The sequence below is a fragment of the Martes martes genome (assembly GCF_963455335.1).
Source record: "Martes martes genome assembly, chromosome: 10".
Lineage (NCBI taxonomy): Eukaryota > Metazoa > Chordata > Mammalia > Carnivora > Mustelidae > Martes > Martes martes.
The window spans coordinates 8637601-8708615 of NC_137898.1; the positions used below are offsets into that span (position 1 = coordinate 8637601).

The 71015-nt window shown below is 50.2% G+C and overlaps 2 protein-coding genes across 3 annotated transcripts; both read left to right on the forward strand.

Moving 5' to 3' along the window:
- Positions 1-2235: 2235 nt before the first annotated feature.
- SLC22A8 (solute carrier family 22 member 8) lies at positions 2236-19463 on the forward strand (the record flags this gene model as incomplete). 2 transcript variants are annotated; one of them, XM_080816769.1, is made up of 11 exons in its annotated part: positions 2236-2384; positions 3136-3509; positions 12907-13010; positions 13567-13721; positions 14402-14570; positions 16548-16671; positions 16865-16980; positions 17913-18127; positions 18819-18927; positions 19072-19275; positions 19364-19463. In XM_080816769.1, 10 exons carry the CDS (start codon positions 3174-3176, stop codon positions 19461-19463), a joined length of 1632 nt encoding a protein of 543 aa, XP_080672895.1. The 2 variants fall into 2 exon arrangements, with proteins under 2 accessions (XP_080672895.1, XP_080672896.1); XM_080816770.1 differs by lacking the exon at positions 2236-2384 and having other exon boundaries at positions 3174-3509; positions 19072-19293.
- A 7246-nt stretch (positions 19464-26709) lies between these two features.
- SLC22A6 (solute carrier family 22 member 6) lies at positions 26710-33754 on the forward strand (the record flags this gene model as incomplete). Its single annotated transcript, XM_080816774.1, has 10 exons — positions 26710-27078; positions 27439-27542; positions 27803-27957; positions 29151-29319; positions 29783-29906; positions 30058-30173; positions 31229-31443; positions 31544-31652; positions 32986-33189; positions 33468-33754. The coding sequence occupies 10 exons, from the start codon at positions 26710-26712 to the stop codon at positions 33553-33555; spliced, it is 1653 nt and encodes a 550-aa protein (XP_080672900.1). The 3' UTR covers positions 33556-33754.
- Between the last annotated feature and the right edge of the window lie 37261 nt (positions 33755-71015).

Sequence of the window (71015 nt, forward strand, 5' to 3'; positions counted from 1 at the left end):
ATGATTCTTTGGGCCCCTCCAGCTGAAGACACATGCCTGTGCTGGGGCCCGGCAGGGACAGGGGCCCCTGACTGAGCCCAGTTCGGCTCAAAGGACAGCGGGGTGGGTTCAGACAAGAGATGAAGGGACGAAAGAGAAAAGGAAAGAAGGGAGGGGGGAGGAAGGGAGGGAAGGAGGGAGGAAGAAAACCGCATTTCCATATCCCAAGCTAAAAATGCATTTAGCATGTAAGATTTCCCAGATGCATCATTTCTTTAAAAAAAAAAAAGTTAATTTCAACATATTCGATTTAGTATCACAGCAAGACAAGAGTGAGTGATGGATCCTGTAATGTAACGGAGATGCTTCTGGCAGAGCTGGCCGGGGTCAGAAGATGCCAAAGGAAAGGGTGAGCCGGGGCGGGCGCGGGCGATGGAGGGGCCGCTTTCTCTCCACCTTCCCTCCTCTCACCTCCACCTTATGTATTGATCTTACAAACCCAATATACTATTTGAATAAAAGACTTCTGGAGAGTGTGTAATCCACTTAACTAATGAGGAGAAACAAGAGGCCCAGAGGGAGGTGACTTGCCCAAGGTCACCCAGCAAGTTCATGACACAGTCCCTGGGGGTCTAAGAGAATGCCTCAGTCCAGATACGTGAATCCAGGCACGTTCCCTGGGGGCTGGGGCCACCCCCGGCTGGGCTTGCACATCTGTACTCTGGCTCACCTCCAGCAGCCTCCACGGGAAGTCACCAGGCTCCTTTAGACAACATTCCACTAGGACAGGAACAGACGGATAACCCAGGCCCAATTAGGCACCAGCAAATCTCACGGGGGGCGAACGCCCAGAACAGGGGGGCTCGAGCGGCGGCTCAGCTCTCTGCAAGCTTCGCAGTCGAAAACCTTCCTAAAACAACCCCTTGGCTGCTTCGGAGCATAATTTAATCTTCCTTTGATGACTCCGGATCTCGCCCTGCCTCAGGCCACTCTGAAAACATCAATTACTGCTGGGTCCAGGTGGGGAGCAGAGCCCCAGCGGCTGACCCCACCCTGGAGGGGGTGGTGGTGAGGGGCTGGGAGAGACTTCAGGGGCGGAGGCCAGCCTGAGCCAGGGAGCTGGATGTTGCCTGGGTGGAGAAGGGGACCGACTCCTCCCCAGCCAAGAAGGGGAGCCCTAGGTGGGCCCCTCCCTAGCCCCCCGGAGCAGATAGGACGGGGCTGCTCCCCAGAGTCCCTGCAGGTAGAGCCAGAGAGGTAAAAGCACGCAGGAGGGACGCTGAAAGCCAGCCAAGGTGACCCTGCTAAGGGAGAGACCCCACGGACCCTGCAGATGTTGGGTCCACACAGTCCCTGTCCTCCCCGGCCGGGAGACCGTGAGCAAGTTACTTAACCTCTCTGTTTCTTAGTCTCCTAATTTACAATGCTTGGAGTAATAATGGGGCCATGAGGTTGCCTGAGCCTCCCGCTGGCTGCTGAAGAATGAGGGTCAGACCGCAGTCCCTGAGGAAGAAAGGTCTGGAAGAACATACATCAGAAAGCACACGGGGTTGGCTCTCAGGTGAAGCTGGGTATTATTTTGTTTTGTTTGGCCTATTTGTGTTCCCCATGTTTTATGCGAGAAAAACATTATTAGAGAATTTAAATAATTCAGAGAAAAGAACAAAACACCAGGGACCATGATTTGTCCCCAAAGGGACGCAGCTGATCGGAAGAGGAGCCTGTCCATGGAGAGTGGAGATGGGAGAGGGCTGTTCCCCTGAGCCTGGGACTCAGACAAGGGAGCCCTGGCTGCCGAGGAGCCCAGCGGATCACAGCTGGAGCCCTCAGGGACAGACAGCCGTGCCACTTTCTGCTGGACCCGCCCTACCATTTCCCGGGGGGACAAGTCTCCAGGCCCCTTCTCGGGAGGCACCAGGCAGGGGAAGTGATGCCCGGCAGATTGTCTTCTGCCCATACACACAACACGCCTCTCAGAGCTGTTCTGAGCTCCAGGCCCACAGACCCTCCGCAGAGAGATGACCCGGGGCCCTCCGGACTCAGACCCAGACTCCCTCCCAGACTATCCTCAGGCCAGCCTGCCCTAACCACCTACCCCTCAGTCTGGCCAGCACCCCTGCTGGGCTCGGCCACACCACCGGCCAGCCTTTGCTGAGGCAGCGCTTTGAAGCGGCAGGGCTCAGTGTGTCCACAGCGCCCTCCCATGCCAGCACCATTAATACTCAGAAGAAAGTCAAACATTAGCCTGGGGAACTTATGCCTTATATAAGTCCCCCTGGGGGCAGGCACAAAAACAACTCCTTGGAGCTGAGCTGCCCCAAGTGCAGCAGCTGCTGCCGGACCCTGGGCTTCAGCCACATTCCACCGGCCCCAGTGGAGGGAGCCAGGCCCCTACCAGCTACCAGGTAAGGAGGAATGGGGACCCCCGCCCAAGCCCCGGCCCCCATAGGCCCCTGAGAAGCCCCCAGGATCTGGCCTTGCTTCCTTACTGCAACTGGCCGAGCCCCTTATGCCCTCTGGGACCTGCCTGGGACCCCTTCCGCTGCCCCAGTCTTGTGGACCCAGCCCCAGAGGACAGCGGAGAGCCAGAAGGCTTGGGGATTGGGGAGAGCCAGAAGGCTTGGGGCTTGGGGAGACTTTCCCAGCAGGCGACCTGGGCTCTTCCAAGCCTGTGTCCACTCAGGGTGAGCAGGGACCTCCCCACCTCCCCCCACCACCACCATCTGGCCCCCATTGCCAATGTCCATGACCAGGGCCCTGGGGTCCCAGCTGTCCTGTGCCACACGTGCACGTGGCCTGTGTGAGCAGCCTCACGGAGCACAGGCAAACTTACACACACAGCCACATGCCCAAGCTCCCACAGCGGCACCTTACACCCCAGCCTCAAGACATACATCACAGCAGACACCCCATGGACACACACACCTGGACACACGCCGCACCCGCGGTCCTGTGCCTGGACACACTGCTGGGTTTGTCCTCACATATCCACGTGTGGACGCACACACCTGAGCCCCACATCTGTACGTGTTTATATGCATGCTCTTCCGTGCACCTGTGCTCACACGTGCATCTGGCCCACTGTCCCACGGTGCTCCCACACCTGTCCGCATATGCACACCAAACTCAAGTGCGTACTCACCTCTCCCTGGTCAGGTGCCCTCCTGCAGCTCTGTTTGATCCTGTCCCCCGCCATGGCCTTCTCCGCGCTCATGGACCGAGTGGGCAGCAAGGGCACCTTCCAGTTCCTGAACATGGTCTTGCTGGGCCTCCCAGTCCTGGGCCTGGCCAACCACTACCTGCTACAGATCTTCACAGCAGCGACACCGCCACACCACTGTCGCCTGCCCCCCAACGCCTCTGCCGGGCCCTGGGGGCTCCCCAAGGGCCTGGATGGGAAGCCTGAGACGTGCCTCCGTTTCATATATCCGCCCAACACCAGCCTGCCCAACAACACCGAGGGGGCCACCGAGCCATGCCTGGACGGCTGGGTCTATGACCTCCACACCGCGGACTCCCTTGTGACCGAGGTATGCACAGAGGGGGCCCTTCTTCCTCCATTCGCTCGGGGATGGGAGAACAGTCTGGGCTCTAGTCTCCCTGGGGCCGGGACCGGAGGCCAGGGTACTGGGCAGGCAGAGAGGAAGGACCTGGGTGCAGATGCCGACGAACCAGAAAGTTTGGTTTCTTCACGTTCTGAGTCACCAGCCCATTTCTGGGACAGACACAGTGCGAAGCTCTGAGGACACAGAAATGCACTGTCCCTGCTACCCAGGGTCCTCAGCCCTGCAGGACAACATCGCCCGAGGAAAGGACCCCATAAAGAAATGTAAATTTACAACTTCAAAGTACTTAGGGCTGTGACCTTAGACTAGGGCTGCCTAAGGCTGGACATGGGGGCCAGGGGGGGATGTGTGGCGTGAGGATGTGGGGGGGGCAGTCCCGGGGGGACAGTTGCCTGAAGAAGTGACCCTCAAGCTGAGCTAGTGTCCTTCTAGAGTTCACCAGGCAACAAGGAGAAGGAGGGAAATGTTGCATCTTGCCTGACGGTCCCAAGACAGGAGGGTGTGTGGAGGAGGGAGCAGGGCCCAGGGTGGCAGGGTTGCCCGAACAGACCTCCCAACCGCCCCCCTCCCGCTACGAATTCCACCTGGGTTCACCTCCCACACGTTCAACCCTTTACTTGTTTCCTGATTCTATGACCTGCCATCCCGGGAACGACCGAGATACAGAGATACAGAGGTACGTCCGGCCCTCCGCCCTCAGATGAACTGACGGGCCAGTCAGGAGACCATGGTGCGGGGAGGCGGGGAGAAGAACGAGGAACGGGCATTTGGGGAGGATTTGCAAACCGCCAGGCACATTTTGGTGCTTTGCAGACATTGTGATTCTCAGCGGGATATCTTGTCGACCGTGATTTTTGCTCCTTTTACAGATCCAAAAGACCAAAACTCAGAGAAGGGAAGTGAGGGTCCAGTATCACACAGCTGGTCAGTTTGGGGAGTGGGATTTAAGGCAAACACCCGCCCCTAAGAGGCACAGAGGGGGTTAGGGGTTCACGGTGGTTGGAAGGAGGAAGGAGAAAGGAGGGAGGAACTGCAGGATTCTAGCGGGATTCCCGGGAGACTTCCCGGAGGGGGCGTGGCATCTGAGCCAGGAACAGAGAGGCCACTGTTTTCATTCTCCTCCCCCGAGAGGCAGGATGTTGCATTTGCCTCCTTGGAGAGCTGCATTTCCAACGCTTTGCCCTGCGCCGGTTCTGTGCTAGGCGTGCTATAGGTGAGGGCTCCCGGAATCCCAGGCGACAGCACACGGAGCCTCGTTCACAACTTTCCCAGGAATACCTGTGCTTAGGACCTGGCAGAGGTGGGATTTGAACCCAAGACTCTCTAACTTCCTAGTCTGTATAACTGTTTTTCATGTGTTCCGTGAATATTTATTTATGCATAAAGCGCTTGCTACATGCCAGGCCCTATTCCAAGCACTTGAGAGATATTAACACTTCTAACCTTGCTGACAGTGCTGTAAGGTAGTTTGTATTATAAGCTCATTTCTCAGATGGGATGGCAAAGCCGAAGCCTGGAGGTTAAGGAGCTCCTTCAAGTTCGCGCCACGAGCAAAGGGGCAGATTCAGGATCCTAACACGGGCTTCTGGCCCCAGAGCCGTGCTCCGAGCTAACTCTCGCTGACTCTCGTAACCCTGAGTCATATTATAGTTGCTTTTTCTCCCCTGGGCCAAGCTCAGTGCCCGAAATGCAGCAAACAAACACTTACTAACAACTATATGCCTACTGTTGAGGACAAAGAGTCACAGTCCACCTGCTCCCTCCTGTCCTCCAAGAACTCACCTCTAACAAGAGACATAGCCATCCCTCGAGGACCCCTGGCCATGCGTGCAACACGCAAGCTTCCTGGGACAGAGATTTCTAGCTGCTTCCCTGTATCCCCAGCAGCTAGAACAGAGCCTGGCCCAGAGCGGGCAGGGGGGGCCCAGAAGGGCCAGTTGGAGTCAGCGATGCCACCCTGGGCGTGACCAGGAGAGAGAAAGCAGGCAGGTTGAAGTCGGCAAGTGTGCCCCAGGCCAAAGCAACAGTGTGAGGGGTCAAACACTTGGTCACAGAAGCAGGATGAGAACAAAGCCGTCCGGATGGCCAGAGACAGGGGAAGGCTAGAGGCGCGAGCTGTGGAGCATGGAGGCCACCAGACATGGGGCTGGAGAAGAGGCCGCCCAGCTTGGATGCTAAGGAGAGGGTGTAGCCTCTGTCCCAAGACAGCAGAGAGCCCTCAAAGGGTGTTGAACAGGAGAGGGGTGTGTTCAGATCACCCTCCCTCTGATGGCAGGACGGAGAGTGGCTGGTGGAGAGTTCTAGTCTAGGGGTAGGGAGACCTGTTAGCAGTTCACCACAAGGATCCAGGGAAATGCGGACAAGTGGAAGGGAGAGTGGGAATAGATACCAGAGAGTTTAGGGAGTCAGAATCCATGGGACTTGGGGACACAATGGACGTGGAGGTGAGGAGCGGGGAGGGAGTCAAAGATGCCTCGATACTATGAAATTTCCAAATGTATGGGTGACATGCTGTCACGGAAATCAGAGAGGAGGAGAGAAAGCCACCATCTCTGTCCTCTGAAAACACGGAAGCTAGATGGAGAGACAACAATCAGGCAGGAAGCAGTGACGTAACCATCATCGCCACACCTGACTATGGGCTTTCCCCATGCCCCAGGGCTGGCCTTTATTAACCCCTTCAATCTTCACAACAACCCTGAGGCTGGCACCTTAATTGTCCCATTAGTACAGATGAGGAAACAAAGGCACAGGTCCCCGCCCCCCCCCCAGCCTACGGCACCACCACGTTTCATCAATGGTGGAGCTGGGACATGAAGCAGGGCAGGCAATGGGGCTCCTTAAGGCTGCATAACCCCATCCACAGTCGGTCCCTCTGACCGAGCACCCTGTGGCCCCAGGAGGCTGCTGTTCACAGAGCCCCCTCCCTGACTGGTGGCTTCCTCCTGGACAGGGAAGGTAGGACCCAACCCATCCTTTTTTTTCCCCCCCTTAAGATTTATTTATTTTGAGAGAGAGCATGATTGGGAGGGGCAGGGGGAGAAGGAGAGAGAAACTCAAGCAGACTCTAGGCTGAGTGCAGAGCCCAACGCAGGGCTGGATCTCACAACCCTGAGATCACAACCTGAACGGAAACCAAGACTCAGACGCTTAACCTACGGCGCCACCTAGGTGCCCCTCCAACCCATCTTTCGCATCCCTGCGCCAGGAGCACAGGAAGTGCTCAGCGGATGCTGAACAAAGGCCGTGCCTGGCAGAGCCCTCAGGGGGTCTCGGATCCTGCTGACTGCTGGCAACTGGCTTCCCCTCCAGGGAGCCTGGCCAAGAACAGAGGTTGCAGGGCTTGTCCTTGGTCAAGCGTCCATTCACGTCTGTGTCAGCCAAGTGCCCAGACGCCATTCCAGCCCTTGGGGGGAAGTGGGGGGGAATCTGCATCCCGACAAACGCAGGGGTTCACCAGTCCTCAGGGTACTGTACCATTTTCTGGGTCGGCCTGGCTCTCTGGCTCAGCAAGGGGTCCCTGCCAGCTGGGAAAATGTCAGTGGCCAGACCCAGCGATTTGCTGGTTACCAGCACAGTGATTTTTCTGTTGGCAGCTCCATCTGGGGCAAATCTGTCCTCTACCTGCCTGTGGTGGGGCGAGCGGGGTTCAGTTCCCCATGGGGTGGGGGTAAAACCGTAGCCGGGTCTTACGTAGAGGTGGGTCTCTGGAGTGGAGGCAGGGTCTGGATGTGCCAGCCCCTGTGCGGAAGGTGGTAGTAAGGGTGTGTGGCACCTGGCACCTGGCTCAATGAACCTAGTTAGCAGAGGCCAGGGGCCACCCCCCTGACCAACAGCGTGTGCTCGTGATCCAGGGTCAAGCAACAGAGTTCACATCCTGACTCTGCCCTGTACTAGGAATCTCATGAGGCCAGAAGTCTTGGTTTGCTCATCCGTAAAACGGAAGAACAGAGCAAGGGTGAGCCCGACAGGAGACCACGCAAGGCCCTGTGGAGCCTTCAGTTAATGTCTGTGGCCTCTGTGGCTGTTGCCCTCATTATTATGGCTGATAGAGGTATCCTGAGATTAGAGGGGTTGTCCCCACCAGAAGAGCAGGGGGACCTCCAGGAAAAGGGGAATCAGCTGTCACAGCACTTCCCAGCTCCCCTGGGGGGCTTTGCCACACTCCACGGCTTTCACCAAGCCCTTCCCTCGTGGAAACAGCAAGCCTGGGTGTGGGTCCTGGCTCAACTCTCACAGCCAGTGACTTGGGGCATCAGCCCCCCTCTCCACCTCAGTCCCTGCATCTGTATAACAGGATAACAGGGATAACAGGATAACAGGAGGCACAGGTGGGGAGGACTATTGGCCGGGATGGGAGTGAGCACAGGGCAGGGTCCAGCCAGAGTGGAGGGAGACTCCCTCCCCCACTGATCCCCTAAGCCTTCCTGGCAGAGGCGACCACACATTCCTTTCTCTGAGTTCCGCAGAGATAAGGTTGGAATTTTTCAGAAAGAGCTTTACTAGGACATTAAGAGGAAACAAAGGCCTTTCTTTCAAGTCTGGCAAGTGTGGGGAGCATGGATTGTGGGCTCTGGGTTCCCTGGAGGGGAGCTGTGGCCCGCAGCTCCCACACTACTGAACCTCAGTCCTGTGGGTGCCCAGCTCGGTGTGGGGGTCCAAGTGGGCCCCTCCGATTCCTCTCTGGGCCTTGAGTTTTCCTGTCCTGTCTCCAGGGCCTGAAGGTCTGGCAACACAACGGGAACAAGGACATGATGACAAGCTCAAAGGCAGAGAGGAACACACACGGTGTAACCCGACTAAAACCACAGACCACATGTGGCCCGGTCTGTGCATGGAGTCAAAGTCAAAGGAATATAAACCACACACCCTCAACCCCTTTGAGACTAACCGAACCTTCAACCTTCTCAAGGGTCTTATACAGCTAACCACACAGAAGCATGCCCCAAATGTCTCTAGGTGTCTTCCCTCCCCCTAGAATTCCAGGATGCCTTTAAAAATCTCTCCAGTTCTCTCTATTTCTGGTTCCCTCATGGCCAGACTCTCCCATCCCCAATCCCCTTCCCATCCCCACCTACCAAGCCCACAGGTACTTCAAACATGCAGGAATCACACAGTGTATCTGTTTCCTAGAATTTCCATATCAAAGTACCACAAACAGGGTGGCTTAAAATAATAGAAATCTATTGTCTCACAGCTCTGAGATCAAAAGTCCAAAATCAAGGTGTAGGGATGCTCTCTCCCAAGGCTCTAGGGAGGACTCCTTTCTTGCCTCTTCTAATTTCTAATGATTGTCCGTGAGGCTTGGTGTCCCTTGGCTTATCCAATCTCTGCTTCCATTGTCCAAGACGTCCTCCCTATGTGTCTGTAACTTCTCTTCTTACAAGAACACCAGTCACAGAGGGTTAAGGGCCCAGACCTACCCCAGGATGGCCTCATCTTCACTAATTATATCTGCCACATGCGATTTTCAAATAAGGTCACATGCTGAGGCACTAGGGGTTAGAACTCCAGACTAACTTTTCACAGGACCAATTCAACCCATAGCAGTTACACGTTCCGGATCCGAGCCCCATGGATTTGTGCTGATCTGCAGGGCAACCCTGGCCACAGTTTTATCATCAGCTCTGATGAGTTTTATTAACCATGAAATCTCTGGGAACAACGAAGTGTGCATTTGAAACCCAAGATTTTTTTCATGTCTAACCACAAAGCTCTTCTTCTAAGCTTTAAACCCTCATTTCACCATTCCCTAGTAGACAGTTTGCCATAGACGTTTTTCCAGCCTGATTGCGAAGTTTTTCAGTCCTTCCTGCTAACATGTCATTATACATCCTATGTTTATAGCCTAGACACTCTCCATTCTGACATACACTCGTTGTGACAAAGCAAAACTCTCCTCCAGGTGGTATCTGGAGTGTGGACCATATGACCTCTCATTTCAACATCAGCATATCTTAACCACTAAGGTTCTCCCTCTCTGTGTTCTTCCTGTGGAATGCGCACTCCTTCAATCCCACCGGTATTTACTGAATGCCTACTATGTGCCAGGCACCGTGCTAAGCAAGGGAAGTACAGTTGTGACCAAAACAGACGAAACACTGTACCCTTATCAAGATGATGGTCTTAAGGGAGAAACAAACACACAAAAAGGAACTATGTGGTATAGCTCATGGTACAAATGCTATCGAGAAAATAAAGTGGGGTGGAGTAATGTAGACTGGGAGTTACGATTTTAAATAGAGTGGTCAACAAGGTTCTCGTTGAGAAGATGATGTTTGCGCAAAGATCTGCGAGAGGTGGAGGAGCAAGCCAAGTGGCTCTCTGAAGGGAGAACTTTCCAGGTGGAGAAAATGCCATATGCCAAGATTCTGAGGGGCCTAAGCAGGACGACCAACTCCAGGGGAGTCCGTGGAGGACATGTAGTAGCCAATGAGAGCAGAGAGGGAACAGGGATAAGTCTGCTCATCCTGCAGCAATTTATGGGCCATTATAAGGATTCGGGCGTGTTTTAAACATGAGTCAAAGCCCATTCTAGGAATGGTATTTCCTTACATGGCTCAGCTTTCAAGTAGAAACTGGCTCGTGACCGTTATTCTAATGCATACCTCACCGCAAGTAGTATGGTAGAAACCAAGACACGGCAGGTCTGGTCTCAGACCGTAGAGAAGGGCAACAGCCTTAAACTAATCCAAATGGGTCTGACATTGACCCTCTCAGGATCCAAGCAGAAAGATTTGTTCTTGAGACACTAAATAACATGGAGGTTGGGGGGAGGGAAATCAAGTTTCCATCTGCAACTTCTGGTGGGATGTATCAGGATAGACTATGTTGCCATAACAAAAAGAGTCAATGATAATTCAATGGTTTGCAGGTCATAGACGTGGTTCTCTTTCTCATGCAAGAGTTCTAAGGTGGGAATTTCAGGTCGATGGGTGACTCTGCTCCATAGGGTCATTCAGGGACCCAGACTAACAGCAGCTTTGCCATCTTCAACACACGGCTTCCTGAGTCGTTCTAGTTGTCACCATTCCCATCAACAGGAATGGAGGAGGCATTCAAGTCCAGACCAAGGCTTCTCCCTTAATCAAATGAGATGGAAGTAATAAGCATTTCTTCCGCTCCATTGCACTGTCAAGAACATGACCCACTCAGAGACTGGGTCACCTGAGAAATGTGCTTACTGTCAAAGGGGTGGGGGTGTGAATGAAACTAGCTGGGCGCTAGGTCTTTACTTCAGATTTTCCTAAAGCAGTTTTCCACAGCATGCCACAATGTACCAGAAGTTTCTCCAGACACCCTCTAGTGTACTCCTCCTCACACCCCTCACTTCCTCCTTCACCCTTTACCCTCCCATCATGCCACACACATACCCTGCAGCTTCCCTTCTCAGCCAGCAGAGCCCATTGGGTTTGCTGGGCTGCCTGGAGACAGCTGACCTGGAGTCTTCGTCCACCCCAACCCCCTCACTTCCAGCAGAGGAATATGGACAGGGCTCCCTGGGAGGTATGGTTTCTCGCCCACACTGTTTCACTTCCAAAACATTCTTGTGAGGCACTTCTACTGAATAAAATTCTCCACTTCATTACACAAGTAGTTCAGGATGGCTAGACAAAGGGTGCGTGTTGGGAATTAGCAGAGATTAGGCCAGACAGGTAGGCAGAGGCCAGAGCATGAGGGCTTTCTAAATCTGTTAACAGAGCTTTCTCCTTACCCAAAGGGCAGGAGGAATCAGGGAGTCCCTTAGGCAAGACAGGAACCTGACCTGAGAGGGGTTTTAGGAAGCCATTCAGGTTAGCAGGGGAAGCAAGGACAGGAGGAACTGAAATCGAAGGCTGGGGGACCTGTCTGAAGATCGCCACAGTGATCATCAGCAGGCCTCAGTCTCTTTATCTATAGAATGGGGATGATGACAGTAGTCATGCCCCGTCATAAGGTTGTTATGGGGATTGAAGAAGTTAAAGCTTGGGAAGTGTTTCCTTACAGCAGTGCCTGGTGCATAGTAAGCCCTCCATAAAAATCGGCCATCATTATTAATCTTGCACTAAGATAGTAGTAGAGATAGAAGAACCCAGATTCCAGAAATATTCAAAAGTTAGAAACTGGAGGATGGCGTGGGGATGCACTGGAGAAGATGAGGCAAAGGACAGGCTCCCAGCCCACGGACAGTGGGTGACAAGTCTTATTGACTCTGAGGTGACCGTGAGACATCATCGAGGTAGAATTTTCAAGAAGGCAGCTGAACTGACTGTTCTCAAGGCCAGAAGAGAGGTTGGGCTGAAGATACGGGTTGGAGTCTTCCTCATAAAATAGAAACTGAAGCCATAGGAGCAGGTGATGCTCCACTCAGGAAAGTGGATAAAAAGAGAGAAAGATCCAGAAAGAGCTTTAAGAGAGAGATCTTTAAGAGAGAAAGGAGCCCATGGAGGAAGAGGAGGAGTGGTAAATAGGGAGAGAAAGACCCGAGGAAGGGAGAGGTCAACATCTGCAACGTCAGGGGCTGCGGAAAGTCAGGGCAGGCCAGGCTGCAGGAGGTTCCAGGGCGCTTAGTGAAAAGGACATCACGGGCGACTCTGGTGAGCACAGTGTCAGTGGAGTGGTTGGGGTGGACTGGAGCAATGAGCAGAAGATGAGGCCAGGCTGAGAGCAAGTATAGCTTCTCTTTCAAAAGATTCAGCTTAGGGGCACCTGGGTGGCTCAGTGGGTTAAAGCCTCTGCCTTTGGCTCAGGTCATGATCCCAGGGTCCTGGGATCGAGCCCCACATCGGGCTCTCTGCTCAGCGGGGAGCCTGCTTCCTCCTCTCTCTCTGCCTGCCTCTCTGCCTACTTGTGATCTTTCCTCTGTCAAATAAATAAAATTAAAAAAAAAAAAAAAAAGATTCAGCTTAGAAGGGAAGGGAGGACCGGAAGTAAATGTGGACCTGAAGGAGAGATCTCAGAGACAAAGACAGATGTGGGATGGAGCCAGGTGTCAACCATAGAGCAGTGTCCGCATGGAGGAGAGGGAGAGAGCTAAGCTGCAGGCCAGCCTGACCTTGCAGCACGGGGCGCAGGCGAGCTTGGAGGGGATGAGGGCAGGAGTTGAGAACATACCTGGAAGTGACAGCTAAGTGATGGGCCACATACACTGGAGAGGAACTGTCATTGCACCCCAGGGGTCAGGGACCCAAAGAGCCACAGGCAGACCCAAGGAGCCCCGGGCTGGGCTGAACGCAGAGCTGGTGCCTGGGAGTGGGGTCCAGGTTCGGGGAAGGCTGGTGAGGACGCCAGGAGCGGGCGGGCACCATGGAGCTCAGGCAGAGCTTGGCTGGGAGGGCCGGTCTGGACCAAGCCAGGCTGGCATGACCTTTCTCCTGTGCAGTGGGACTTGGTGTGTGACTCCAGAAGACTGAAAGAGGTGGCCCAGTCTGTCTTCATGGCGGGGACACTGATTGGGGGGATCGTGCTGGGAGACCTGTCAGACAGGTGAGACACGGGGGCCTCTGGAGGGGAGGCGGCACAACCTACGGGGACATCCCACCTCACTCTGACCACCTATGCACTGCCTCCAAAGAGGCAAAGAGCTGGGGGAAGCAGGAAGGACCGTCCCTGGTCTGTGGCCTTGGGCAAGTCCCAATCCTGCTGGGGTACAGCCTTCTCTCTGCCCCAAAGCCCTCACAACCTGAGTCTTCCCACCTCCTCAGACCCTGGGGGAAAGCCTTGAGGTTTTCAGACACGGTATAGAGGCTGTGTGGCCGTGGAGGCGGGTGCATGGACTCTTTGGAGATGGGAAGTCCCTTGACCTCTGCTCAGGCCACTGAGCTGGGGCGGGGGAGGCGATCACTCATTAACTTGAAGCTGTAACTGCAAACCTTCAACAAAATAGCAATTACCAGTCAGGCTCTGTCTAAAGAGGGGATTACATGCCCTGCCCAGCCCTTGGGGAGGTGGGGGGTCCGACCCTTTGCCCTGAGACCTGCAGAGTCACGTCTCATCTAGCTCGCTGTGGCTAACCTGGTCCTTCCTCTCCTTTGAGCTCCAGGTTTGGCCGCAAGCCCATCCTGACCTGCAGCTACCTGCTGCTGGCGGCCAGCGGTTCCGGCGCAGCCTTCAGCCCCAACCTCTCCATCTACACGGTCTTCCGCTTCCTGAGCGGCTGGAGTATCTCAGGCATTGTCCTGAGTACCACCATCTTGAGTAAGCCACAGGGGGAAGGAGCAGGGGAGCAGGAGTCGGGGGACCCCAGCCTGAAGCCAAGGGCCTGGCTCAATGCAGGTTCCCTATGACCTTGGTCACCTAAGGTGCTGCCCCTCTCAGGATCTCAGAGGCTCCCTCTGAGCGTAAGGACAACAGCAATCAACAACAAAGACCCCACCCCCACCCCGGGCCAAACACTCTGGGGTGGAGGGGGGAACACCATCCCATTCCGTCCACACACACAAGGAAGCCACACTGTTGTCCTAATTTTACAGATAAGGACATTGAAGCAAAATGAGGGAAGTCATTTGCCTTTGGAGAGACAGTCAAGAGTGTGGGCTTAGAGGTGGGGGGATGGGTTGCCTGGCTGGCTCAGCTGATAGAGCATGTGACTCGATCTCAGGATTGTGAGTTCGAGCCCCATGTTGGGCATAGAGATTACTTAAAAATAATTAAAAAAAAAATAAAGTGTGTGGGCTTGGAAGTCAGACAGACCTAAGTTTGAGTCCTACCTTCTTGAGCCTTAGTCACAGCATCTGTAAAATGGGGACAATGAAACCTTGGGATCAAGGTCAGGTCAAGCAGCTGATGGGATGGTGGGCAGGAGCTGGTGCCCCTCCATCGGGAGGTGGCCCAAGGCCCAGCACAATCTTAATCTGGTCCTTGGGCTCCTCCTGCAGATGTCGAGTGCGTCTCCATCCAGATGCGGGCCATCATGTCAACTTTAATGGGTTACTTCTATACCTGTGGCCAGTTCATTCTGCCTGGCTTGGCCTATGCCATCCCCCAGTGGCGCTGGCTACAGTTAACTGTGTCCATTCCCTTCTTCGTCTTCTTCCTGTTGTCCTGGTATGTGGCCCTCTCCTCTTCATCTCCTCCCTTAATGCCCGCGGGGACCAAACAGGGGGAGACCATGTCTGACCAGGCTGGCGGACTCTCTCCCAGGACACCTCTGTCCCAGATTTGGGAAGGGCATTCCCGGGAGAAGGAATTAATCCACAAAGGTGTGCGGCAGGACCAGGTGTCTGGGGGGCACTCAGTGGAGGAAGGGGCCAAGCTGAGAGGCACAGGGCCAGGCTGTGGACAGAACAGAAAACCAAGGAGCCTTGGCTTCGTGTGGAGGGAGAAAGAATGAACGTGTCTGTGGTGTCGAAAGGCCTGCCCGAGCTTCTGTTTGTGACCCAAGGACAGACCTAAGTGGGTGGAGATGAGAGGAGACACATGACTGTGTGGGCAGGAGGAGCCTCAGGAACAAGTTTGAGAAGCATTTTGAAGGACAAATCCACAGGATTTGGGGACTTCTAGATTTGAGGTAGAAAGGAGAGGAAAGCCCAAACTGGGGAACTGGGAGAATCGATGTATCTGGGACCAAAGACCCCAAATAGCTCAAGGGCTCACTATCATCACATCACAGCTAAGGACATGTTGAAAACAGGAACTGAAACTCCAAAATGTCACTTGTTTTCTGTTTTTTAAGTAGGCTCCATGCTGGGCGTGGAGCCCAGTGTGGAGCTTGAACTCAGGATCCTGAGATCAAGATATGAGCTGGGATCCAGGGTCGGGTGCTTAACTGACACAGAGGGACACTTTACTGAGCGCTTCCTGTGTGCAAGGCCCCGTTCTAGGCGTCCCCTTAAATCATCCCGATCCTCATGACATCTATGTGTGAAGGAGGCATCACTGTCCCATTTGACAGATGAGGGAACAGAGGCTCAGAGAAGTGAAGCCATCCCCCAGGGTTACACAAAAAGACATAGAAGAGGGACAGATCTCCATTTGAAAATGAGAGTAGAATCTTATAGAAGGGGATGGACAGGTGGTCCAAGGGTCCAGGGTAGAGCCCGGAAATGTTCACAGCCTGGGATGGGAGAAGACAGGGAGCAAAGAGCAGCAGAGCGTCAGCAGAGAACAGTTGAGAGCTCAGGCCCCTTCTCCCTGGACTTGAGACAAGCCTCACCCACTCTGAGCCCCGAGATTTTCCTAGGCAAAATGAAGATAGTAGCGCCCGTCATCCAGGGTCATGGGGGCCTGGTCCACAGGAAGGCTCACTGATGGGGAGCGACTGTTCCTATTGTCGGGGAGAAGACGACGGAGTCTGGTCCTGGGTGCCTATGGTGGCCACAGCCACAGCTGACACCCCTCAGACAGGGCTTTTTAAAATATCATTCCTTCTTCCCCACACCTCCTTCTCCTCTATTTCTCTTTGCCTAGTGACACTCAGGGTCTGCTCAGGGCGAACCAAGCCCAGAAGTACAGCCTGGAGGTGGGGAAAGTGAGGTTGGCTTCCCGCTCGCAGATCCCAGGACCTCATGCTGTGCTCCTACTCCAGCAGAATTGGTCCTTTGCCTCAAACCCGTCCCCTAGGCCATAACCCTAACCTGAGCCACCTTCTCAAGCTGCCCCAGGACCGAAGCCCTGCCCCTTCTTCACCCTGGGAGGTGGCCCAAGAAGGGCTAGGGAGGAGGATATGCAGGAACGTCCAGCTGTCTAGCCTTGAACATGCCGTCCCTTCCCCAGGATCCACCTGCCTTGGCCCAGGCCCAAGGCTCCTAGCTAAGGAAGATACCCAACGATAACAAGTAGCCCAGGTAGGGGGCAGAGGAAAGGCTCTTCTGGAAGGGGAAGAAGAGAATGCTAGAATTTGTGCTGGCAGCAGGCAGCCCAGGTGCAAAGCTTGGCCAAGTTTAAATTCCATGAAATCTGCAGTAAAACAGCTTGGGTTTCTGGACCTCCTGCCCTGGGCCCTGTTGATGTTGGGGTTCTTCTGGCCCCACCAAAAAGGCTCTGGCGTGGGGGCAGTCACTGTGACTTGGTTCTGGCACCCAGGTGGATACCAGAGTCTGTACGCTGGGTGGTCCTCTCTGGAAAATTCTCAAAGGCCCTGAAAATACTCCGGTGGATGGCCGCCCTCAACGGCAGGAAGGAAGAAGGAGAGAAACTCAGCGTGGAGGTAGGAGCCAAGAGGGATTATAGTCTGGACCAGGAACCCTCCTCTTGCCTCTGCTTCCCTGATCCCAAGCCAACATCACATCCAATGCCCCAAGAAAAGTCTTCTAGAGACACCAGGCCTGCACCTCCCTCCCTCCTTCCTCCTGCCCACCAGCCAATCACTAACGGCACCCCTCTCTTTCCTCTGCCCCAAGGAGCTCAAATTCAGCATGCAGAAGGAGATCTCCTTGGCCAAGGCCAAGTACAGCATAGCTGACCTCTTCCGGACACCCAACCTGCGCCGTGTGACCTTCTGTCTTTCTCTGGCCTGGTAACACACCCCCCCTCGTTGCTCACACCTGCGCATCTCTGCCAAACAGGAGCGATGAACCAGGCTTCCAGCAGGTTCTCCAAAGGGGAAGGCCTAGGGTACTTGCAAGAGGAGTCAAGAGATCCCCTCCCTGGGCTGCCGCAGCCCAGCCCCAACCCTGGAAATAAATCTCCTGTGTCCCAGCCACACACCTAGTCCCAGCCATCAGCGTCTGCTTCCCCGTCAGGTCATGCCCACCCCACCCACAAGGCAAATACTCCAAACCCCTTCCCCACTCACGGCTCCCATCCCTGCCATGGCAATCACCCCATTCTCTGCCTCTCCATCACTGCCCCCACTGGCCCAGTTCTGCCCTCTGGGACCATACAGAGCAAGGCTGGCCCTCTCGGCCTGAAGACAGAAATCAGGCTTCTCCAAGTCGTCTCTTCTGTCTGACGTTCTACAGCTCCTGCAAAGCCCTCTCCATGACCTGGTTCAGAGACCCTCCTTTATCTCCACATGAATAGGGTCCATGTGTCCAGGGACTTCAAGAGAGATCCCACGATTCTGAGAGGGAGCATCTGACCCAGGCACACAGCTTGACTCTCACCTCTCCCATTCTAGATGTTCAACTATTACACAACCAAGAGAGACCATCTCCTACCTCCTTTGGCCTCCCAGAGTCTCGCCAGTCCTGATATTCTCTGGAGTCAATTATATGGATCTTTGCCACCACACCCTAGACCATGCCCTTGTCAGACATAACGAATCCATCCCAGCACTGAGCCCTGACACAATCTCAGAGAGCTCAGAGACTCTCCAGCAGCCTGTACTGATCAGCTGTGGCTGGGATAAGAAATGAAACTATTCATCTTCCCGATGACCCCATGACCAGCGTGGGGAGAGACCCCAGTCTGGCGGCAGGCACCAACCAATCACTCTCTTCCCCTCAGGTTTTCCACTGGTTTTGGCTACTACAGTCTGGCTATGAGTGTGGAAGATTTTGGAGTCAACCTCTACGTCCTCCAGCTCATCTTTGGTGGGGTCGACATCCCGGCCAAGTTCATCACCGTCCTCTCCATAAACCATCTGGGCCGACACATCACCCAGGCGGGTGCTCTACTCCTGGCAGGAGGGTCCATCCTGGCTATCATCTTTGTGCCCTCAGGTGAGAAGCCAGGACTAAGCCAGAGCCCTCTGAAAGCAGCCCAACGTGTCCGTGGGCAACACAGGCTGCCGCAGACTGGGAAGTGGGGTGCCTAGGATCCCAATTCTGCTGGCTCTTCCCCTAATTCTCTGTGTTACCTTGAGCAGGTCCCTGAACTCTCTGGGGCTCACGGTTCTCATCTAGAAAATGACTCAGTTGGGCTAGATGATACCAAAGCTCCTTTCCAGATCTGACCCAGCCTGGGCAAAGTATGTTGGTGTCTGGCCAGTGTGAGGGATCACTCTGGGATGGAGCATGGCCTGCTGACATCGCTGAGCGGAAGACGAGCTGGCATGGGAAAACCACGGAGCTCAGCGCTCAGGGGAGACCCCACAACCTACTCCCACCACGACCTTGGAAAAGCCATGTTTATATAGACGTTTGTGTGTTGATACACCCGTATCCTCCCAAAGGAACGTGAGCTATTTTAGGACCAGCATATACACAACAAAATATGGAAGAAGGGAATCAGAGCCAGGGGAAAACACGAATGCAGCAGGACAGCCCGCAAAACACTAGAAACAGCAGAGGGGCTATTACTCAAATTTAAATTAGATCTGAGCTTTCCAGCAGCCAAAGCAAAAAGGGAGAGGAGAGGAAACACTCAGGTGCTTCTGAGGCAAAGACCCATCGCCTTTTCTTCCCTCTGTAGACTTGCCAACTCTGAGGACAGTCCTGGCTGTGTTTGGGAAGGGCTGCCTGTCCAGCTCCTTCAGCTGCCTCTTCCTCTACACGACTGAGCTATACCCCACGGTCATCCGGTAGGTGCTGGGCTTGGGGCTGACCCAGCCAAAGGATACGGGGTCAGGTGGGATTGTGGCATCCTCCCGCCCCTGCCCAGGGGTCCCACAGCTGTCCTTTAAGACCCACACAGGCTGCCAATCCGTGCCCTGGATTCTCCCAAGGCAAACAGGTATGGGCGTAAGCAACATGTGGACCCGTGTGGGAAGCATGTTGGCCCCACTGGTGAAAATCACGGGGGAGTTGCAACCCTTCATCCCCAGTGTTATATTTGGGACCGTCACCCTCCTTGGAGGCAGTGCCGCCTACTTCCTGCCTGAGACCCTCAATCGGCCCTTGCCAGAGACTATCGAAGACGTGGAAAACTGGTCAGTCCCTTGCCTCTTGTCCCACTGGAACTCCTCATTGGGGAAGCAGATCCAGATGGGGGGCTTTTCCTGAGCTCTCTTTCCCTAGGTCCCGGCGGGCAAAGAAACCAAACCAGGAACCAGAAGCAGAGAAAGCATCCCAGAGGGTCCCTCTGCAGCCTTGTAGACCGGGCCGGGACCCCAGCTGAAGACAGCAGAGCCCTCCTTTCCCTGCCCTTCCAAAACGAATCCTAGCCAGGTCTTCGCCTGCCTCTGGGCTCTGGGGGCACCTTGGGAGGCCTTGAGCAGGCCCATGCTCCAGCCCAAAGGTTTGACCACAGACCCTTCCCATGCCCCACCCTTGTCCTCAGCCTCCCTCAGCCGAGGCCACGTCATTCTTCTGTCCAGCCCTTCCCCACAGGCCACCTTCCCCCATTGACCCAGCCCCCTTCCCCTGAGGTCCCCTTCAGCTCCCTGGCTCAATCTTAAACAAAGACAGCTTCCTTTTCTTGCTCCCCACCCCTTCCTTCGATGGAAACGTTCAATAAATGGCAATGAACTCAGGCCACCGTGCTCAGGAGTGGGGGCAGCAGGGAGAAGGGGGCTGGCCGCCACGCACACACATGCAATGCATAACCATCCACTGGGACTTACGTGTCGCATGCAGAGATGGGCACACGGGTACAGAGAGGCTGGGCTGATGGGAACCCGTGTGCACGTGTACAAGTGCACAGAGCTGCGTATACACCAGGTCTGCTCGGGTTGCGACGACAAGCCACAGGCAGACCATGTAAACAGCAAACATTTCTTTCTCCCAGTTCTGGGCACTGGGAAGTTCAAGATCGAGGCGCTAACAGACTCAGTCTCTGGTGGGAGCCCTCCTCCTGCTGTGCAGACGGCCACTTTCTTATTGTGTCCTCACTTGGCGGGGAGAGTAAGAGAGAAGCAAGGTTTCTGCTGTCTCTTCTTCTGAGAACACTAGTCCCACCATGATGCCCTCCCCCGTGACCTCATCTATCCCCAGTTACCTTCCAAAGGCCCCACCTCCAATTACCATCACACTGGAGGCTAGAGCATCAACATACGAATTTGGGCAAGGACGCAATATTGTCCATAGCGAGTCCTGTGCTTGGGAGTACCCTGTGGGCATGTACGTGTCCCAGCACGCGTGTGAGCAGAGGACAAGACAAGCCCAGAGCCGCTGCAGGCAGAAGCCAGCGCTGCTCCAGTCCCGATCCAATCCACCTGCTTGCCCCGGGTCGCTGATCCGTGGCCCAGACCCAGGCCCCTGGACAGCTCTGTGTCGTATGTACGTGCGAAAAGCGTGGCCATAACCAAGGGCCGCCATTGTCACTCTAAGTTCCCTGAGTTCCCTCCAATCCCAGCAGGAAGTCAGTCCTACCACTGGGGCTCTGCACCCAGTCCAAAGGAAAGCAGCCTTTGAATGTTTCCCCCTCAGGTCTCCTCCACACAGTCACTCTCTCCTGGCTCATTTCTCAGCACACATCAAATAAACTCCCGCACCTCCTGTCTTAACAAAAACAAACCAAACCAACCAGCCCCCCTTGGAACCGTATCTCCCCGCAGGGGCCACACCGTCTCAAAATTTCTTCCCTTCACAACTAAACTTTATAAAGGAGTTGGGTGCCTCTCGGGTTCGTACCGTCTAACCTCATACATCTTCAAACTGCTCTCCGGCCTCCCCGCTTCACCGAGACAGCTGTGGCCTTCGGCACCCAGTGCTCCCAGGGCTAAGCTGAACCCAAAGGGTGTTTTCATCCTGCCTGTTACTTGGCCTCTCAACAGACTTGGGTCCCCTGGTTTCTGAGATGCGGTGGGGGGTGGGAGGGGAAGAGCCGGGGTGGGGGTGGGTTGGCGTGCAGCTCCCTCCCATACTGTGGCTGCTCCTTCAGACTCTCCTGGAGGGTTTCCTGCAAATGCTACAAAATGTAGTTTCGCCCGTCCTGTCCCTACCCCTTCCTCAAAGGTCAACACCGCCAGAACCTGCCAACTGAACGGTTACATGACCTCCACCTCTGGTCATGACTGTCTGGACCAGGTGGCCCTCCTGATCCAGGTCTCATTCATCACGTGTTCCCTCCTGGGCTGGGAGTCTGAGTCACAGAGGTTCTAGTCCATGCCGTGGTCCTTGTCCTGGGAAGGCAGGTTAACAGGAGGTGGGGGGCCGGCCCAGACGCTGGTGGGTCAGAGAGAGCCGGCTGCCGAGAAAGAACAAAGCGAAGGGCACCGAGAAAAGGAGAACCACAGACACGAGGGCCCAGATGACAAGACTCGGTGAGACTATTCACATTGATTTTTTTTTAAGATTTTATTTATTTATTCATATGAGAGAGAGAAAGGCAGAGAGAGCACAGGAAGGGGGAGTGGGAGAGAGAGAAACAGGCTCCCCACTGAGCTGGGAGCCGGACGTGGGGCTCAATCCCAGGACCCGGAGATCATGACCTGAGCCTAAGGCAGACGCTTAACCATCTGAGCCACCCAGGCGCCCCTCACAGTGATTCCTAATGGAGTCCAGGCCCCAGGTCCTCCTCGGCTCTGGATATACTGAGCTCGAGAAAATATCCTGAATTCTCTGAATAGCTTTTGTTTTGTTTAAGCTAAACTCCAATGGTTCCAAACCAAACAATTCCAAAAGCAGCTCCTCTCCTTCTATCATCTCCTAAACACTGACGTTCCCCAGAATTCTTTCCTAAGACCCCTTCCTCAGCCCATTCCTTACCAGTGATGTCCGGTGGAAATGGAATGCAAGCCACTTATGTAATTTAAAGTTCCTAGTAGCTCGTTCTTAAAAAGAGGTAAAATTAATTTCAAGGGTGCATATATGATAATAATAATATATTTTATTTAGCCCCAGATATCCACATACTACCATTTCAACATGTAATCAATATAAAAGTTACCAATAAAGGTATTTTACAGCTTTTAGTTCATAGTAAGTCTTCAGAGTCTGGGGTGCATTTTACCCTATTAGCACATCTCTGTGGGGACTGGCTGAGCTCAAGCCCTCAGCAGCAGATCACGGCCACCAATCAGACAACTCAGAAACACTCCAGGGCCGCGACCGCCAGCCGCAGAGTCCACTATTCTCAAATCTGTATTTAGATGTTTGGAAGAGAGCTTACTAAACATGAGAGAGAGCGTGTTAACACCCCCCTGCTTCAACATTTCAGTGACTTCCCAGTGGGATGAAGTCTACACTCTCATTACAAGGCCGGTCCCACTCAGACCCCAACCCGCTCAGGCCCCAACCTGCCTCGGCTGACTTCAGTTTCAATACCTCCACCTCGCACCTGAAATGTAGCTTCATTCCACTCCTGTCAGTTCCCAGACTGCACCAGCCTCCCCTTACCCCCTGCCTTTAGTACACGCCCAGCTCTTGATGGCTCCCACCAGTCCCCCACTGCACTTGGCTGGGGCTCAGTGGGCCACAGGGTGGCTTGGCTGGGGCTCAGCCTGAAAGGAGGAAAACTGGGCTCAATTAGGAACACTAGCCCCGCCGCCCCACTCCCCCAACTTCCAGCTGTCCAGAATTCAGGGCGGCTCCCAGGATGTCCTGGCCGTAACCATTCCTGAGCTGTTTCAGGGTGTTTATTGCGAAGACACGCAGGAAGGTGACAGGAAGATGCCCGGGAAAGCACTTCCCAGTCACGTGGTCAGGACACCTGGTGAACCGGGATGCCGGTCAGGATGCACATGGCCCATTCTTCTTGCCATTCCCAAGTCCCCGGCTTGGATTCCGCCTTTTCCATCTCTGCTGCTCCTCTAGAGCTCCGGCTCCTCCTGCTTTCCCTACTCCCTGCTCTCAGTCCCTGAACTCAGCCTCCAACTGGCTCAGGGACTTGTCATCCAATACGGAGCACCTCTCTTGGGCAGAACCGTCGTGCTGAGCCACTGCATTGGTTACTCGCCTCCTGTCCGGGCTTTCCGTGGTAGTCTGGGATGAATTTCTAATTTCTGCACCATTCATTGGCCAGGGTAACCAGGCCATGAGACATACAATTCACAGTTTGGCTCCTTGCTCAGAGTGTTGCCATGTGCCTGGTGTGGGCACTTGGAGTTTGCCTGACTTCTCTCCAGGCCATTCATTTCAAACTCACACTTAGGACTTGTGGTCTGAGCAAGAACATTTCCTCTGACCTGCAAATCATTTATCTGAAAAACCTCACAAAACAACCGAAATCAAAATCGCATGTAGTGACACATTTTAAATCCCATTTAACAGAATAAAATTGTAAAAAACCCGGATGTCTCAGAAAATCTGAGATATGTGATAGCTGTTAACATGATAGAAAGAGCAATGGAACCAAGAGGGCTGAGATCTAGGTGGGTCTGCTGTGTGATCAAGAACAAATCCCTTGCCTACTCTGGGCCCTGGTCTCCGTATCTGCACAATGAGAAGTTTTCATGTGAGCGACAGCATTTGTCTCTGATGGTATGTGGTTCTGTGGCGCTTGGCCAATCAGAAGTCCCAGATTTGACCCCTTCTGGGTGAGCATGGCCAGAACTGAAGTCCACATTCCAGTCAGTCCAGGGAGTCCAACTCTGAGTGTTTAATGACTCAGAATGTCCCTAAAGGATATTTCTCATTCTGCCAATCATTCGCCACGGGAGCACTTCCAACCAGAAACCCTCCAGGAGCTGGGGGGCTGGTGGGAAGTCTCCTTGCTAGACATGATGATCCCAGGAGCCAACCACAATGGAGTCCCTGGAGTCTCCAGCTGAGCCTTTTCTAGGCTCAGCTTGGCTTGGAGCTGGTCAGGCCCTAGGGAGGGGGCTCTTCTCAAAAGCAGGGTTGGGCACATGCTCAAAAAGGGAAGGTGCTTGTAGGACCACCATCTCCCCCACTGCCCTCAACACTCCTCCCACGCCCCCACGAGGGCACCAAGTCCTGGCAGGAGGTTGGCCCCAGAGCCCCCAAGCTGTTTGTCCAGCTGTCTTCACATCCCCAGGCCACAAGGCTCTTATATACCTTGGCCTGGAGAACGTTGTCAGGCATCTGGACACCCACTGGGTCCCAGCCCAGAACCAACACTGGGTGGGGGGAGGGAGGCTGGGCTGAGTTACATCCCTCTCTGGGCCTCCGTATTCTTTTCTGTACATGAGACTGGATGAGCCCTAAGATGTCTTTCGCCGGCCATTGCTCACCTCTAAACCTGCAGGAAACAACCTGACTTTGAAGTTAGACAAAATAGGTCGGAAGCAGTCTAAGACTTCACGTATCCCAGCACCTCAACAGATAGTAAACACCCTCCCAACTTCATACACGAGAGTGTAGCTTGTGTACAACTGTACACAAGCTACACTGTACAACCATGGCAGGGCATCCTGAGTCCTTACAGGAGAAGTCAGAAATAAAACTGTTTCCCCTCAACAATAAGACTTGCAGATTTATGCCTGGGAGAACTGAGAAATACACCCTCTCCTCATGGCCCTTTGCATCAGCTCATTCTTATGGGGCTTGGACACGTCCCACAAAACTCCAGAACCCTAACCATCCATGCTGTTCAGACATATGCCAAAGAACCTGATGACGTGGGATGGACAGACAGCCCATAGGCGGCAGGAAAGAGGGAGGGACAGGACAGAGACCCCAAATGGAAATACCCCACAAAGAAGAGTCTGGCATGAAACCGCAAATCAACAATCGAGTTAGAACGTGGTAGAGAAGAGTGTTGGCCTGGACCCAGGAAGGTCAGGGTCCTGATTTGGCTCCTCCAGTGGCAAAACTGGCTAGGTATGCCTGGGAAGGGCAAAGGTTGCCATGCTTCAGGGTCCGGGTTACTCTTCTGTAGTCCAGCAGAACTTGGAGGAAGAGGAGTTCTCCTCCTCACCTTGCAAACCTTTCCCCTACTCCAGGAAGAGCATGTGCATTCTTGGAAGTATTTTGGTAGAAGTCATCTGTATGCCTGGAATATCCTTGGCCAAGCAGGTATGGGATTGATCATTATTCAAAATAAGTCTAAGATGTCTCTTAAGGTAATGTCTGGAGACATTTTTTGGTTGGATTTAGACCCAAGTAAACGGACTCAGAGTCCATGTTTCCTATACCATGCACTATGCAAATTAAAAGCAAGAATTTGTTGAGGTGTCTGTGTGGCTCAGTCAATTAAGCATCTTGTTTTCAGCTCAGGTCTTGATCTCAGGGTCATGAGTTCAAGCCCCTCATGGGGCTCTGCACTGGGTATAGGGCCTACTTTAGAAAAAAAAAAATTTTGATTCAATAAAAGCAAGAAGTTGCCACTGGCTCTATTGGCATTCCCAACCCATGATCCAGCCAGTCAGAACTCACAGAAGCCCACCCAACCAGAACTCGGCACTGCCCTGATCTTGGGTGATCAGGGCTCAGCGGCCAAACCGCTGGAGGAAAACAAGTGATTGTCTTTGAGTTGTGGCTGCAAATAAAATAAGTTCATGCTCCACTGAAAAAATTAAAACAAAAACAAATTATGGACAGAGACAAGACAAAGGGAAAATTTTGGAAACAGAAAAAGCCAGAAGGTAAAAGCTGAGACCCTGAAAGGATCGATCTAGATTATGTACGAGGTTGGGCTTAGGTCCCACTCCTTCAAAAGTAGCCTCCGACCTCTTTAGTTACTTCCATCTGAACAAAGCTGTGGTCCCATGAGATATGAGCTGTCCCCAGGAGACCAGAGACCGGGGTTGCCAATTTTAGCACATAAGAATACAGGATGCCCAGTTAAATCTGAATTTCAGACCAGTGAATGGTTTTTTTTTAGTATAAGTGTGTCCCACGTAATATTAGGGATATACTTACACTACAATAAAATGTATTTGTTGATCCAATACTGAGAGTTCTGTATTTTCTCTGGCAACCCTTCTCAAAGACAGACTGCTTGGATCCTGTCCACTAAAAAGGACAGAATCCCTTCAAGAGGCCACCACACTTCCCAGAGCCCAGTCTTCTCACTAAAAGGAAGACAGTAAGGTCCCACCTGGCCCCCTCTGGCCCCCGGATGTCCGGACACGCCCTCCCAGTACATCCCCTCTCACCACCCCCACTCCAGTCCACTCTCCTGCCCTTTATACCCACTTGGAGAATTTCCACTGACACAAGGACACTCAGAGGGTTAATCCTTCTGATACCAAGTCACACTTTAACTCATTCCCTCCAGGCCAAGGATTAAATCCTGCCCATGCAGGGGTCAGGGCTACGGCAGACCCTGAAAGCTGAGCACCCCACCCCCAAGTGAGGGGAGGCTCAAGGGAAAGGGAGGGACAGAAGACGGAGAGAGCGAAGGAAGGAGGGGCAGCCAGCCAGGCTCCTGTCCCCCCACAGAGCCAGCTCCGATTCGGCTCTAGGAACAACTCAGCTGCGGAGGCAACAGCTGCTTCTGTGCTCCAGCTAAGGACGGCAGGCTCAGGGACACCCAGACAGAAGTCCTCAGCCCCCAGCCGCTTGGCCGGCCCGGCCCCATGGCCTTCAACGACCTCCTGCAGCAGGTGGGGGGTGTCGGCCGCTTCCAGCAGATCCAGGTCACTCTGGTGGTCCTCCCCCTGCTCCTGATGGCCTCCCACAACACCCTGCAGAACTTCACCGCGGCCATCCCTGCCCACCACTGCCGCCCGCCTGCCGACGCCAACCTCAGCCAGGACGGGGAGCTGGAGGCCTGGCTGCCCCGGGACGGGCAGGGGCAGCTCGAGTCCTGCCTCCTCCTCACCGTCCCCCGACGGGGACCGCCTTTTCCCAACAGCACAGAGACCAACGGCACGGGGGCCACAGAGCCGTGCACCAACGGCTGGGTCTATGACAACAGCACCTTCCCGTCCACCATCGTGACCGAGGTGAGGACACCTGGGCCCCCGGCTCCAGAGGCCAGCCAGACTTGCCTTCCCCTCTGAGACAGGCAGACAGATGCACACACACACACACACACACACACACACACACAGACTGTCCCAGATTCTCCAGAGGCCAAGATGGGAAGATAAAGAAAGGGGCTCAAGATGGGGGCCTTTACAGAAAAGGGGGATGTCAGAGTCAAGAAAGGTCTCCCGGCTACCGGGACCGGGGAAGCCAACAGCAAAGGGAAATGTCAGGGGAAGAGGGTGGCATAGGCCTCAGAGGGCCAGCCCAAGGGAGGGGAAGGGGAGCCCCGCGGCCCAGGCTCATCTCTGCCTGACCCTTGCCCCCTCTCCCCACAGTGGGACCTCGTGTGCTCTAACAGGGCCTTACGCCAGCTGGCCCAGTCCTTGTACATGGTAGGGGTGCTTCTCGGAGCCATGGTGTTCGGCTACCTGGCAGACAGGTCAGTCCTGGGCAGAGCCACGGGGCTGGGCTGGGCCTGGGCCTCAGCTGGGTTCATGGGAACCAGGTGGGAAGTTGGCCTTGAAACCCTGGGGCTGATCTGAGGACCTACAGGGCCAGCCTCAGGACACAGCACAGGTCCTCAAAAGACCCCCCACCCCAGCCCAGAGCCTCCCCCAGGGCAGGCACCCCTCTCCCTACCCGTCCTGGCACGGTCAGCCCTCAGGATCCCTGCTGCTGTTCTCCCCTCCCCCACCCCAGGCTGGGCCGCCGCAAGTTGCTGATCTTGAACTATCTGCAGACGGCCGTGTCAGGAACCTGCGCAGCCTTCGCTCCCAACTTCCCTGTCTACTGTGCCTTCCGGCTCCTCTCCGGCATGTCCCTGGCTGGCATCGCTCTCAACTGCATGACACTGAGTGAGGGAGGCCGGGAGGGCAGGGCGGGCCCCTACCCACTCCTCTCTGACCCCCAACCCAGCAGCCCCTTTCCGGCTCCCATCTCCCAGCCAACCCCTCCTGAGTCCCGCTTGCCCTCATCTGGGCAGCCAACCTAACAGCCTTCTTCCCCGGACTCATACCATCCTGACCTGTCATTTAGGCATGATTGCAAACTCCATTTTTAGGGCCAGGCCGTTCCCATAAATGACTGAAGCTGACTGGGTACAAGAGGCATTAGGGAACGCTGAGGACTTTAGACAAAGGAGGGTCACAGCCCCACCCAGAGGGGCCACAACCACTCAGCTGCTCAAGCCACAAGGGTCAGGGCTGTCGAATCTTACCCTCTTCTCTTTATTAATGTAAAATATCCCAATTTTGTAATGTTGGAAATTAATTCCATGTTTTTAACATGGGGCAAGCCAGCATCATGTAGACCAAAGACATTTATGGCCTGAGCATGGTCTGTCCATGAGCCATCAATGTGCATTCTTTGAATAATCAGCCCCTTCCCCTGGTTCCAGAGGAGGAACCTGAGACTGGGGAGAAGGGCAAGGATTTACCCAAGGTCGTCCCTCAAGCCCAGAAGGCCATCTATGGATTGGGGGTCAGGGATGAACCAGGATGGGACCGGGACCAGGACAGGACATCTAGAGAATTCAGCCCCAGAATCCAGTCTAGGTGTCCAAGTCATTGGCCCAGCAGCCGAATCAGCAGCCGAATCAGCAGTCCCACGAGGAACAAAGCTGGGCCACAGCGGAGAGGTGGTCCCACTCCTACCTTGACTCTCCTGGGTGGAGGAAAGCCACTGTCTCCTCTGAGCTGCTCTGGCCACCGAATCGGCCCATGCTGAGGAAAGCCAGCACTGAGTGGTCAGAGAGGCTCTGAAGGGTAAAGGGACCCTCGCCAGGACAGTAGGTTGGGGAGCAGCAAGACACAGTGGGGGAGTGGCGGGACAATTCTTAGGGATTCCAAACCCATCTCCCCCTTCCTTCCTCCACCGAAAGTCCCCCACTTCCCCCATCCTGGCACGCATCCTCATTCGATGTGTCTTCCACTGAGCCCTGGGAGAGATCAAAGTTTGGGTGGAGAGAGGGGTCTTTGCCCAGCCCAGGGGTGTCCACCCGCCGGGCAGCCCGGTCAAGGGCACTGCTCTGTTCTCACCTTCTTTCCAGATGTGGAGTGGATGCCCATCCACACGCGGGCTTGTGTGGGGACCCTGACTGGCTATGTCTACAGCCTGGGCCAGTTTCTCCTGGCCGGTGTGGCCTTGGCCGTGCCCCACTGGCGCCACCTGCAGCTCCTGGTCTCCGTGCCTTTCTTCGCCTTCTTCATCTACTCCTGGTGTGTGGGGCCCAGGGTGGGTGGGGGTGCCCAAGGGCTGCCCAGAGGGCTGCAAGGGACAAGACATCCCCCAGATCCCACAGCACGCTCCAACACACAGAATCAGAGAAGGTCAAGGCCAGAAGGTCAAACCCAGCCCAGTGCCTCCCTGTGACAGATGGGAGAACTGAGGCTGTGGGAGGGAGGATTTGCCCCCTCCCCCGACCCCGGGGATGTGGTTCTTCAGCTCCCCCCTGGCTCTCCAACCTGCCTGTGTTGTTGCTGGGCTTCTGGGTTTGGGAATGGGTCATCACCAAGCTGGTCGCTGTCTTATGGTCCTAGAGAGAGGGATTTGGCAAAACCCCTGGGTTCCCAGCCTGAAATGAAATCCCACTGCAGGCCCCTGGGAAGCCCACCCTTTGCCCCCAGCCCAGCCAAAGGGAACCGAAGCCATGTTGACACCTACACCCACCCCCACTCCCAGGTTCTTCATCGAGTCAGCCCGCTGGTATTCCTCCTCCGGGAGGTTAGACCTCACCCTCAGGGCCCTGCAGAGAGTGGCCTGGATCAATGGGAAGCGAGAAGAGGGGACCAAGCTAAGTTTGGAGGTGAGACCCCCCCAAGGCCTCCCAGGACACCCCACAAGGATCCTACCCTCAAACCCCGAACCCAGGTCTCAGAGGGCTTCCCTGAGTAAGGGGTTAGGCTGGGAGGAGTTTCTGGAGGAGTCCAGGCCCTGAGCCCTGCCCATCCTGGCAGGTGCTCCGGGCCAGTCTGCAAAAGGAGCTGACCATGGGCAAAGGCCAGGCTTCCGCCTTGGAGTTGCTGCGCTGCCCCGCCCTTCGCCACCTCTTCCTGTGCCTCTCCATGCTGTGGTAGGCCCAGACAGACCGAGCCATAGAGAGATAGACAGTGACAGACCAAGAGACAGGAGGCTGGTTGGGGAGAGAGTGGATGCAGTGGGTGGAAGAGGCCAGACAGAAGGGAGGAAAAGTCAGCAGACCTGCCATGAGGGGCCGTAATCCTCCACGAGGGACAATCTTGAAGAACCAGATGACCTCCCCTCGGTTCACTTCCGGTCACCACACTGGGCGTCGGTCTCTCCGTCTTCTCCTTTTATCAACTCCGTGGCAATATGGAAACACCTCCTCAGGATTGGGATCAGCCCCAAAGTCAATAGAATTACATCTTGAAGGCAGAGACTAGTCTGGCTTGCAAAACATTTGGAGACTTTACCGGCCTTGAGGGCCTGCCAGAAACACAAGAACAGGCAATAAGATGCCTAGAACTCAGCTCCAAAAGGACACGTTGACCAAGGCTGGTATCAGCCAAAAATGTTCCTTTCTGGTTGCAGCGTTCCCCATAATCCTTCTGATGTGCTCCCCTCCCGAGCCCATCACCAGAATAACGCCATGACAGTTAGGAAAAGTGCAGTCAACAATTCTACCAGTGAGTGTTTTGGTTCCAATTTGGGATTTACTCCAGGTTCGGGGTCCTATCCAATAACCTGAGCTTCATTCTGTGGGCTCCTGACAACGTAAGAAGCACAACCATCCCAGAACCAGGCCTGGGTCTGCAAAGCTTTGGCATTTCCTAACACCTTGACTCTAAAGATGTGCCTGGAAAATCCACCTGCCCTCAGCCCAGCATCAATAGATAAGATAAAGACTAAGACTATATGAATTTTACATTCAACTAAGTGAAAAATCCCCTAATATATCAGGGATACTAGTTATCAGAAGATTGAGAAATTTGGGGTGTTGGAGGACTACCCCACACTTAGACTAAACGCTTGAAGATAGATTAGCCAAGGCAAATTCTAGCTTCTGAAGCAGGGTCACAGTGTAGCTCACTCCTATTTTGAATGAGCAATCCCCTCCGCTTTAACCCTTCCCAATCAACTCCATACCCCTCATCCCTCCCCCACTAGGTTTGCCACTAGTTTTGCCTACTACGGGCTGGTCATGGACCTGCAGGGCTTTGGCGTGAACATCTACCTAATCCAGGTGATTTTTGGTGCTGTGGATCTGCCTGCCAAGCTGGTGGGCTTCCTTGTCATCAACTCTCTGGGCCGCCGGCCTGCCCAGATGGCCTCACTGCTGCTGGCAGGCATCTGCATCCTGGTCAATGGGGTGGTACCCCAGGGTGAGCACCCACGAGTACCTTGGTCCTTCATCCTTAACCCTATCCCCAGATTCTCATGCCCCACTTCCGAACTCCCACTGACCCCTTCCTTTCTCTCTAGATCAGTCCATTGTCCGAACCTCCCTTGCTGTGCTGGGGAAAGGCTGCCTGGCTGCCTCCTTCAACTGCATCTTCCTCTATACTGGGGAGCTCTACCCCACAGTGATCCGGTGAGTAGGAGCCTAGTGGGAGGGGCCTTGAGACAAGACATCCCCACACACATAGGTCAGACCCCAGAGCACACCGCCCAGCGTGCATAGCCCAAGGCCCCCTCTCAGCCCCCATCCGTGCACTTCGTGGCTAACACAGATACACCTGCCCGCTAAGCCCTTACCTGATCCAAGGAAAAGATCTCAAAAGGAGTCACCAGCTGGGGCAGGGTTGAGAGCCAAGAAGACACATCTCAGAGGCAATTCATTGAGGTCCCCCCACCCCGCAACCACCTTGATCTAAACCACAAGTTAGAAGCAGCCACCAAACCTAAATTTCATCTATAAGCTGAGTGTGTCTGTAACCAAAGTGTGTCTGAAACCAAAGACCAAACTGGAAAGTAATTTCTTATCACAAAAGCCACATTTAATACTGCTTGTGCTTCGTGGCTGTACGGATAAACCCAGCATTGCTTTACGAGTGCCAAAGGCGGGGGTGGGGGGAGGGCATTTTTGCATTGAGAAACAAGAAACACGTGTCTATATTAAAAATGGGTCGCAAAATTCCCATGAGATGTCAAAGAATGGCCCGGCTTCCCTAGGCTACTGGGACTGAGCAGGGTCATGGCTGCTGTCCTGTGCCCTTAGAGGATTTCAGGGGAAAGAACAACAGTATAAAACACTTACTATGCACCAGGCATCGTCTTAAACTTTTTATAAGTATCAACTCATTGAATCCTCATGATAAACCTATAAGGTAGTTACCGTGAGCATTCCCATTTTACCAATGAGAAAACTGAGCCACAGAAAGATCAAGTGACTTGCCCCATGTCACACAGCTTGTGAGGAAGCTTGGATTTGAACCCAAGCAGTCTGTCTCCTGAGTCAAGGTTTTTAACCTCTGCTCCCTCGGAGAATGTTCTTAACATACTCTTAACGTGCAGCTTCCGGGTCCTGTCCCCTGGGGATTCTAATCCAATAGGACTGTGTGGGCTGGGACAATTCTAACTCAAAATCCCCTAGGAGATCTGAGAACCACTGGCCTAACTTAACTGTCTCATTTGACAGCTCGGGAAACTGAGGGCCAGAGAGGAAAAGGGACTCTTCCTCTGGTCGCATGGCCAGTTAAGGCCAGAGGCAAAACTCAGTCTCCTGATTCTCTGGCCGGAGCCCTTCCCAGCCTGTTTTTGTTGTTTGTCTGTTTTTAATCTCCGAACCAAATGCCAAATTCACTTGCTATCAAAGGGGCGGGGTGGGAGGCTTCAGCCTGAGCTGCTCTGACCCTGAATTCAGCTGGGACCTCAGCATCCACCCTAGGGCAGTGACTGACACCACCGCACCTTGGGCCCCACAGGCAGACGGGCATGGGAATGGGCAGCACCATGGCCCGTGTGGGCAGCATCGTGAGCCCACTGGTGAGCATGACTGCTGAGCTCTACCCCTCCGTGCCTCTCTTCATCTACGGCACGGTCCCCGTGGCCGCCAGCGCTGTCACTGCCCTCCTGCCAGAGACCCTGGGCCAGCCACTGCCGGACACGGTGCAGGACATGGAGAGCAGGTGGGAGCCGGGACTTACCTCGGGTCACACGCCCAGGCGGGGGTGGCACCGAGACTCAAACCCAGGCCTCCTCATTCAGGCCAGAGCTCTTTGTCCACTTCCCCAGTTGGCTGGGGTCTCCTTGAGTCCTTCCTGGGGGTCCTGGCCCCAGGGAACAATAGATGGGGCAGAGAGAATGGTAGTTGGGCACGGCTGAGTAGAGAGCCCCCTGGGAGCCCCCAGCTCCTAGCCCTGGCCTGGACGCTGCATACCCAGGACGCCGCTCTCCTGCCCCCCAGGAGGAGAGGAAAGCCAAGGCGGCAGGAGCACGAGCAGCAGAAGCAGATGGTCCCGCTCCAGGCCTCAGCAGGAGAGAATGTACTCTGAGCACTGAGACGGGGCCTCACAGAGCCCGAAAGGGAATGAGGGTCCTGCAGGTCCTGAGCCACCCACTCCGGGAAGGGAAAGGGGAAATGGCGGCCCAAGGCGGGTCAAGGCTGTGGTTCAGGAAAGCACCTCCCAGGGGTCTCCCGCCCTGAACAGACTCCACCAAGACGGCGTCATTAAAAGGTTTGTGTGCAACATCTCCTTTTATCTCTGTCGTCTCAAATGTAATAGCCACTCCGCATCAGCCAGCGGCCCAAAATTCATACAGTCCAGTCCCCTGCCCTCAACCCCCAGGACTTTATAAACCATCCCGGAGAACTGGAGAAGACTCTTTTACCTGGACCCCCTCCCCCGCCCCTACTTTCCACCCTCTTCCCTCCTTTCTTCTCTACCCTATTCAAATATTTCTGTGAGTTTTAAATATCTTACGCTCCACCCCTCCCTATCCGACCGGAAACTGAGAAGTGTCTGAATGAGAGCAGCCAATCAGAGGCTTTGTTTCAGGCTCCTCCCCCCTCGTGAGGGCCAATGAGAAACTCCAACAGCAAAGCGGGAGAACTAGCACCACAGAGGATGTGACGTCAGGAGGCTGGCCCCTGCTACCCTAGATTCCCGCGGGGTCCAAACTCAAAACCGGTTTGCTACTTCCGGCTCTGCTGCTGGATGTTCCGCCCACTCACTACCGGAATGCTTCCCACCACCATCCTCCGTGGATACTCTTTGTTGTTCTGCCTCCTCCAGGCCCCGGGCTAGTGGAGAGAAGGGAGGAGGGAAAGGGGAGGGTAGAACCCAACCAGAGAGCGCCGGCACTGAGGGCTACTTTGGTGCCAGGCACTGTCCTAAGCACTTTGCATACACTGATTCGTTTAATCTTCCCAACAACCTTCTAGAGGTTTTTTTGTTTGTTTGTTTGTTTTTTGTCATCCCCATCTTGCAGCCCAGAAAATCAAGGCACAGAGTGTTTAAGTCACTTGCCCAAATTCACCAAGTTTAGTAAATTGTGGAGTCAGGGTTTGAATGCAGACAATCTGGCTCCGGAATGCACGGACCTGACCCCTCTGGCCCGAGTTGTAAGGCTCTGAGACTTCAGCCTCTGGCACCCCCAAGGCCTCACTTCTTCTCCTCCCTCCTGGCCTGAAAAAAGAGAGAGAAGGTGAAGGGGGAGGAGAAAAAGAATCCTGGTAGGAACCATGTGAGAGGAGGGATGGAAGGCAGTTTAGGGGTCACAGTCAGGAAGAGACAAGGATCTCCTTCCGATCACTGGGTCAGCAAGGGAGCTCATTGCAAGGAAGCCAGAGGGGATGGAAAAGACAGCCCTATTAGCATCCACAGGTGGCAGGAGTCAGGGCACCAGCCATGCCCTACTGTAGCTGTGCTTGCTTGGTCACACTTGTCTCCTGGTACACTCCCCATTACTCTTTCCCCTGCAGCTGACTCAGCCCCCCAGCCCCTCATCCTTATGGAAAGTCCACACCTCTGAGGCATACACATTGTCTTCCAGGTGGAACCCTAGGGTTCTAGCTGATCCTCTCCAGGTAGCCCTGGAGAGGATCGGGAGACCAGGGCTCTCCTGTAAAAGCCACAAAGCCCTGGGACAGCTCACAGCAGCTCAGACAGCAGGATTTCCAGGGCAAAGTGGACCAGAGCTGAAATTATGATGACCCACTCCACCTCCTAGAATATCTGGGGACTCGGTGTTTCCCTTGTGCAGATACTCCCCATGTTCCCCAAGAATTTGGGGGCCATTGTAGGATCCAATAGATGCTCAAGAGCCACCAGCCCTCCCCCTGCTGCTGTTTCTCTGACAGCACTGACCTCATGGCTGACAAGGGGCACCTAGGATGACATCCTCACCAGCCTTGAGCAGGGAGACAGGACCAGAACTTGGAGGGAGGTCACCTGCTTCTAGCCCTGCTTCTGTAGATCTGGAGACCTGGGGATCAGTGATTTGCCCTATCCCTGCCTCAAAACCCTGCCAGCAACACAGGCATGCTGTGACTCCTGGGGCTCTCTCATCTCTGTGCTTAGATCACATGATATCTGCACCTGCCTCCACTAGAGAGAGTCCCTGGCCTGCCCCTGCTGCACACACCCCCAACTGGCCCAACTACTGGTGTTGACTCAGATAGCTCACACCATCTGCCACAGAACCCATTTCCCCTGCTCCTGGCCAGGGACTTCCTATACTCACCCCATGCCCTTGACCAAAGGGAACCTTACCTTCCTCCCATTTTGAAGTCACCAGCAAGTGACTTCTGACTCTCTCCCCCAAGGACCATCTGCAGAACACTGGCTCACATCCCATCCTCTGACATTGGCCCTGAGCCTGAGGTTTTTGGGGTTTTTTTTTAAAGATTTTATTTATTTATTTGACAGAGAGAGAGAGAGATCACAAGTAGACAGAGAGGCTGGCGGGGGTGGGGGGTGGGAGCAGGCTCCCTGCTGAGAAAAGAGCTTGTTGGGGGCTCAATCCCAGGACCCTGAGATCATGACCTGAGCCGAAGGGAGAGGCTTAACCCACTGAGCCACCTGGGTGCCCTCAGCCTGAGTTTTGATACTGTCATGCTTTGCTCCAGTGGTCTCAGATGCTCTACCCAGTTTTAACCACAAAGTCCTATCCTCAACCAGGATTGGTAGGTGGCATTTGTGGCCACCCTCAGTTTCTCTACCTATGGCTCTGAGCACATCCTGGCTAGGATGGCACACTCAGGAGGTTTCTCAACTGCCTGGCCCTGGTAGAGTGCTCACCAGAAGTCACCTTCTTTCCTGGGCTCTGCTGTTGTATCCCAGGACCCACCTCCACGATGCAGGCTTTAGCCCACACCAAGGCCCTTCACTAGGCTCTTCCCTCCTTTCCCAAGAGTTTTCATGGCCCCTTAGAGAATGGATGTCCAATCAGTTCAGCTTTCATACCACATGGAGGCTGAACAATGGGTACCTCCAAAGAAGTCCACAGTCTAATACCTGGAACCTGTGAATATATTACCTTACGTGATAAAACGGACTTTGCAGATGAGATTAAGCTAGGGATCTTGAGGTGGGAAAATTATCCTGGATATTCTAGGTTGGTCTTTTGTGAATATAGGAGAGAAGCAGAAGACCAGAGTAGGTAAACAGAGATGTGACAACAGAAACCAGAGTTTGGAGTGGTACAAGGAGGGACAAAAAGCCAAGAAACACAAGCTGAAAAAGGCAAGGAAATGGCTTCACCTTTGATGCCTCCAGAAGAAACAAATTCCTGCCAACACATTGATTTTAGACTTCTGACCTCTAGAACTATAAGAAAATTGATTTGTGCTGTTTTAAGCCGCACAGTTTGCTACAATTTGATGCAACAGCAGTTGGAAACTAATGTACATCCCTTATTCTCAGACTCCTACAGGGGTGTCAAACTGGCCCATAGGGGTTTTGTTTTTCCATGCTCTATTTTTTGGTGGGGATAGGGTTTCACTGTCTGGATCGCCATAGACCTCACCACTCCATATTGTCTTATACCTGATCAGATTCACACATCTATGTTATCTTATGGTGCTTACAGCCATAAAGTTTGGAACTCCTAAACTACTCTCTGTTAAACCCCCAACTTACCTTCATATGTATTAAAAAATTGTGTGATAAGAAGCAAAAGAAAAGCTCTGGATGGACCCCACTTCCCCCATTGTTCCTCCTCTCTCAAGAAAACCATCTAATGATGCTCTCTGAGATGTGACTGTCTCCACGTGGCTCATGTTGTAGTCATAGAACAGCGGCTGACTCTATTGCAAAAAGCTGGAGTCATAAGTCAGATGAAATTTAGCCTCAGTCTCCCTGACCAGCTCTAGTGAGGTCTGTTCCAGCTTCTTCTAAACTTTGCCCCTGAGAGAAGCCTACACCCAGAAGCAAGTTCTGTGAGCCACACCCACAGAAGAACACAAACAGCCTGTTAGTACTTGAATTGGTCAGGGTTTAGATTTAGGTGGTAAACAATGTTGAGTCTGGATGGATGTCCGGAACCGTGGCAGCCATCTTGTGACCCAACAGGGAAACCAGAACAAGGATTACGACAACTGAAAGTGACATAGTAGAAAGATGGAACTAACGTGAGGTTTGATGGTATCATTGAGCCTCTGATTTAACCAATCCTGAAGCCACCGACCTCTACTCTAATTGTTAAGCATGGGAATTTAAACTTAAATTCTCCTTCCTCTTTAAGCCATTGTGAGTTGATTTTTCTGTGATCTGCAGTTAAAGACATCTTAACTACTATATTTTTACAGCTTTATTGAAATATGAAAGACAATTATTTGCTCATACTTACAGTGTACAATTTAATGAGTTTTAACAGATGCATGCATCCGTGAAACTATCAGCACAATCAAGAAAATGAACTTATCCATCACCACCAAAAGTTTCCTCATGCCCCTTCTTTGTGGGCATAGGCTTCCATACCAAGAAATGGAATGGTTAGGTATTATATTTGGTAAGGTATTTGCTTAAGTTTTTAAGAACAGCCAATTTTCCAAAGTGGTTATAACATTTCACATTCCCACCAGCAGTATATAGGAGAGTTCCAGTTGCTCTGCATCTTTGCCAACACTTGGTATGATCCATACTTTAAATTTTAGCCAATGTAGTGAATGTGTAGCAGTACATCATTATAGTTTTAATTTGCATTTCCCTAATGACGAATGATGTTAAAAAACTTTTCATGTGCTTATTTCCATTTAGATCTCTTCTTTGGTAAAGTATCTGGTCAAAAATTTTGCACATTTTGGGGCACCTGGGTGACTCAGAGGGTTAAGCCTCTGGCTTCGGCTCAGGTCATGATCTCAGGGTCCTGGGATCGAGCCCCGCATCGGGCTCTCTGCTCAGCAGGGAGCCTGCTTCCTCCTCTCTCTCTGCCTGCCTCTCTGCCTACTTGTGATCTCTCTCTCTCTGTTAAATACATAAATAAAATCTTTTTTTAAAAATTTTGCACATTTCTAATTTAATTGTTTGATTTCTTATGACTGAGTTGAAATTTTTTAATGTATTCTAGAGACAAATCCTTTGCCAGATATGTGTTTTGCAAATATTTTCTCCAAGTTTATAGCTTGCTTTTGCATTTTTATAACAGTGACTTTTGAATAGCAAAAGTTTAGGGGCATGTGGATGACTCAGGCAGTTAAGAGACTGCCTTCAGCCCAGGTCGTGATCCTGAGGTCCTGGGATGGAGCCCGCATTGGGCTCCCCACTCAGCATGGAGTCTGCTTCTCCTTCTTCTCCCTCTGTCCCTCCCCCCTGCTTGTGCACTCTCTCTCTCTCTCTCTTAAATAAAAAACAAAAATAAATAATCTTTTTAAAAAGTCATTGAATAGGGGTGCCTGGGTGGCTCAGTGGGTTAAGCCTCTGCCTTTGGCTCAGGTCATGATCTCAGGGTCCTGGGATCGAGCCCCACATCAGGCTCTCTGCTCAGCGGGGAGCCTGCTTCCTCCTCTCTCTGCCTGCCTCTCTGCCTACTTGTGATCTGTCTCTCAAATAAATAAACAAAATCTTTTTTTAAAAAGCCATTGAATAGGAAAGTTTAAAAATTTTGATGAAGACCAACTGACTGGGTTTTTCTTTTATAGTCCATGCTTTTTATGTCTTATTTTATGTTTTCTTAAAGATAGAGCATGTGTGCACGCACAAGTGGGGGAGAGGCAGAGGGAGAGAGAAAGAAAGAATCTCAAGCAAACTCCTTGCTGAGTGGAGAGCCAGACACAGGGCACCACCCCAAGACCCATGAGATTGCAACCTGAGCAGAAACTAAGAGTCCGATGTTCAGCCAACTGAACCACCCAGGCACTGTGTGTCTTATTTTTAAAATCTTTGCCAAACCAAAGGACACAAAAATTTTCTCTTAAGCTTTCTTATATAAATGTTACAGTTTTAACTCTTATATTTAGGTCTGTGTTCTATTTTGAGGTTATCTTTGTAAATAATGTGAGGAGAGAGGTTGCATATGGATATCCAACTGTACCAACACCCTTTGCTCAAAGACTTTTTTTCATCAATTAATTATCTAGACAGCTTGGTCAAAGATCAAATGTCCCTGTGTGTCGCTCTATTTTTGGACTTTCCATCCCATAGCACTGATCTATTTATCTTTGCATGAACACCACATTGTCTTGATTACTGTAACTTCATAATTAGTCTTGAACACAGATAGTGTAGATCCTTTAACACTGTTTAGCTTTTCCAAAGTTGTCTTGGCCAGTCTAGAACCTTTGCATTTCCGTGTAAATTTTAAAATCAGGGGCAGCTGTGTGGCTTAGTTGGTTAGAAAGCCAAATCTTGATTTCGGCTCAGGTCATGATCTCAGGGTCGTGAGAATAAGCCCTGCATTGGGCTCCCCACTGGGTGTGGAGCCTGCTTAAGATTCTACCTCTCCCTCTCCCTCTGCTACCTCCCCCCTTCATGCTTGTTCTCCCTCTAAAAAATAAATACATACATAAATAAATACACAAATAAATAAATAAATCATTTTAAAAGAACTTGTAAATTTTGACCCCAAAAATCTGGAACAGTTTAAGTTTGTATTACAAAAATATCTATAGAGCATATTGGAAATAACTGACATCTTAATAATATTAAGTGCTCCAATCCATGATACATTTCTCCATTTATTTAGATATTCTTTAATATCTCTCAGCAATGTTTTATAATTTTCAATTTATATGTCTCGCAGATATTCTATCAAATTTATCCCTAAACATTTCATATTTTTATGCAAATATTAATGATATTTTTATTTCAAGTGCCAATTGTATATTGCTATTATATAGAAATACACTTGATTTTAGTATACTGACCTTGCATCCTGAAAATTTGCTAAAATCACTCATTAATTCTGGTAACTTCTTTTGCAGATTCCTTAGGATTTTCTGTTCAAACAATCATATTGTCTGCAAATAAAGGCAGATTTCCATCTTCTTTCTTTTCTGGAATTCTTTCATTTATTGTACTTACATTATTACATTCCAATACAATGTTGAACAAAGTGGTGAGGGTGAACTTGGAAGGAAAGTATTTTGTCTTTCACCATTAAGTATGATGTCTCTCCATGGATGTCCCTTATCAGTTTGAAGAAGTCGCTTGTTACACCTAGTTTGCTGAGACATTTTTCATAGGTGCTGTGGCTATTGAATTTTGTTAAATGCTCTTTCTGCATCTATCAAAATGATCATACAGTGTTTCTTATCTACTAACATGATGAATTACATTGATTATTTCAAGTTAAATCCTATGATCCAGCAATTGCACTACTAGGAATTTACTCAAAGAATACAAAAATACTGATTTGAAGGGGCACATGCACCCCCATGTTTATAGCAGCATTATCAACAATAGCCGAATTATGGAAAGAGCCCAAATGGCCATTGACTAATGAATGGATAAAGAAGTTGTGGTATATATATATCTATATATATATATATATGATAGAATCAATGGAATATTACTCAGCCATCAAAAAAGTGAAACCTTGTCATTTTCAATGACCTGAATAGAGCTAGAGTGTATCATGCTAAGTGAAATATCAGTCAGAGAAAGACAAATACCATATGATTTCACTCGTATGTGCAATTTAAGAAACAAAAAAGACAAACATGGGGGAAAAAGAGGTAAACCATAAAACACACTCTTAACTATAGAGAGCAAACTGAGGGTTGCTGGAGGGGAGGTGGGCTGGGGGATGGGCTAAATGGGTGATGGGTATTAAGGAAGACACTGTGATGAGCACTAGGTGTTGTATGTAGGTGATGAATCACTAAATTCTACACCTGAAACTAATATTACACTATATGTTAACTAACTGGAATTTAAATAGAAACTTGAAACAAAAAAGTAATAAATAATATTTATTTAATATTTAAATATTAATGTTTAATATGAATTTAATTTTTTAATTCAATATTTAAATAATAAAGTTAAATCAATTTTGCATTCCTGGGATAAACCCCACTTTGTCAAGATGCATTATCCTTTTTATATATTGTTGGATTAAATTTGATAATATTATAGAGGCACGTGGGTGGCTCAGTTGGTTAAGTATCTGACTTTTGACTTTGGCTCAGGGTCATGAGATCAAGCCCCGTGTCGGTCTCCGCACTCAGTGCAGAGTCTACTTGTCCCTCTCCCTCTGCTCCTCCCCCTGCTCTCTCTCTCTCTGTCTCTGGAGTCTTAAAAGAAGTTATAAAAGCTACTGCTGGTCATCAGGAAGCCTAGGGGTACAGCAGACCCAGGAACTGATGAGCTGAAGAGACAAAGGGCAATCCCCCTCCTCCCTCTGCATGGAGAGACAGAAAACAGATTGAAGGAGCCCGAGACCTCAGCCCAGCTGCTTCTGCTAGGTCCTGCCCATGTACTTCAACGACCTCCTGCAACAGATGGGGGGTGTCAGCTGCCTCCGGAAGATTCAGATCACAATGGTGGTCCTCCCCCTGCTCTTGACACATTTGCCCAATTTTATACAGAATTTCACTGCTACCATCCCCACCCACCACTGTTGCCCACCTGCCAATGCCAATCTCAACAAGGGCAAGATAGGCAGGGGCAGCCCAGGTCCTGCCTCCCCTTCTCCATTCCCCAATAGGGTCCACCCTTTCCCCATAGCCCAGAGGCCAACAGCATGGGGGCCACAGAGCTCTGCATCAGTGACTAGATCTACAACAACAGCACCTTCCCTTCCACCATTGTGACTTAGGTGAGGGTATCTGGGCCCCCTGACCCCCTTCCAACCCCTGCATCTCCATCTTACCATACCCACACACAGACACAGACTGTGTGACCCTAACCCGAGTTTGCCTAAATGTGGGAAAGCGCTGGAGATGTGAGGACCTTTGCCCAAAATGGGTGGTAAGAGAACTGTGGTTGGAGTTGCAAACTTTCTGGTATAGGAGATTATGGAAGCCCTCACAGGAAGCTGCTCTCTGCCCTTCTGCCCTCACCAGAGAGAGACACTACTCTGGGAGTCTAATATTCTGCTTTGGTTTCCCTGGGAGCGAACAATCCACACTTCCCTGGGGAGGTGATACAGAGGAAGAGAGAAAGGAGGTGCACAGGTGGTAGAGGGCAAAGGGAATATTCCTGAGCAAGAAATACGGGGGCTCAGAGTCCTAGAGACAAAAACAGTTTTCTGACTTCATCTAAAAAGAGCTTTCAGCAGCTGAGACCAGGACATGGAGAGCAGCCAAGGAACTAAGATGGGAAAGAGAATAGAGTTATGGAGTGTCCTTCCATCTCTAGTGATCTAATGCCCCTCAAACACACACACACACACACACACACACACACACACAACTGTAGAGTCAACCTGGCAAAGTGGTTTATCCAGCTGAATTCTACACTTCCACACTTCATAGCTGTCACAATGATCATGCTCTTAACAACTGTTTCAGTCAATGGTCTTTTGGTCGCAAGGAAGAGATCTCTTGAATCGGCTCATGGGAAATGGGGGAATTCTTGTAAGGATTCAGAGATTTTAGGGAATCCAGTGATGGGAAACAAAGTATGTCCAGGCCTCGTGGAAACTGGAACTGGGAACTGGAGCACCGGAGGCATCTCTATACAGTTAAGTCCCTCCTCAGACCGTTTTGTCTGCAAGTTCATCTGGTAAGATGATCACCAGTCCCAGATCTGCTTCATTTTCTCTCAGATTTAGGGCCCACTACCAATCAGAATGTTTCTGTGTATCTTAATTCAAATTCTTAGAAAAGGCTCTGATTGGCTCAGTGCAAGCACACTGATGCGCCTCCCCTTACCCTGCAACTGACTCAGGTGTCCACCCTTCATCTACTCATCATGCCAAGGCACAATGTAGCGGAATTATGTAGCCCACTGCTTACTGGTCAGGAATTTGCAAAGATGTCCTAAGAAAAGGCTATGGTAGAGCTTAGTCCCCAAACTTGCTAATGCAGCATCTGCCTGCACTGATCAAAGTTAAGCCACACTCCCACTAGAAGACCCAACACAAAGAAGCAGAAGGTAACTAAGCATGGCTAGTCCTCCCCTCTCTGAGGGAAGCAGGCATCATATGCCATCTCCCTCCATGCATAGTTGGGGGGATCAGCCTCAACCCAAGTGCTAAGACATCATTGTCCACCCATCTTAATTTGTATGTTATCAATCCTTCCAATTCTGCTTCCCCATTTCCCTTCTTAAAACTCTATATTCTGGGGGCGCTAGGGTGGTTCTGTGGCTTAAAGCTTCTGCCTTCGGCTCAAGTCATGATCCCATTGGGCGCTCTCCTCAGCAGGGAGGCTGCCTTCCTCTCTCTCTCTCTGCCTGCCTCTCTGCCTACTTGTGATCTCTCCCTCTCTGTCTGTCAAATAAATAAATAAAATCTTAAAAAAAAAAAAAAAACAACTCTACATTCTGCTTTCCAAGGTTGACAATACTACAGGATCTATCAACCTAGCTCTTGTTTTCTGTTCAAAAGAGCAGGCAGTTGTTTGGGTTTTTTAAAGATTTTATTTATTTATTTGCAAGAGAAAGTGAGTAAGAGAGAGAGAGAGAGCACAAGTGAGGTAAGAGGCAGAGGGACAGGGAGAAGCAAACTCTCCCGCTATGCAGGGAACCCAACACAGGGCTGGATCCCAGGACTCTGGGATCATGACCTGAGCTGAAGGCAGACGCTTAACCAACTAAGCCAACTAAGCCATGCAGGTGCCCCAAACAGGCTGTTTGATCCAATCTTCCTATTTCTTGCCATGTAGGACAAAGAATCTGGGTGAGCACCTTGGATCTCCTTCAAAATGGAGACTTGGTAGTAATGTATCATGTTTGGTTTCGATGACCAACAAAGTCAGATGCACATAGTTCTCCCATTCCCTGAGATGTATAGAGATGCCAAGGATAATCAAATCCTCTTCCAACAGTCATGGTGGATGGAACCATCATCCACCACCACACATAAGCATGAGTCCTATTTCCTTAGCACAGCCAAGTTACCTCTTCCTTGAGCCAATAATGTCAAAGCCTGTGCCTGCACCAGAGAACATTTCATTAGGACAATAGGAAGCTTACATGTATAACCCAGTGTGAAGCTGGACCTTCTGAGTTGTGAAACAAATGAAATGGCTCACAGATTAACAGGGCTTACGCAAGAAGCCTGATTTCGGTGAAGACACCCTACCCAGGCCACATGGCTATATCTGGTAGGCACAACAGCACAGGTCACCTGAGAGAATTAAGGCCCAGGCTGCCCCTCGGAATGACCCAATAACCCAAAGGGATGCTTCAGCACCCTGAATGCAAAGCAGAAGATAAATAAATATAACAAGAAAAATATCCTGGGTATAGGTGTATGGGTTATAATAAAATTTCCTTGTTTTCTTCTCAATTAAAATGTCCTGAGCAATAACTAGCAGCTTCCATCTGAACTATATTAGTCAGAATCCTTTTTTACTAATGGCTATAATTTAAGTCAAGCTAATCTGAGCAGTAAAAGACCATATAAAGTCTCCCACAACCAAACCACAAGTTATGCAGAGGAGGAGCTGGCTCTAGGGACAATAGTAACCAAGACCATGGATGTCATCAGGACCCTTGCTAGCTCTCATCTGTGCTTCTCTTTGCATGCTGTGCATGTCCACTGTGCACAGAAACCTTCACAAGGTGGCCACTGGCGATTCTGGGCTCAATCTTTTTTTTTTTTTTTTAAGATTTCATTCATTTATTTGACAGAGATCACAAGTAGGCAGAGAGGCAGGCAGAGAGAGAGGGGAAAGCAGGCTCCCTGCTGAGCAGAGAGCCCGATGCAGGGCTCAATCCCAGGACCCTGAGATCATGACCTGAGCTGAAGGCAGAGGCTTTAACCCACTGAGCCACCCAGACACCCCATCTGGGCTCAATCTTAATAACTTCCTCACCAGGGAGAAAAAGGGTTTCTGTTTCTCAGCTCCAACTTTTAAAATCTTCTAGGAAAGACTTATTGGCTGTCTTGAGTCATGTGCCTACCCTTGGTCCAATGACTGTAGGGCAGGGAGGGCGTGAGTTATTATGAATGACCCAGCCTGAGTCTCCTTGTTCAATCCTATTCTGCAGATGTGAACAGCCACCACTTTACCTTTCTACTTCCTGGTTCCACTGCCCTTTTGTTGTCTCTTTTTCTCCTTTTCTTTTTCCTGAACCAGTCTCATAGCATCTGTCATTTATCATAATCTCTCTCAAGTTAGCAGTCCAGAGCTGTCCGAGGCAGCAATGCTCTTAGTCACCCTTAAACCCAACATCATTTATTCCAAGAGATTGTTTCCTGTTAGTGGTAACGTATACACGAAGCCCAGGAGCACACAGCAATGTCTGGTATCTGGGGTTTCAGGTGCACATGAAGAGAACACAGACGGCAAAAGCCCATACTAACCCTAGGATGGTAGAAGCCCCATGCAACTGTTGTTTCTGTAGGTGACGATCATCTTAGAGTGGACCAGAGGCAGAGAAATTCTCTCTGAGTATTCCGTATTCATGGATCAATTTCTAATCTGGACTACATATAGATTTCATCACTAAACTGCACACAGATCTTATTCTCTTTGCCCTCCTCTGACTCCTTACCTCTTTCCTACATCTTCTTGCTTCTTATCCTTCCATCCTGTCTATAATATCCTTAACCCTCACCACAGTGTGTCCCATGTGCCCCCCCACGGTCATATTCCATTCATGTATTTCCATTAAAGTATTGTTAAAATTAATTCCCAGCCTGACACAGCCCCATAATCTTTTCCAAATTAAAGATATATCAGACAACACATAGAATTATGAAATAACAGTTATTTTAATAAAACAGCAATAAAGTCCATTGCTCTTTGGAGAAAGAATTCAGATGTTGACATCCCAAATTCTACAACATGCAAATGTGTGTATCTATGGTAAAAGTCCTACAGTAATAATTATATTCACAAGTAAGGATTTCTCTCCAGCCAAATCAAAATTATCAAGTAACTACACTTGAAAGATGAATTCATTTGGATAGATATTAACACATCTAGAGGGAATTCCCTAATTGTCCTGGTCATTCCAGCCCCCTTCTCTTTTTTCTGTTAACAAAAGAAATGACAGTTTTAAAATACACTCAAAAATGTATAAAAATTAGGGCTTACTTGTAAAAGAAATACACATCTATTTATTATGACTTAATTTTAATGGCACATGTCAGCAATATGATTTTTCTGCAGGCTCCAGAGCTGTTTTACTCCACCTAGAATGGAACTACTTTCAAAATGACAATCTTTTCTTCATAGTCATTAAAAAGAGAAACAGCATTTAAACTATCAGTTACAAGATCCAATTGCTGTTACTTCAGGATTGCAAATAACCACAACCCTCTCAAATTTGCTTATGGGAAGTTAGTAGAAAGATGAAAAAGTATTTCACAGAACCCAGGGTCAAGAACTTGAGTCCAGCCTTGTGAGAGACTGGGATCAGGTAGCTGAAAGGAGCTCTCCATCCCTATTTCTCTGGTGCCGACTGAGCTCTCTCCAGGACTTCTCTCTGACTAGAGTACTTCATTCTCCCCTCTCCCTGCTCTCTCTCCCACTCTCTCATATTTCAAGTCCACTTCTACGTTGTGCCAAACTTGTCCCTCCCACCCTATTTCAGGTATCTTTATAAATCTTGCTTCTCTGAGTCACATTTCCAAATCTGTAATAAACATATTCTGATTAGCTTAATCCAGCTCCTGGGTCAGGTTTCTTCAGCTATGCCCAGAGAGGGTCAGGTTCAGTAGCCCTAAAGGAGGGTGAAGGGTTAGAGCCCAGGGAAGGGGGAACAGCCTGAGCTGGCATCCCCAAAGGCAACTTTTACATATTTTGAAATAGTTTGAATCAATCTCACCAGGAGAAGGTGATGGGAAAGATTGTGTGGCAGGGAGAGGGAAGCACTCTGTAAGTGCTGGTCCCAATTCAGAACGCTCAGCCCCACCAGGAGATGAAGAGTGGGGCTTCCCTGAGGCCACTCCAGCTCTCCTTGGTCCAGCTCTCCCTTCCTCACAGTTGGACCTTGTGTGCACACACAAGACCTTGCCCCCGTTGAGCCAATCCTTTTCATGGCAGGAATGCTGATTGCAAGTTTGATGTTTGGGACCTTGGCAGACAGGCTTTTGCTGGGTCTGGAGCAAAGGGCTCTCTAGGCTGGACATGGAAGGGAGACTGGCAACCCTGAGGATCTAGGGAGGGACACATGACTGATCCATCCAAGTCTAACCATATCTGGAATGTCTGTAGGAATCACACAACAGTCCATCAGCATTTCCCATTTGTCACTTCATTTCATGTACCTCTCACAATATCTTTGTGAAGCCAATACAAATGGTACTATTATCCGCATTTTGCCAATGAGAAAACTGAGGTTCGAGGATATTAAATAACATATTCAAACTGTCTAGAAGGAACCCAAGAAAGCTGTCAGTTGTGAATTCCAAGGAGTGGAATCAGAAAGAAGAGAAGTTTTCACTTTTCATTAATATGTTTTTTATCTTTTGTGACAATTTGTTATTTTATGACTGTAACAAGTAAATATTTAATGTTTGCTCTTTTAAAAGAAAGAAGTACAGTCACATAGCTAAAAAGTGACAAAGAAGGACAAGAATCTAGGTTTCCTGACTCAGATCTACAACTAACTGTGAGTCCATGAGGAAGTTACACAACCTCTCTTAGACTCGGTTTTTCCTTCTATAAAATGGAGTTGTTGGCCTAAAAAATAAAATTTTCAAATATTAGAAATGTCATAGCAGATCAAAGGTACTCAAAATGAGCTTTATTCTTCACAAAATATAAGTCATAGCCATATTCATTTTCCAAATCATAAACATTGCAAATTTTTTAAATTAAAGATCACTATCTTTTGGGAGTGGTCTAATAGGAGTCACTATAGACCAACAGCCACAGTACCAAGCACACCTCAAAGCACCAGTTTCCAAACCTTGGAAACTTGTTAAAACTTAGGTTTCTAGGGGCACCTGAGTGGCTCAGTTGGTTAAGCGACAGCCTTTGGCTCATGTCATGATCCTGGAGTCTGGGGATTGAGTCCCACATCAGGCTCCCAGCTCCATGGGGAGTTTGCTTCTCCCTCTGACCTTCTCCCTTCTCATGCTCTCTCTCTAAAATAAATAAATAAAAATTTTTTTTAAAAAATTAGGTTTCTAGCTTACCTTACGGGACTAGACCGGGACTCATCATCTGAGTTGTTTTAAACACACCGCTGGGGTGCCTGGGGGCTCAGTCATTAAGTCTCTTGCTCAGGTCATGATCCCAGCGTCCTGGGTAGAAGCTTGCATCCGGCTCCTGCTCAGCGGGAAGACTTCTTCACCCTCTCCCACTTCCCCTGCTTGTGTTCCCTGTCTCTCTGTGTCTCTCTCTGTCAAAAAAATAAATAAAATCTTTTTTAAAAAAAATTTTAAATAAACACACCACTATGATTCTGATAAGAGGGTGTGGGCCCCTCCACAGAGGTGCGTTGGGATGTGTCAGGACCCTGGACAGAAGCAACACACCAAGCCTCCCAGTACACAGGGCCTTAAGATGCCAGCCCTCACCTTATCATATTCCACTTTCCATCTCTGCATCCACCTCATGTCACATCTGGGCAGCCTCACATGCATCTGCTAGATTGCCCAAGGCACCAAGGGCAAAACAGCCAGGGAAATGGGCCAGAGGAGGAAGCAATGTGCTCTCCATACATGTTTCCTCTCCCAGCCACAGGCTGGGCTGCCTGAAGGGTTGATCTGAACCCATCTTCAGTTACTGGTGTCTTCTGCCTTTACACCCAACTTCCCAGTCTATTGTGCTTGCCTCTTGCTCTCGGGCATGGCTATGACTGGCCTCAGGAACAACTCTCTGATGTTGAGTGAGAAGGGTCTGGGAAGGACCCATCTCATGGGGACTCCTGAGTCACAGGGACCAGCAGACCTGACAAATTCAGACCTTAGCTCCTTCCTTGAGTGAAAAACAAAGCCCATCTCTCCCAGCATCCCCGTCTATCAGGGCCTCTCTTGGAGTAGGCAACACCCAGGGCAGAAAGAAACTAAGATTACAGCCTCTTTGGTGGTTCTGACCATTTAGGGCTGGAATCCATCCCAGATACTTAGGGATCCCTGAAAGGATGAACTGAGTAAAGGCTTGATAGAGATTAAGTGGTGTTCCTTAAAGAGGCCAATCAAACTGTGAGCCTTTAATTCAACACTCATTTACTGAACAAAATTTCTTTTTCTTTAATATTTTATTTATTTATTTGACAGAGAGAGAGAGAGCACAAGCAGGGGGAACAGCAGGCAGAGTGAGAAGCAGGCTCCCCACTGAGCAGGGAGCCTGATGTGGGACTCGATCCCAGGACCTGGGATCATGACCTAAGCTGAAAGCAGATGTTTAACTAACTGAGCCACCCAGGTGCCCAACTGAACGCAATTTCAAATGGCGATTTGTGTCAGACCCTGCACTGGGGATACAAAATGAACAAGAGGACACTATCAATGGCCTCAAAGAGTTAACAGTCTCCTGGGGAAGACTGCCAAGCAATTACAAATTAGTGTGCTTAAAGCTGTGATGGGAGCCATCTTGGGTGGTGTGGGAGCTCAGAATTGGGAAAATCTCTCCCAAAGAAGTGACATCTAAGCTCAGAATTGATCAAAAATTGAGGCAGAAAGTGAAAGGGAATAAGTTTCTGGAACAGAGTTCTAGACGTAAAGAATAGAATATACAACAGAATATATGAGGCCAGAAAGTATGACCAATTGGAGTAAATAAAAGTGGTGTAGGATACCCTGAGGGCAGGGTTCATTCATCTCTATTTCCAAGGGCAAGCAAAGGGCATGGCATAGTGTGGCAACCCTAAATATTTGTTGAATTAAACTGAGTTGAAGCAAGTACAGAAAGAGTGGCTGTGGGCAAAAACAATGTTTGGAAAAAAAAAAGAAAAAAAAAAAAAAAAAAAAACAATGTTTGGGGGAAGCCTGAAAATATGAATGTTTGGTTTGGAGAAGCTGAATTGGAGTACGCCTGGGAATTCAAACCCTTCCAGCCCATCCCTTGCTCCACACATATGCAGAACCATGCAGATCAATTACCATTGATCAAACCACCCTTGCCTTATCCTCTGAGGGGTCTGGAGGTGCAAAGCAGGACTGAGCTCAAGAGAGTAGTCCTTCTGCTCCAATGTAAGGATCCTTATATCCACCTGGAAGTGACTACAACACCACACATGCACACACACCTGCACAAACCCTGACTTTGGTCTGAGTTCCGCTCTTCTCCCCAGGCCTGGAGTGGCTCCCCATCCATGCCTGGCCAGGTCTTAACCTCCTAATTGGATTTATACCCAGCCTTGGCCAGTTCTTGGCTGGCATGGCTTAAGCTGAGCCCCACTGGTGCCACCTGCAGCTGTTGGTTTCTCTGCCCTTCTTTGTCTTCATCTACTCCATGTGCATGGGGCCTGAGGGTAAGGTAGAGGGTTCACAATAAGTGAATAAGATGGGCAGAGCATTTCCTAGAACTCCCTCTCTTCCCCCCAGTACCAAAGTAGGTGAAAGCAAAAAGAATCAATGCCTGGTTTGATAGATGGGGAAGATCACAGCCCAGAGAGGAGCAGGACTTGTGTCAGGTCTCCCAAGAAGACAGTAGCAATCCTTAGAGTAGAACCCAGGGCTCCAAACTCCCAGGTCAGAATTCTTTCCACCTCTCCAAGTTGTCTTCCTGCTCTGTCCTATGCCCTTCTTCAGCAACCACAACTCGTCAACTCAGCCTGTAATGGTGCTCCCTCCTGCCCCCCACCCACAGGTTCTTCATTGAGTCCACCCTCTGCTACTTCTCGGGAAGGCTGAATCTCACCCCATGGCCCTGGGCAGAGAGTGGCCCAGATCAATGGGAAGATGGAAGAGGATGCCAAGCTGAGTATGGAGGAGAGAACCTGGGACCTTCTGTGACAACCCACAAGGACTCTGCCTGCCCTTACCATCACCCTAGAATCCAGGACATCTGGTGCTTCCCAGGGCAGGGAGTGGGGATATGGGTCCCTAGGGGACCCCAGGCTCTGAGCCTCATATATCCAAGCAGCTTTCCCAGATGAGTCTGTGGAAGGACCTAACCAAGGGCCTAGACCAGCCCTCAGTCTTGCAGCGATTGTGTTCCCCTGCTGTTCACCACCTCTGCCTCTGCCACTGTGGTAGGTCCATTCCTTTTCAGGTAAGAGATAGAAAAACTGGTGGATGGATACAGACTGAGAAGACAGGACAGGCTGAGAAAGTGAGAGGCCGAGGGAGTCCCCACAGCAAGTGGAAAAGGACACTGAGCCTGGGTGGCTCAGTGGGTTAAAGCCTCTGCCTTCAGCTCAGGTCATGATCCTAAGGTCCTGGGATCAAGCCCTACATTGGGCTCTCTCTCTCTTCCTGCCTCTCCACCTACTTGTGCTCTCTGTCAAATAAATAAAATAAAATATTTTTTAAAAATTAAGACAAGTTGAAGACAGAAAGTAAGATGTGTCACAGATTCCTACTATATCAGTCACCAAAATAAACATAAATAGGTTAAACCTACCAGTTAAGAGGCAGAGATATTTCAAGTTAATTTTATTTACCACTCTATGCAGTTTAGGGACCGATCTAAAATGTTAGCACATGAAAATGTTAAATATAAAGAAATGGAAAAATAGGGGCACGTGGGTGACTCAGTCATTAAGTGTCTGCCTTCAGCTCAGGTCATGATCCCAGGGGTCCTGGGATCGAGCCCCGCATCCGGCTCCCAGCTCAGCGGGAAGCCTGCTTCTCCCTCTCCCACTCCCCCACTTATGTTCCCTCTCTTGCTGTGTCTTCTATCAAATAAATAAATAAACTCTTTTTAAAAAAAAAGAAAGAAATGGAAAAATATAAACCAAGCTAATATTGACCAGAAGAAGGTAGGTAGCTATGCTGATAGGAGTCAAAATACACTTTAAGACCGAAGAAAGTACAATGGTTAAGAAAATGTCTCTGCGGGCACCTGGGTGACTCAGTCAGTTAAGCGTCATACTCTTAATTTCAGCTCAGGCCCTGCTCTCAGGGTCCCCCAATCAAACCCTACACTGGGCTCCACTCTCATGGGGAGTCTGCTTCAGGATTCGCTCTCTCCCTCTTCCCCTCCCCCGCTTAAATAAATAAACAAACCTTAAAAAAAAAAAAGAATACAGCTCCAGCATATAAAGTAACTGGTCCAGTGCTTGGTTATCTTACCTGTAAAAACACACATAATAATAATAGTACCAGAAATAAATTAAATAGAAAACAAAGATATAAAAGAGAGTCAACAAAACAAAAAAATTCATCTTTGAAAATCTCAATGAAATGAACAAATCTTTGATAACAATAATCAAAAAATAAAATAAACAGACTGAAGACATGAACAAAAATTAAGACTAAACAAAGAAACTGAACTACAGCTTTAGAGTACTTAGAAAGATACAAAATATTCATAAACAAGTCTATGCTAATGAATTTAAAAGAGATAATATAGGAAAACTAATTCTAGAATAAATTGTAAAAGTCTAAATAGGAAACCTTAAAACCTTGCCTCAAAGAAAACACTAGGCCCAAATAATAACACAGGTGAGTTCCACCACACTTTTTTTTAAAGACTTTATTTATTTATTTGACAGACAGAGATCACAAGTAGGCAGAGAAGCAGGCAGAGAGAGAGAGGAAGGTAAGCAGGCTCCCTGCTGAGCAGAGAGCCCGATGCAGGGCTCTATCCCAAGACCCTGGGATCATGACCTGAGCTGAAGGCAGAGGCTTAACCCACTGAGCCACCCAGGCGCCCCCCACTACACTTTTAAAAAACCATTCTTCCAATACTATACCAACGCTTCCCCCCAAAAGAGAAAAAGATGAAATTATTTCAGATTCATTCTCTGAAAACAGTCGATACTGAATCCGAAGGAATATTGTTGTGAAATAAAGATTATGAACAATATCACTATAAACAGATACAAAATCCTAAATAAAACTGGGGCACCTGGGTGGCTCAGTGGCTTAAGACTCTGCCTTCAGCTCTGGTCATGATCTCAGGGTCCTGGGATGGAGCCCCGCATCGGGCTCTCTGCTCAGCAGGGAGCCTGCTTCCCCCTCTCTCTCTCTGCCTGCCTCTCTGCCTACTTGTGATCTCTGTCTGTCAAGTAAATAAATAAAATCTTTAAAAAAAAAACAATAATAATAATATATTATGACCGTGAAGAGTCAATCTCAGGAAATCAAGGGTAGTTTAACCTGAGAAAATATATTAATATCACCATATTAATAGATTATAACCCTAATAAAAGTAGAAAAATCTTTAATAAAAATTAACATTTATTAAAAATTATTAATAAAGCAGATAATAGAAAGAAACTTAACTTGATGTGGAACATCTGCCAAAAATCCACAGCAAACATTATACTTAGTGGTGAAACATTAGAAGCATCTCCTTTAAACTTGGGAAAAGGCCAGTGTGCCTGCTGTCTCTTCCTCTAATCAGTATAATCTTGGAAAGTGTGGTCAGTGCTCAAGATAAGAATAACAAATAACAGAACTAGGACTGGAAAGGAAAAATCAATACTGGTACTATTTACAGAAGATATAATTGTCTATACAAAAATCTGAAATTATTAGAAATAGTAAAGTTTGGCAAGGTGGCTGGGTACAAGGGCAATAAATAAAAAATCACTTGCATTCTCTGTTCTGGTAAAAAGTAGTTAGAAATTTTAATTTTTTAATTCCTATATTGATAAAATTTTTAAATTATACTGAAAGATATTTCAAAAACTTAAATAAATATATTATGTACATGGATAAGAAATCTGAGGTCAACTCATAGTTGACATAAGATAATACAAAAATGGGGGCACCTGGGTGGCTCAGTGGGTTAAAGCCTCTGCCTTCGGCTCAGGTCATGGTCCCAGGGTCCTGCGATCGAGCCCTGCATCGGGCTCTCTGCTCGGCAGGGAGCCTGCTTTCCCCTCTCTCTCTGTCTGCCTCTCTGCCTACTTGTGATCTCTCTGTCAAATAAATAAATAAAATCTTTTTTTAAAAAAAGATAACACAAAAATGTCAGTCATTCCAATACTGATTTATAAATTCAGTGCAATTCTGATCAAAATCCCAGTGGAGGGGAATCTGGCTGGCTCAGCTGCTATAGCATGTGACTCTTGATCTCAGGGTTGTGAGTTCAAGCCCACATTGGGTGTGGAGATTACTTAAAGAAAATAAAATCTTAGGGGTGCCTGGGTGGCTAGTCAGTTAAGCGCCTGCCTTCGGCTCAGGTCATGATGCCAGGGTCCTGGGATCAAGCCCCGCATCAGACACCCTGCTCAGTGGGGAGTCTGCTTCTCCCTCTCCCTCTGCCTGCTGTTCTGCCTACTTCTGCTCTCGGTCTCTCTGTCAATTAAATAAATAAAATCTTTAAAAGAAAAAGAAAAGAAAATCTTAAAAAAAAAATTCCAGGGACACCTGGGTGGCTCAGTTGGTTAAACATCTGCTTTCCGCTCAGGTCATGATCTCGGGGTCCTGGGATTGAGCCCCACCCACCCCACCCCATCCTTGTTGGGTTCCCTGCTCAGTGGGGAGTCTGCTTCTCTCTCTCCCTCTGTCCATCCCCCCAACTCATGCTATCTCTCTCTCTCTCAAATAAATAAATAAAATCTTCTAAAAAATTCCAATGGATATTTTCCAAAAACTGTAAAAAGTAAATTGTAAAATGTACATAAAAGTGCAATGGGCCACATATAACTAAGATAGTTCTTTTTTTTTAAGACTTTATTTCAGAGAGAGAGAGCACAAGCCAGGGGAGAGGCAGAGGGAGAGGGAGAAGGAGAATGATAAGCAGACTCCTCTCTTAGCAAGGAGCCCAACACAGGGCTCAGTCCCAGGACCCCAAGATCATGACCAGAGCCAAAGTCAGACACTCAACCAACTTAGGCATTCAGGTGCTCCAATTCTTTTTTTTTTTTTAAGTAGGCCGCACCCCCAGTATGGAGCCCATCACAGGGCCTGAACTCGTGACCCTGAGATCAAGACCTGAGCTGAGATCAAGAGTTGAACACTTAACGGACCGAGCCCACGCAGGCACCCCTACAGTAGTTTTGTTTGTTTTTTTTTTTTAAGAATGAAGTAGAAGGATTTGCCCTACCAGAAATCAAGGCATATCATAAACTCTTATTATTAAAATGTAGTAATTAAGACAGTGGATGATGGAGCGGGAAAAAAACAAATTGCCCAGTGGGAAAGAAGACCGGGCTTAGAAACAGACCCCCACACAGGAGAAAGCTGTAGAGGAGCATTGCAGATGACTGGATAAAACATGGACCAATCAATAAATAGTATCAGGACATCTACTCACCCATATGCAAAATAAATAAAGTGCAACTCATATTTCAATCTTAAACAAAAATTAATTCCTTCTGAAGAGGAAAGGATTTCTTAAGACATAAAAAGGACTAACCAAAACAGGAACATTGATTAAATTTTTCTGCTTTGAGGTTTTTTTTTTTCAATTCTGGCCATCTGTTTCACTATAAATAATGTGAAAAGAGTAAAAGAAGGTATTTGCAAGGATTTGTATCCAGCATTTATAACGAACTTCTGAAATCAATTAGAAAAAGGATTTCTATTTCCATTAGAAAAACAAAATAACACTGAAAATAAGCCCCAAAAAAGTTTAAAATATTTTAAAATGTCCTTAAAAGCACCAGAGATCTGGAATAAGATTCAAAGAAAACTAGGCCAACCATCTAAGGGAAATCAGGGACCCAGAGAGGTAAGCATCAAAGCAAATACTATACATATACATGATGGGGAAAGTTATGTGCATTCTCTTGCACCTCTGGATCAACTGTGTACCATAGTACTTGGGGTCCTGGCCAACACTGATCTACTAGGAAAGAAAGAGAAATAAGGAATTTAAAAGAGAAGTGTTTAAAATGTCGTTATTTGGGAAGAATATGATCACGTACCCAAATAAACCAATACAATCAACAAACAATTAAACTGAGAAGAGAGTTCAGCAAGGATGCGGGATACAAAATCAAATTAACAGAAGATCAATAGCAATAACCTAGAGAAATAATCTAGAAAATCTTGGAAAATTAAGATACCATTCTGAATAATACCAAAAACTAAGTATCACTAGGCAATTGACATAGGACACCCAAGACTTCCATGGCAAGAATTTTTTAAACTCTTTTAAGATCATGAAGATTATCTTAGTAAAAGGAGAGAGATCCCACACTCTTCTTTAAATGACGTAATGTGGGGGTTCCTGGGTGGCTCAGTGGGTTAAGCCTCTGACTTCAGCTCAGGTCATGGTCTCAGGGTCCCGGGACCGAGCCCCGCATCAGGCTCTCTGCTCAGCGGGGAGCCTGCTTCCCCCTCTCTCTCTGCCTGCCTCTCTGCCTACTTGTGATCTCTGTCTGTCAAATAAATAAATAAAAATCTTTAAAAAAAAAATAAATAAACGACATAATGCGGGGGCACCTAAGTGGCTCAGCTGGTTGAGCATCCAATCTCAGTTTCAGCTCAGGTATGGATCTCTGGGTTATAAAATCGAGCCCCACGGCAGGCTCCAGGTTCAGCATGGAGTCTGCTTCTCTCTCTCTCCTTCTGCCCTTGCCCTGTTCTCTCTCTCTCTCTCTCTCATATGAATAAATCTTTAAAAATAGAAATAAAAAATAAATGACATAGTGTGATAAAGATGCCCATCCTCCGGCACCTGGGTGGCTCAGTCGTTAAGCATCTGCCTTAGGCTCAGGTTATGATCCGGGAGTCCTGGGATCAAGGCCCACATTGGGCTCCCTGCTGCAGCCTGCTTCTCCCTCTCCCACTCCCCCTGCTGTGTTCCCTCTCTCACTGTGTCTCTCTGTTAAATAAATAAAATCTTAAAAAAAAATATATATATATATATATATATCTCCATCCTCCCCAAGTTCATTTCTAGAAATTCAATGGAATCTAATCAGAATTTCAGTTCAATTACTTTTTAGGAACTCCAAAAACATACTCTAAAATGTATATGGAGTAAAAAAGACCATAATTGCTAAGTGAATTTTGAAATAGAAAATCAAGGAGAGACTCACGATACCACCTACTAAGACATACAACAAAGCCGTAGTCTGCGTGCAGCCTTCACGGTGCAAGAAACTGAATTGAAGAGAGGGCTTAGAGACAGAGACAGAGAAGGAGAAAAACAGAGACAGGGCCAGAGATATATGGCGATGATAACAATCTGATTTTATTGAAGTGGACTTCTGCTTATTGAAGAACACGACAAATTTAAAAGATAAACAACAGATTGGGAGAAGATATTTGCAACATTTAACATTGACAAAGTTCTAATATTAAGAATATTAAGGGGGTGCCTGGGTGGCTCAGTCAGTTGAGCATCTGCCTTTGGCTCAGATCATGGTCCCAGGGACCTAGGATTGGAGTCCTGGAATCAAGACCCACGTCAGGCTCCTTGCTCAGTGGGGAGTCTGCTTCTCCTTCTGTCCCTCCCCACTGCTCATGCTGTCTCTCACTCGTGCTTTCTCTCCCTCGAATAAATAAATAAAATCTCTTTTAAAGATCTTTCTAAAATTGTAAAAAAAAAAAAGGGGGGGGGAGAATATACATGAAACTCTTACAGGTCAACAAGAAAAAAAGGAGAACCCTAGTAGAAACACAGGCAAAAAAAAAAAAAAAAAATGAGTTAATAGGCATTTTAAAGACAATGAAGCCTAAAACGTTAACCACACAAAGAATGGGATCATCACTTTGCACAGTTAAACTAGCAACATTAAAAAGCTGGAAAGTGCCAAGTGCTGTGGCCACGAAGGAATACAGGACTCCTATGTCCCCACATGGCCCACACATACCACTGGTGGGAGTGGACGCTATGCCACTGTTCTGGAGGGCAACATACACACACATACGGTGACCCAGCAATCCCCTCTCTGGGGCTGTATCTCTGAGCATTTTTCACAAGGGCCCCTAAGGCTTCATGAGTAAGGACATTCAGTGCAGTGTCCTTTGAGGTCACGGGTGGTAGCGGCAAGCTACGTTTTAGGTAAACCATAGACTGATATCGGCGGGTAAACACCTAAGAGCATGGAAATATCTTCAAGACAGAGAGGAATGCATGAGATGAGAAATCAAACGGAGCTGCTACCTGGACCGTTGAGATCAATTAAACTATTTGCACACAAAACATACATGTTTTACAAGAACATATCTAAATGAAAGTGTGTACATCAGACACAATAGAATAGTTGACTTTGGCAGGGAGGGCATTTGGAGTGGGTCATGGTGTTAAAGAGGAATAATGAACAACTGAGGGCAGGAAATAAGGGGACGTTGCAAGGATAAATGATAATAGAGAGTCGTGAATGGAAATCTCTTTGCACTTGAGACCCAAAAAAATGTAGAGAAAAAGAGAATGACTAGGTAGCTGCTTTAGGTAAAATCAGGGTGATAAGTCAAATCTCCCCAAGAAAGATTAAAGGTAAACAGTAAGTCCGAAGGCCCTAATGAGAATGAGGGACAGGCCACATGGTAAGAATGCAGGAAAGCAGAGACCAACCATGTAGGAATTTGCAAGGAGGTCAGATTTTATTCTGGCATGGTGAGATGTCACTCTGTGGTTTTAAGCAGAATGTGAAATGATCTGAGTTATGGCTTTAAAAGATCACTTTGATGGGGGAGGCAGCGCCTGGGTGGCTCACCTGGTTAAGTGTCTGCCTTCAGCTCAGGTCATGATCCCAGGGTCCTGGGATCAAGCCTTGCATCAGGCTCCCTGCTCAGAGGGGAGCTTGCTTTTCCCTCTCCCGGTGCTTGCACTCTCTCTCTCTCTCTCAAATAAAGAAAGAAAGAAATCATTTTTTTTAATAAATAAATAAATAAAAGATCACTTTAGGGCGGGGGGATGAGGGGGCTAGTAGGGGATAAAGGAGGGCACTTGTCGTGATGAGCACCAGGCGATATATGGAAGTGTTCAGTCACTATATCCTACACCCGAAACTAACAGAACACTGTATGCTACTGACCGGAATTAAAAACTTAGAAGAAGAATAAAAAAAAATTAAAGATCACTTTGGCTGCCTCGTGGAGAACAGGTGGGGGACAGAGGTCCAGGGACAAGAGCAGAGATGGGAAGACCAGACCAGAAGCAACTGCAGTGGTACCGGCAAAGGTGGAAAGAGCCCAGAGTGGTTGTGGAGATGCAGAGAGAGCCTGACTCCGAACGTGTTTCGAAGAGCATCCCGATTCATATTCTGGATGTAGGGAAATAAGGGACCAGGAGGCATCAAGACACTTGCGCCTGAGCAACTGGCTGGTTCCAAGCACCACGTGCCAGGATGGAGACACCTGGGAGAGGAGCAGACTTGGAGATGGAAATGAAGAGTCCCTTGACCGTCTAACATTGGAAGGGTCTTTTAGACAGTCAAATGAAGACTTTGAGTAGGAAGTTGGACGTGCAGTCTGGTGCTCGGGGAAAGATGGGTTGGGAAGTTGTTTACAGTCACACAGCAGATGCAAATTGGGACCAGATCCCAGGCTCCCTGGTTCCCAAACCATTTGTTTCCCACTTTCCTTTCAGCCAAGGTCAGTGCAGGCATTTGGCCCTGCAGGGAATGCGAAAAGAGGGAGCACGCTAGCAGGCAGAGTTAGGGCACCCGAAAGCCCCAGTGGCCTCACCAAGGTGTTCCTGCTCCCCATAGGCAGAGCGGTCTCAGCAGGACACAGGCAGAACCCCGAGCCCGCTGGGAGCCTGACTGCTGAGTTCTGCCTCTCCTTGCCTCTCCTTGTTTGTGGAGCAGTCCCTGTGGCTGCCTGACCCATCACTGTCCTCTTGCCAGAGACTCTGGGCCAGCCACTGCCCAACACGGTACAGGACCAGGGGAGAAGGTGGCGGCACCCTGCCCTAGCCTCCCCTGCCCCCAGACCCACAAGGGGCTCGTAGCTCCTTGATCCAGCCCTATTTCACCCAAAAAATCCAGGCTCCGGGGAGAGGTCACCTGGGGTCATTCAAGGGGACTCCGGTGGAGCCAAGGTCAGAATGCAGCCCTCTTGTCTGCTGAGGCTCCTGGGTCGTGGTCTCACAGGATGAGACCCCTGGATTCCTTCCTGGGACTCTTGGCTCTTGGAAACAGCAGGCAGTTTGGACATAAAGGGGAACAGCTGAGCACAGACACCTAAAGAGATTTCCCCAGTGCTACTCCTGAACCCTGCTTGGAATGGAAATTGGGGCAGAAGCCACAGGAGCAGCAGATGGTCTCACTCCAGCCTCCCAAGGACTGCAAAGGGGCAGCAAGTAGAAGAAGGAGCCTTTGAATCTCCTGGATATGGACCCCAAGAGGAGGGCTGGAGAAATGACAGCCAGGGGAGGACCGGAGGGGCCTCTTCTGGACTTGCGGTTCCAGAGAAACACCTCCCCCAGATCCCTGCTCCTAGCCGGACGCACCTAAGCCCATTTCATTACATTAAAAAAGTAACTATGCCCAGGGGCACCTGAGTGGCTCCGTCCATTAGGCAGCCAGCTCTTGGTTTCAGCTCAGGTCGTGATCGCAGGGACCTGGGATCCAGCCCTGCGATGGGCTCCACGCTCAACAAGGAGCCTGCTTCTCTCCTTCTGCCTCTCCCTCTGCCTCTCCCCCGGCTCTCATGGACACACAAGCCCACATGCACTCTCTCTTCGTCTCTCTCGATTAAATAAATAGGTAAATCTTTTTTTTTTTTTTACTTTTTTTTTTTTTTTAAGCAACTATGTCCAACTTCTCCCATTGCTCCTCTCTGGCCCACCCCCAGTGGCCACTCCACATCAGCCAACTGTCAATCATGCAGTGATCATCAATGCAGGAAATCCAACAGAATCTACACAAATGCGACCACAACTAAAACATGAGCTTAGCAAGGTTGTGGGGTATAGGTCAATATTTTTAAAGAATCGCACTTCTAGGGGCGCCTGGGTGGCTCAGTAAATTAAGCGTCTGCCTTCGGCTCAGGTCATGATCCCGGGGTCCTGGGATCAAGCCCCATACAGGCTTCCTACAGAGCAGGGAGCCTGCTTCTTCCTCTCCCACTCCCCCTGCTTGTGTTCCCTCTCTTGCTGTCTCTCTCTCTCTCTCTGTCAAATAAATAAATAGGGGCGCCTGGGTGGCTCAGTGTGTTAAAGCCTCTGCCTTCGGCTTGGGTCATGATCCCGGGGTCCTGGGATTGAGCCCCGCATTGGGCTCTCTGCTTGGCAGGGAGCCTGCCTCCCCCTCCCTCTCTGCCTGCCTCTCTGCCTACTTGTGATTTCTGTCCGTCAAATAAATAAATAAAATCTTTTTTTTATAAATAAATAAATAAAATCTTTTTAAAAAAAGAATTGCACTTCTATGCACTAGCAATTAACAACTGGAAATTAAAATTTAAAAAACAGTGTCATTTACAGTGGCATCAAAAAACATGAAAATGGGGGCCTGGGTGGCTCAATAGGTCAAAGCCTCTGCCTTCAACTCAGATCATGATCCCAGGGTCCTGGGATGGAGCCCTGCATCGGGCTCTCTGCTCAGCAGGGAGCCTGCTTCCTCCTCTCTCTCTGCCTGGCTCTCTGCCTCCTTGTGATCTCCAGAGGTCTGGAGGAGCAAGGAGGGTTGAACAGGTAGAACACAGGGGATGTGCAGGACAGGAAATCTATTCTGTATGACGCTGTAATGTCCTTACACATATCAAAATGCTCAGTAATCCATAAGGTAAGTACTATTATTATCCTCTATCCTCTACCTACTATTATTATCCAGGAAGGGTTATTATTATCCTTGAGGAAGGTAAGACACAGCTAAGAAGTAATGGAGCCTATACTTGAACCCAGAAGTTGGCTTGTCCGTAGAATTCATGCATGAGTACACACACGCGCACACACACACACACACACACACACACACACCATGCGCCCACCTTCCTCTCCACTTCTCTCTGCTCCCTGCAAGGCTGTCCTTAGAGTTACAGTGAAAAACCATATGCGTCTGGCCCACACCCCCACAACACACACACACTTGCACCCCTCCAACAGTCTACCCTGGCAGCGAAGAAGGTTACAGCAGGGAGGGGAGCCAATCAGGAGGCTCTGAAACTCTTTCCCTCTGAGACAGGTGCAAACATCTGGAAACGAAAGGGGAGATGAACGGAGGCAGCAAGCCTCGGCTCTCCCGGCCACGCCCCGGCTGCAGGAGCAGCGAAGAACCGCTTTACACCTACCTGGGCTCTTGGTCAGGACGTCCAACTAACCTAAGCTTCCCACCCAGACTCTGCTCTTCTGTGACCTGTGCCCCCCCCCCAACCGCAGGGATGAGGCCTGGCGAGGCAAAACACGGTCCCAGGAGTCACCGAGATCTGGTCTCGGTCGTGGGACCCGGGGGGGCCGCTCTCTCACCCTGCCTGCCTCTCCCGGGCTGGCCAGAACCCCAGCACTGGTGGCACTGGGGAGACCCAGAGAAAAGGATGGAGGATGATGGCCTGAACTGCCGTCCAGACCAGCACTGAGGATTCCCGGTCCGGGTACCAGTTCTGAGCCTGGGGGCGTGGGGGCGAGGAGGAGCTCTGGCAGTGGCCGCAGAGAGGTGGGAGCAGGCGGATTCGAGCTGTGGCTGCCCCCGTCAGGTTAGGGTTAGAAGCACGTCTGTCAATCCAAGGCCTGCTCTGGCCCCTTCCTGGGCTAATGGGACTCTACCCTGGCCCAAGGAGCCTAGCTCCAGATGCGCCCCAAAACGAGCACACATTGTCCCAGCCCCCAGAAAGGAGGGCGAAGGAGGGCATGATCCCCGCCAGGCTCTGCAGGGACAGGGCAGATACGCCCCCGCAGGGCTCTTACACGGATACCCGTCCTAATCCCATTGATCTAAATGTCTGTTTCTAGATCCTGGCCCTATTCTGGGCCGGCCTGGTCTTGCCCCTTAGCGTTGGCCCCGCGCTCCGACTTCTGATCCCTCCCCCCATCCTCTCAGCCTCGCCTTTGTAGCCCAGGGCTTCCCCCCCCCCACACACCCTGGTTCTGCCCCTCCGCCCTTGGCTCCGCCTCTCTGCCTTGGTGCTGCCCCTGAGATCTGTCCCCAGGTTTGATCCTAAGGCCCCATCACCTGGTCCGACCTCTGCTGGGATCACCGCTACCCACCCATCCATCTCCTTCAGATTCTCCATTTGCTCCACCCTCCCCTGTCGGTGGGATGACTGGTTCGGGACCATCCATACCTGAGGGAGCCCTGTGAGTGCAGCCTCCCCCAGGCAATACTGTCCCCCTGCCCCGTGCCCCAGGCCCCACTCCTCTCCCTGCTTTCCTGCCTGCCAGCCCAGCCCGCACCACCACCAAAGACAGGGTTTCTGTCCATTTTCTCACTGATCTTCCTGAGTTCCTCAAAGACAAGACCCACAACCTCCATTTTACAGGCCAGCAATGTCCTGTCCGCTGCTACTACCCTGGGGTGGCCTCTGCGCCTGTTGCTATCCCTGAACCATCAAGTGCTGTCTGTCCCGCCCCACCTGCCACTGTCCCAGAAAGATTTCAAGTCGCCCACCTGCGGTCTGGGGCTGGAACTAGGGTGAAGGGTGGTCCGTCTTGCCTCTCTTGCCTCACCCTAACCCCGGCCCTGTCTGATCCTGTCTTTACTTGATACTTTGTTCACTGTGGAACCGCTTTGTTTGTTTTTGCATTATTTCTTATTGTTTTAAATACTGCATTCAGGGGCACCTGCGTGGCTCAGTGGGTTAAGCCTCTGCCTTTGGCTCAGGTCATGATCTCAGGGTCCTGGGATTGAGCCCCTTATCTGGGGTCTCTGTTCAGCTAGGAGCCTGCTTCCCCCTCTTTCTCTGCCTGCCTCTCTGCCTACTTGTGATCTCTCTGTGTGTCAAATAAATAAATAAAGTCTTTTAAAAAAATTTTTTTAAATAATGCATTCAAATATGACATGTCTTGGAGTGCCTGTCTGGCTCAGTCTGTGGGGTGTGTGACTCAGAGTTGATCCTGGGGTTATAAGTTTGAGCCCCATGTTGGGTGTAGAGATTACTTAAAAATAGAATTTTGGGGGCACCTGGGTGGCTCAGTGGTTTAAGACTCTGCCTTTGGCTGGGGTCATGATCTCAGGTTCCTGGGATAGAGCCCCACATGGGGCTCTCTGCTCAGCGGGGAACCTGCTCCCCCCCACCCACCTCTCTCTGCCTGCCTGCCTCTCTACCTACTTGTGATCTCTGTCAAATAAATAAATAAAATCTTTTAAAAAAATAAAATCCTCGGGGCGCCTGGGTGGCTCAGTGGGTTAAGCCTCTGCCTTCAGCTCAGGTCATGATCTCAGGGTCCTGGGATCAAGCCCCACATCGGGGCTCTCTGCTCAGCAGGGAGCCGGCAACCCCCCTCCCCCTCTGCCTGTCTCTCTGCCTACTTATAATCTCTCTCTCTGTCAAATAAATAAATAAAAATAAAAACAAAAAATAAAATCCTTATGAAAATTTTAAAAATAGGGAAGCCTGGGTGGCTCAGTCAGTTAAGCCTCTGCCTCTGGCTCAGGTCATGACCTCAGGGTCCGGGGATCCAGCCCGGCTTTAGGCTCCCTGCTCCGCTGGGAAGCCTGCTTCTCCCTCTCCCACTCCCCCTGCTTGCGTTCCCTCTCTTCCTATCTCTCTCTCTGTCAAATAAGTAAATAAATAAAATCCTTAAAGAAAGAAAGAAAGAAGAAAGAAAAAAATTTTTTAAAGGGGCACCTGGGTGGCTTAGTCAGTTAAGCATCTGCCTTTGGTTCAGGTCATGATCCCAGGGTCCTGGGATCAAGCCCCACAGCATCAAGCTCCCTGTTCAGCCAGGAGCCTGCTTCTCCCTCTCCTCCATGCTCTTCTGTCTCTCCCTATCTCTGTCTCTGTCTCTGTCTCTGTTTCTCTCTCTCTCTCAAATAAATAAATAAAATCTTTAAAATAAAAAAATACATATTTTTTAGATTATATGTATTTGAGAGAGAGAGAGCGCAGGGCTCCTCCCTCTTTGCCCAATGCCCCAAGCTCCAGACCTCCGTACAATCCTCCTCTTTATCCTGTAGAAACCTGATGGTGTGTTTATTACTACCTAGGCAAAGGTGACAGTGGTGCCAAGTCCTTGAGGCAGGAAAGTGTCTGGCGTGTTCCGGAAACAGCAAAACCAGTGCGGCTAGAGCCGAGTAGCAGGAAAGAGTGCTAGAAAGGAAGGCAGGGCAGGGAGCCGAGGCTAACCAGGTGGGACCCTGCAGGTCATTATAAGGCCCAGAGCTTTACTCTGAGAAAGACGAGAAGCTGTTAGAGCATTTCGAACAGAGGACGAACATGATGCGACTCACACATCAAAGGGGACTTTCTGAATGCTGGGCTGAGAACAGACGGCAGAGAAGTCCAGATAGAAGAGGGAAGACCAATCCAGCGAAGAGACGGCACTGGCCGAGACCACAGGGGCCGCACCCTGGATATAGGTAAGGAAGAAACAACAGGATTGTCTAATAAATGTGGCTTGGGATGTGAGAGACAGAATGGAATCAAAGGTTACTACAAGATTTGGGACCTAAACTACTCTGTCTGGAAAGACAGAGTTTGCCATCAACTGAGATGGGCAAAGCTCCAGGAAGATCAGGTTTGGGGGCTGAGATGAGTCATGTCTGAGATGATTCTAGATTTCCAAGTGGAGCTGGCAGGCAGCTGTAATGACAGTGACAACAATAATTGTGGCTGCAGCCATCGTGTGCAAGCTGAGCCCGGCGCCCTCCCAACAGTTCACGAAGCTGAATTCATTTAATCTGCGTGAGAGCCCGACGAGATCGAGCTAGTGTCACTCCCATTTTACAGATAAGAAAATACTGGGTGTTCAGAAGAGAGGCCGGGGTGGAGACTTAAATCTGGGTCTCATCGGTGTGTGGGTGGCATCAGTTCACCTGAGAGTAGGTGTGAAGGTCCAAACCTTCAAAGACCTTCAAAGTTTAGAGAGTGGGAAGCTGAGGAATGTTGGCAAAGGGAACTGAGGAACAACAGCCAGGGAGGGAGGAGGAGAACCAAGAGGGGGTGTCCCCAGAGACAAGTACAGAAAGTATTTCTAGGGATGCCTGAGTGGCTCAAGTCAGTTAAGCATCTGCCTTCAGCTCACATCATGATTCCAGGGTCCTGGGATCGCGCCCCACATCAGGCTCCCCTCTCAGCTGGGAGCCTGCTTCTCCCTCTCCCTCCTGCCCCTCCCTTCCCGCATCTCACTCTCTCTCTCAAAAAAATAAATAGGTCTTTTTTCCTTAAGATTTTATTTATTCAGTTGAGAGAAAGAGAGAGACAGAGCACAAGCAGGGAGAGAGGCAGAGGGAGAAACAGACTCTCTGCTGAGCTGGGAGCCAGACGCAGGGCTTGATGCCAGGACCTGGAGATCATGACCTGAGCCGAAGGCAGACACCTAGCCATCTGAACTACCCGGGTGCCCCAAAATAAATAAATAGAAAGAAAGAGAGGAAGGAAGGAGGAAGGAAGGGAGAATTTCTAGAAGGAGAAAGTAATGAAGAGAAAGCACTTTGAAAACTGTAAACTGAGATCATAATACAAAGAGACAATTTGGGTGTCTGTGTGGCCCTCAGCAAGTCACAGAGCCTCAGCTTTTGCATCTGTAAAATGGCTCCCTTCGTCCCGTGACCCCCATGACTGGCCCTTGTCCCCAGCCTCATTCCAGGACCACCTGCTGAGTCAGGCTTACACCTCTACCCACCTCCCATCCCACCACCACATGGTCTCCTGACCTCTGCCCTTGCCTCTACTTCCCACCTCCCACCACTTACCTGACTAGAATGTTCTAGTTCATAATCTATATTTTTGCCTCCAAAGGGTTCCCTCGCCTTGGACCAGGCTTGTGTTGGGGGAGGGAAGTTTTAATGTAAACACGGTGCAGGGCACCCGTCACGATGCCAATATGTGCAATCACTCTCCCACCACCCTGGCTCTCCTTTGACTCTGCTCAGGCCCAAAGACCAAGTGGGTTGCAGATGCAGCTGGGGACAGGGAAGGGGTGACCTGTTAACCAGGTAGAACCCCAAATCTCACAAAGAGCTTTGGAGAGGAAGGCTGAGAGTCATGGGTGGGAAGTGGGACCAGGGCCTGGAGATGAGGTTCAAAGTTCAGAGTCTGGAGCTGGAACCCAGGATACTTGGGGTCAGACTCCTCCTCGTAAGCTAGGGAATGAGGTCTGTTGACTGTGGCCTGGAAGGCTGGAGGCTGGGTGGGGGGAAGCTTGGGGTTGGGACCTGGGCTTGGGAACCAGGAAACCACATCCAGGGCTATGGGTAGCCATCACACTGACCCCCACCAGGAGAAGCCAGATGGCACCCTTCAGATCATCTGGCAACCAGAAAGAATCTGGGAAGGGGCAGGCAATGGACTGGGTTTGAGCCCTCTAGGGCTGAGTCAGGGCAATTCACAGGAAGCCAGACACAAAGAAGGACGCACTAAGGAAAGTAGAGCAAGGGGCTCCGGGGTGAGAAGTGTCCAGAAAAGGTTGGAACCAGGGAAAGGAGCCCTTGATGGGGACAGGGTCCAGGTCTGAAGGGTGCAGAGAAGACCCAGAATTTTCGCACGTGGTAGCTGGAGGGTTTCTACATAGGCTAGCGCTCTGTGACTCAAGTATGCTCTTCTGATGCCAGTCCTAAGAGATGCTCATGTAAAAAAAAAAAAAAATTCTGTTGGGGCAACTGGGTGGCACCGCCGGTTAAGTCCGACTTTTGGTTGGCTCTGGTCACAATCTTGCGGTCATGGAATCGAGCCCCGCATTCGGCTCTGCACTCAGCAGCGGAGTCCGCCTTGGATTCTTTCTTTGCCCCTCTCCACTTGCACACTCACTCTGTCTCTCCAATAAATAAGTAAAATCTTTTTTTTTAAAGATTTTATTTGTTTATTTGACAGAGCTCACAAGTAGGCAGAGAGGCAGGCAGAGAGAGAGGAGGAAACAGGCTCCCTGCTGAGCAGAGAGCCCCACTCGGGGCTCAATCCCAGGACGCTGGGATCATGACCTGAGCTGAAGGCAGAAGCTTTAACCCACTGAGCCACCCAGGCGCCCCAATAAATAAAATCTTTTTTAAAAATCTGCAGTGAGGTAGGGTTAGGAATCTGCATGTTTTCTCTACCTCCCCGAGATTCTTTGTTCATATTCGCCATTTGAAGTTTCTGATAGGTTCCTGCAGTAAAGAAAGCCTAATTAATTTCCCATTTTCTCATGGAGGCCTTTTTTCTTACCATTTACACCTACTAAAATCTTGCAAAATAGACTTTGAGGAACACGAGGCTCACCTAACCTCCTGTTTGACTTCTGAGAAACCAAAGCTCAGAGAAGGGGAGTGATGTGCGAAGGGCTCAGGGCCAGGAGAGGCGGAACTGAGTCAAACCCCAGGTGTTCCCTCTGCAAAGAACATCAGAGCTGGGAGAGTCCTTTGGGACCATCTAGTCCATCTTCACCTCTATCTCCATCCCATTTATAGATGGGTAAACTTAAGCTGGGAGAAAGGCCATGACTCCTTCCCTCCCACAAGATTCTAGACTGGGTCCCCAACCTGACTCAAACAGTTCAGTGCCCTGATATCCTACAGAAGATCCAGAACTGGACCATCCTTCCCAGCCGGCCCTATACCGTCCCCAGTGGAGCCAGTTCCCACAGAGCATCCCTATACTTTTCTTCACCTTTCTTCCTATTCCCAGGAAGTTCGTGGGCTCTGGTCTGCCCTGGTACCTTCCCCAAGATCATCTTATCTCCTCAGCTAGCTCAGCAAACCCACGGCTTCTGGGCTTTTGATTTTACCTGTTCCCTTCCTTGTGTTTAGCACACTGCTGGGCAAAGACTCCAGACTGTTGCCTTAGGATAGGGTTGCATTATCAACCTGCAGGAAGTAGGACACACTATAGGCTGCACTGTGTTGTTTTCAAACAGCGACTACTGGTTTAAAACTCTGGAAGCCAGGGACACCTGGGTGGCTCAGTGGGTTAAGCATCTGCCTTCAGCTCAGGTCATGATCCCAGGGTCCTGGGATGGAGTCCGAGATCCGGTTCTCCGAGCAGGGAGCCTGCTTCTCTCTTGGCCTGCCTCTCCCACTGCTTGTGTGCGCGCTCTCTCTCTCTCTCTCTTTCTGACAAATAAATAAAATCTTAAAAACAAAACAAAACTCTGGAAGCCTATCCCTGGAATGTAGGGGAAGGGAGCAAAGGATCCCCATAGAAAGGGCTGGGCACCTGGGTTTTTATTCCTGTCTTCCTTCATCCCAGGTGGCTTGCACACTCACCCCACTGGCTGGTGATGGCCGGAAAGCTACAGCAGGCTAGACGCATGCTCAAGGAAGAGGACCACAGGCCTAGAAGGAAAACATACCCACCAAAGAACTAAGCCACTAGAGGCCCAGACAGAGCTGCTTTCCACCTTCCACAACGAAGAGACAGCCTGGCTCCCTCCCACTCCTCCCTCAGCGCTGCTGCCATTTTGCTAGAAGGGTTTTCCTTCTTCTAATAGGCACCCAGCCCCTCCCCTTCTGAGCCTCTCGCCCTGGGTGGAAAGGGCAAGGACTAGAAAGGCAGTGAAGATTTGTCCCCAGCCCCTGAGGGACACAAGTGCCCTAACCCCACTGGCCGGGCACGTCACCCTCTCGGTCTTCCGGGGGGGGGGGGAGGGGCTCCGGCTTCATTCAAACCCCTAATGCGGCCCGGGGAGACGCGTCTCTAGCGGGGAGGCCCCTCCCCCTCCCCAAGCCACAGCCGCGGAGCTCGGGCCTTAACTCGATTGTGCACTGTTAATCACAGCGTGTGCCGACGGGCGGAGTAAACAGGCGGCCTCCGAGGTCGCCCAAAGCCATCAATCCCTGCCCTGGTCAGGCCTTCAGCGGCTGAGGCTGGCCGGAGGCGCCAAGGGGGCGAGGAAGGGGGGGACCTAGACCCTGGCAGAAAGACTGATTGCCTACAGTCAGGGATTGGAGCCGGGTGGGGGGAAGGCTGGAGAAGGGGAAGGCGATGTGGATGCATTGATACTGACATTTGGGGGACATTTAGGATAGAGTCAAAGGCGATGATGGGAGTCTACTGGCCTAGCTCTGGTACCCACTAGCCGAGCGACCTTAAACAGATTACTGAACCTCTCAATACCTCAGTTCCCTTATCTGTGAAATAGGTATAATAATTCTACCTACTATGTTGGGTTATTACAAAAATTAAGTTGGTTAAAACATGTAAAACATTGAGGGGCGCCTGGGAGGGGCAGCGGGTTAAGGGGTTAAGCGTCTGCCTTTGGCTCAGGTCACGATCTCAGGGTCCTGGGTTGGAGCCCTACATAAAGCTTCCTGCTCAGCGGGGAGCCTGCTTCTCCAGCTCCCTCTGCCTCTCCCCAACCCCCCAACCCCGTTCATGCACTCTCCCGCGCCCGCTCTCTCCCAAATAAATAAATGAAATCTTTTTTTTTAATGTAAAACACTGAGAACAAAGCTATGTGTTTGTTAAATTAAATCGGGGCAGC